This window comes from Oncorhynchus gorbuscha, unplaced genomic scaffold (genome assembly GCF_021184085.1).
Source record: "Oncorhynchus gorbuscha isolate QuinsamMale2020 ecotype Even-year unplaced genomic scaffold, OgorEven_v1.0 Un_scaffold_3329, whole genome shotgun sequence".
NCBI classification, from domain to species: domain Eukaryota; kingdom Metazoa; phylum Chordata; class Actinopteri; order Salmoniformes; family Salmonidae; genus Oncorhynchus; species Oncorhynchus gorbuscha.
The window spans coordinates 1-51,054 of NW_025747596.1; the positions used below are offsets into that span (position 1 = coordinate 1).

Below are 51,054 nucleotides of genomic sequence, written 5' to 3' on the forward strand. Positions count from 1 at the left end.
TCTCTAAGGCAGCACATTTCATTCCCCTCGCTAAACTTCCTTCCGCTAAGGAGACGGCACAAATCATTATCGAGAATGTATTCAGAATTCATGGCCTCCCGTTAGACGCCGTTTCAGACAGAGGCCCGCAATTCACGTCACAGTTTTGGAGGGAGTTCTGTCGTTTGATTGGTGCGTCCGTCAGTCTCTCTTCCGGGTTTCATCCCCAGTCTAACGGTCAAGCAGAGAGGGCCAATCAGACGATTGGTCGCATACTACGCAGCCTTTCTTTCAGAAACCCTGCGTCTTGGGCAGAACAGCTCCCCTGGGCAGAATACGCTCACAATTCGCTTCCTTCGTCTGCTACCGGGTTATCTCCGTTTCAGAGTAGTCTGGGTTACCAGCCTCCTCTGTTCTCATCCCAGCTTGCCGAGTCCAGCGTTCCCTCCGCTCAAGCGTTTGTCCAACGTTGTGAGCGCACCTGGAGGAGGGTGAGGTCTGCACTTTGCCGTTACAGGGCACAGACTGTGAGAGCCGCCAATAAACGCAGGATTAAGAGTCCAAGGTATTGTTGCGGCCAGAGAGTGTGGCTTTCCACTCGCAACCTTCCTCTTACGACAGCTTCTCGTAAGTTGACTCCGCGGTTCATTGGTCCGTTCCGTGTCTCCCAGGTCGTCAATCCTGTCGCTGTGCGACTGCTTCTTCCGCGACATCTTCGTCGCGTCCATCCTGTCTTCCATGTCTCCTGTGTCAAGCCCTTTCTTCGCACCCCCGTTCGTCTTCCCTCCCCCTCCCGTCCTTGTCGAGCGCACCTATTTACAAGGTACATAAGATCATGGACATGCGTTCTCGGGGACGGGGTCACCAATACTTAGTGGATTGGGAGGGTTACGGTCCTGAGGAGAGGAGTTGGGTTCCGTCTCGGGACGTGCTGGACCGTTCACTCATTGATGATTTCCTCCGTTGCCGCCAGGATTCCTCCTCGAGTGCGCCAGGAGGCGCTCGGTGAGTGGGGGTACTGTCATGTTTTGTCATTTATTATCTTGTCTTGTCCCTGTGCTTCCCATTCTATTCGTTTCCCTCTGCTGGTCTTATTAGGTTCTTTCCCTCTTTCTATCCCTCTCTCTCCCCTCCCTCTCTCACTCTCTCGCTCTCTCTTCTCTCTATCGTTCCGTTCCTGCTCCCAGCTGTTCCTATTCCCCTAATCAATCATTTAGTCTTCCCACACCTGTTCCCGATCCTTTCCCCTGATTAGAGTCCCTATTTCTTCCTTTGTGTTCCGTTCCTGTCCTGTCGGTTCCTTGTCTAGATTTCACCGTGCTGTGTTTGTGTATCGCCCTGTCGTGTCGTGTTTTCCTCAGATGCTGCGTGGTGAGCAGGTGTCTGAGTCTGTCTGGTTCAAGTGCCTTCCCGAGGCAACCTGCTGTTCACCTGCTGTTCAAGATCGAGTCTCCAGTTTGTCCTCGTCATTTCGAGTGAAAGTTGTGTTTTTTTGTTTGTATTCACTTTACTGGATTAAAGACTCTGTTTTCGCCAAGTCGCTTTTGGGTCCTCTTTCACCTGCATGACACCTAAGGTGAAGCTGCCTGAGCCTGTAGTTGTTATAATGCTACTCTTCTTCTTCAGCACTTTATTCAACAAATCATTTAACTAGTTAATGAAACCCAGTAACACTTCTCTTTTAGTTCCACAGTTTCACAACTGCTGGAATTTATATATATATTTTAATTTTTTATATTGCAATTACAATTCAGTAGCTTCTAACAATAGTAATTAAGTTCTGTTCTCACCTCAAGAGACTTCTAACAATAGTAATTGAGTTCTGTTCTCACCTCAAGAGACTTCTAACAATAGTAATTGAGTTCTGTTCTCACCTCAAGAGACTTCTAACAATAGTAATTAAGTTCTGTTCTTACCTCAAGAGACTTCTAACAATAGTAATTAAGTTCTGTTCTCACCTCAAGAGACTTCTAACAATAGTAATTGAGTTCTGTTCTTACCTCAAGAGTCTTCTAACTTTTAACAATAGTAATTAAGTTCTGTTCTCACCTCAAGAGACTTCTAACAATAGTAATTGAGTTCTGTTCTTACCTCAAGAGTCTTCTAACTTTTAACAATAGTAATTGAGTTCTGTTCTTACCTCAATAGATTTCTAACATCTAATACATCAGTCAGCTCCTGATCTGTGTTCCCCAGAATCTCCGCTCCTCTCCCCATCTTTTACATTGGTTTTTATACTCCTGAATTCCCCAAAGCCCATATGCCTCTTTTGACTACAGCCACACAAGACATCCTCAACCTGACACGTGACATTTAAAGCAACGTTCCGTAACACATAGTTTCCTTTACACGTGACATCGACACAGAGTCAGATAAACACAGTGGTTCCTTTACACGTCTAACGTCTACACAGAGTCAGATAAACACAGTGGTTCCTTTACACGTCTAATGTCTACACAGAGTCAGATAAACACAGTGGTTCCTTTACACGTGACGTCTACACAGAGTAGGATAAACACAGTGGTTCCTTTACACGTCTAACGTCTACACAGAGTCAGATAAACACAGTGGTTCCTTTACAGGTGACGTCTACACAGAGTCAGATAAACACAGTGGTTCCTTTACACGTCTAACGTCTACACAGAGTCAGATAAACACAGTGGTTCCTTTACACGTCTAACGTCTACACAGAGTCAGATAAACACAGTGGTTCCTTCGCAGGTGATGACAATCCGTGATGTCATCTGCTTCGTGTCTCACGTGCCATCAGGCAACTCTACCAACTCCATCCCAGCGTTGAGATCTTACAGGGTGTGGCCATAAATAAACCTCCGCCCTCTAGCAGTGGATCATCTGCATAGTCTACCTGCACCAATCAGGTGGAGGGAGGAGTCACCAGGTCCTCTTCTTTGTCTCAGTGTTACCATGACACTGACTGGAGGGAGGAGTCACCAGGTCCTCTTCCCTGTCTCAGTGTTACCATGACTCTGTCTGGAGACTGGAGGGAGGGAGGAGTCACCAGGTCCTCTTCTTTGTCTCAGTGTTACCATGACTCTGTCTGGAGACTGGAGGGAGGAGTCACCAGGTCCTCTTCCTTGTCTCAGTGTTACCATGACTCTGTCTGGAGACTGGAGGATGAAGTCACCAGGTCCTCTTCCTTGTCTCAGTGTTACCATGACACTGTCTGGAGACTGGAGGGAGGAGTCACCAGGTTCTCTTCTTTGTCTCAGTGTTACCATGACACTGACTGGAGGGAGGAGTCACCAGGTCATACTAACTAGGCTCATTCATGACACACCTCACAGTTCAGCTGTCAGATATTTCAGCACTAAATGTATCAGGGCATTGCATGCATAGACTTATAGCCTTAGGTGTCCACTGTATGATCTTAATATTTTACGTTCTATTTATTTATATATATATATATATATATATATATATGTTGCCTACAGCGCATTCAGAAACTATTCAGACCCCTTGATTTTTTCCCCCACATTTTGTTACATTACAGCCTTATTATAAAATTGATTTTTTTTCCCTCTCATCAATCTACACACACTAATTACATCACAATACTCCATAATGACATCACAATACTCCATAATGACTTCACAATACTCCATAATGACAAAGCAATACTCCATAATGACAAAGCAATACTCCATAATGACATCACAATACTCCATAATGACATCACAATACTCCATAATGACATCACAATACTCCATAATGACATCACAATACTCCATAATGACATCACAATACTCCATAATGATATCACAATACTCCATAATGATATCACAATACTCCATAATGACATCACAATACTCTATAATGAAATCACAATACTCCATAATGACATCACAATACTTCATAATGAAATCACAATACTCCATAATGACATCACAATACTCCATAATGATATCACAATACTCCATAATGACATCACAATACTCTATAATGAAATCACAATACTCCATAATGAAATCACAATACTCCATAATGACATCACAATACTCCATAATGAAATCACAATACTCCATAATGACATCACAATACTCCATAATGACATCACAATACTCCATAATGACATCACAATACTCCATAATGACAAAGCAAAAAACTTTTTTTTTTTGTGCCATTTTTGCTGATTTATTCAAAACAAAAACAGACATATCACATATACATAAGTATTCAGACCCTTTACTCAGTACTTTGAAGCCTTTTTTGGCAGAGATTACAGCCTCGAGTCTTCTTGGGTATGAGGCTTGACACACCTGTATTTGGGGAGTTTCTCCCCTTCTTCTCTGCAGATCCTCTCAAGCTCTGTCAGGTTGGATGGGGAGCGTCGCTGCACAGCTATTCTCAGGTCTTTCCAGAAATGTTCGATCGGGTTCATGGTGAGCGTCTTATATGGTGAGCTACTGAGTGGCTAAGACAGACAAGCACCATACTATTGTGGAGGACTTAATTCTTCCTGCTGCCACGCGGATATGTCTGGGACAATTCTGGGGGGGAAAGGCCCCAAAAAACTATACAGACAATGCCTCCATCAAACAACACTGTTTCACGATGCATCAGTGACATGGCAGGAGATGTTTTGAAACAATTACTGCTTCGCATATAAGCCAGTGAATTCTGTGCGTTACAGCTGGATGAGTCAACAGACGTAGCGGGCCTGGCACAGCTCCTGGTATATGTTCGTTACGTTTATGGGGGTCAATTAAGGAAGACATCCTCTTCTGCAAACCACTGGAAACCAGGACAACAAGACAGGATATTTTTAAAGTACTGGACATCAAATGGACTTCGGTGGTCAATATGTTTGTATCTGTACTGATGGAGAAAAAGCCATGACGGGGAGACATAATGGAGTGGTAACTCGCGTGCAAGCAGTTTCTCCCGACGCCACTTGAGTCCACTGCAGCATCCACCGAAAGGCTCTTGCTGCCAAGGGGATGCCTGACCGCTTGAAATACGTTTTGGACAATACAGTGAAAATGGTTAACAGAGGCCCCTGAACTCTCGTGTATTTTCTGCATTGTGCAATGATATGGGCAGTGACCATGTAACGCTTTTACAACATACAGAAGTGTGCTGGTTATCAAGGGGCAAAGTACTGACGCGTTTTTAAAAAATTGAGAGATGAGCTTGAAGTTTTATTTACTGACCATCATTTTCACTTCTCTGACCGCTTGTTTGATGAGGAGTTTCTCACTCCACTGGCCTTTCTGGGTGATATTTTTTCTCGCCTGAATGATCTGAATCTAGGATTACAGGGACTCTCCGCAACTATATTCAATGTGCAGGACAAAATTGAGGCTATGATTAAGAAGTTGGAGCTCTTCTCTGTCTGCATTAACAAGGACAACACACAGGTCTTTCCATCATTGTATGATTTTATGTGTGCAACTGACCTCAAGCTTACGGACAATGTCAAATTGAGTGAGCTGGGTGCGCAATTACGCAGGTACTTTCCCAAAATGGACGACACAAATAATTGGATTCGTTATCCCTTTGGTCCCCTCCAGTCCACTGATTGATGTCTGAACGAAGGAGCCTCGTCGAAATTACAACAAGCGGTTCTGTGAAAATGTAATTGAATCAGAAGCCCTGCCAGATTTCTGGATTGGGCTGCGCTCCGAGTATCCTGCCTTGGAAAATCACGCTGTCAAGACACTGATGCCCTTTGCAACCACGTACCTATGTGAGAGTGGATTCACGGCCCTCACTAGCATGAAAAACGAAATACAGGCACAGTCTGTGTGTGGAAAATGACTTAAGACTGAGACTCTCTCCAACACAACACAACATTGCAGAGTTATGTGCATCCTTTGAAGCCCCACCCCCTTCTCATTAACCTGTGGTGAGTTATTCACCATTTTTGATTAACAAATAAGATTGATTATTATTATGTTATTATTTGTACCCTGGTCCTATAAGAGCTCTTTGTCACTTCCCACGAGCCGGGTTGTGACGACAACTCACACTCATTCTTATGTTTAATAAATGTATCGTATAGTGTGTTTGGCAGGCTCCAACTGACTCCCACAGTTGAACTTGAGGTTGGGAAGACTGTTTCAGACCAACCAGAGTTACTCCTATAATCTAACAATATATGATGCTTATCTTTATACAAATGAGCAAATGACCCTCCTCATGTACATCGGAATCTGTATAGAATACAGCAGTACTTCCCTTGTTTTCTGTGATTTTACGTTCCATTTCTGTGATACGGTTGATATAACGAGCTTCAATAAATTTGGCTTCTTAGTGTTCACAACTAAGAAGCCAAACTTATTGAAGCTCGTTATATCACTCGTTGGCCTTTCCCTCTGTGCTGGCACAGATCTACTCCCCACTGGGATCCTCTCAGGATCCCTTGACCCAATTTATATATATATATATATATATATACGTTTGTTTTAACCTTTATTTAACTCGGCCAGTCAGTTAAGAACAAATTCTTATTTACAATGACAGCCTCCCCATCTTCCTTTCTTCACTGCCTCAGCATACGACAGCTTCTGCACTACTCTGACTCTATCCACCTCAAACATCCTGTCTCACACCAGACACTTCCGTTCAACACCATAGTGCCCACGAAGCTCATCACTAAGCTAAGGACTCTGGGACTAAACACCTCCCTCTGCAACTGGATCCTGGACTAAAAAGCAACATGGACACCCCTTACAGTTGACATATCCACCAAAACAACACAATCCTCTGTCCAATGCATGTTATTTTTAACCTTTAGTTAATTAGGCAAGTCAGTTTTAAGAACAAATTCTTATTTACAATGACGGCCTACCCCGGCCAAACCCAGACGACTCTGGGCTAATTGGGCTCCAGAGTGGCGCAGTAGTCTAAGACGCTGCATCTCAGTGCAAGAGGCGTCACTACAGTCCCTGGTTCAAATCCATCATTGTAAATAGCAATGTGTTCTTATTAACTGACTTGCCTAGTTAATTAAAGGTTACATTTAAAAAATATTGTTTAAGTCATTTGCGCACCGCGCTATGGGACTCCCAATAATGGCTGGGTGTGTTACAGCCTGGAATCGAACCAGGGACTGTAGTGACTCCTCTTGCACTGAGATGCAGTGCCTTAGACCGCTGCACCACTCAGGAGCCCAAACACAAGCCTCACTCCTGCTCCGACTCTATTTGAAGGACCTGATCAAAGCCATTGATTAGGAAATAATTAGGTTCATGATATCATTAGTTATTGTATCCTATTACAGATATGTATGTTTAATTAATTGACACAACACAGCACATTATCTTCACTTTATTGAAGCTCCCTGAGGTTGCTAAGAAACCTGATGACTGGCAGCAGAAACATACCGACATCACGTGAAGACAGTCAGTGTGGCAATTCTGCATAAGGTATTTGATTGAATAAATCATCACTGCCACAACTTTCATCTCTCAATTCAACAAACCGTTCAGTACCTATTTGGAAATTCTCTAGTTTTACATCGTGTTTTGTCTTTACAACTCCAGTGTGGCATTACCGCCACGACAGTAGGTGGCGGTAATGCGCATTTTCAGTTGGTTTGCAAACATTACAACAACAACAAAAAACAACACCAACACTACAGCAGAATCAAAAAGGGCGAAGAAGAAACTAGGAAGTAGTCGACGAGAAGCTAGCTAGCTAGCATGTTTAATATTTAGCTTCAGAATACAGTACTAACTCATAAACAATCTCTTGAACGGATTGTAGCTGTCTTGTCATTGACTACGTGTTGTTGTTGTTGTTGTCGGTACGTGGGTAGGACAATATGAGCGGAGAGAGAGAAACGTTGTTGGATGGAATCGAACAGAGTTTGTGGAATTTAACCGAGAACCATTTACGTTACCTGTGTGAACGTTGTGGAATAGCTGGTCGAGATGGCCTCGACGTCAAAGGGAAGAATTATCGCTCGTTGCGTCGTAAAATAGAAGAATATTGTGAAAGTGATGATTTAATGAAATTAGAGGACCGGGGAATGTCTTGGTTACTCCAATTGCAAAACGACATCAAAACGATACAACGAGATGCTAGCCTCGGGCAGTCAGCGCATGTGGACACACTGGACGACACCGAGCCAAGCAGAACCGAGAACGAGGAGGGCGCTGAGAGCTCGACAGACCCGGATCCAGAGAGACACATACCACCAGAACGGAGGGAGAAAGTGAGTGACGGGAGTAGTAAAAATCCCAGTCACGGACACCTTGCAGTTACTGGCCAGATAATTATTAAAGTAGATCAGAAAACAGATACAGATTAGCTCAGCTTCAGTAGCCTAGAATCGCAGGCTATTTGGCCCGATCTAGGATCAGTTTAGCCTTTTGGATCATACCGAATGAATTATGTACATAAGGGGGGTGGGACCTGATCGTAGATCAGCACCCCATACTCTGAGACATTTTATTAATATATAGGCCCAGATCCTTATTACTTTAAGACTACACTGACACACTCTCTATTTTGTACTGTAGGACTCAGAAGACTCATCCTCCAGACAGTCCCCACCCAGTTCTTCAGAACCCCAACTCTCGACGTCATCACCGGGTCCCGACAGCAACCATGGCGACCAGAGGTCAAAACTGGGTAGTCTGCGGATAGTTCTACAAAAAGTTGTCGTCGTCAAGGAGGAGGAAGACGACTGGGATTGTTGTGTTACAGGTAAGTGATTAGATGTGTTAAGATGAGATGTACTTTAATGTCCATTAACTTAGAACACTTTTGTGTTACAGGTAAGTGATTAGATGTGTTAAGATGAGATGTACTTTAATGTCCATTAACTTAGAACACTTTGTGTTAGTGCTGGATGGAACGAAAGACTGCACAGTCTGTAGATAATTAAGCCTTGGGACAGGATGTACAAGTACACCCACTGGACAGGACATTATTCCCCAGGACCAAATGAAGAATAACAACATGAGCTGGACTCACTTGCCTCTGTTCCTTATTCTCTCCCATCTCTGTCCCACAGGTGAGAGTCCCAACCAACCATCTGCCAGTGAATATAGTCCCTCTACATCGGAAGAACCAGAACATTCCGAATCCGAAGATCCAGAACATTCCGAATCCGAAGATCCTGAACATTCCGAATCGGAAGAACCTGTACAACGACGAGCGAAACGCAAAACTCAGACTCACAGCTGCCTAGCGTGTGGGAGGAAGTTTGTCTCCTTGTACACACTAAGGAGACACCAGAACAGAACACACACAGGAGAGGAGACGGAGAAGATAAAAAGACAGAGTCCTGCTTCAGGAGAACCTGAACAACAGAAGAGGAAACGGGGAGTCAGGAAGACCCACTCCTGCCCCGAGTGTGGGAGACACTGCCCATCGTTATCAGCACTGAAGGTCCACCAGAGAATCCACACCGGAGAGAAGCCTTACCTCTGCTCTGAGTGTGGGAAGGGCTTCACTTATCAAAGTAGCTTGAGATTACACCAGAAGAAAGACTCCGCCGACAAGGTGACCTGCTGCTGTGGACAAGAGTTCTCCTCAAAGTGCGTTCTGGAGGTTCACTTGAAGACGGACACGGGAGCCAAGCCTTACACCTGCTGTGTGTGTGGCAAAGGGTTCGGTAAAAAAGAACGGCTAAAAGAACACCAGCGATCCCACACAGGAGAGATGCCTTACTCTTGCTCGTTCTGTGGCAAGGGTTACTACCAAAAACCAGCTTGGAAAGCCCACGAGCGAACGCACACAGAGGAGAAGCCCCTGTGCTCCGTGTGCGGACGGACCTTCTCTAATAAGACTACGTTAAAAGTCCACCAACGAACACACACGGGAGAGAAGCCTTTCCTCTGCTCTGAGTGTGGCAAGGGCTTCCTCAGTAAAGCATACCTGACGACCCACCAGCGATTCAACTGTTCCGGGGGAGAAGAACGACGGCGAGCGAAGAGGTTTCACAAGTGTCCGGACTGTGGGAAGGAGTTCACACAAGCAAACAAACTGGAGAGACACATGAGAACACACACAGGAGAGAGGCCTTACCAGTGCTCTGTGTGTGGGATGAGGTTCAACCAGAAAGGGAATCTGAAAACACATTTTAAAGTGCACACAGGTGAGTGTTCTCCTTTACCGTTTATACATCCTGATGGACTACTAGCTACTACTAACTGTCAGTGATCCAAACCATGTTGTTTTTAAAACAATAATATCATTCACACCTTAACAATAACATTGTTGCATGTTGCATTGGTCGAGTTCCAAACGACACCCTATTCATCTATAGTGCACTACTTTTGACCAGGGCCCATATGGGCCCACTGAGTTTCCCTGTGTCTGTCTATACAGGAGTGGATCCCAGTTTAGTGGCTGACATGGAGACTCCCTCTGAACAACCTCGGGACAACAGACGTAAAGCTGGGAGGCCACAACGCTGCCTCCATCAGCATGACGAGGAGGGAACCCAAAACCTACCGGCACCACAAACCCACCACCTCCCGGCACCACAGAGAGAGGGAACCCAAAACCTACCGGCACCACAAACCCACCACCTCCCGGCACCACAGAGAGAGGGAACCCAAAACCTACTGGCACCACAAACCCACCACCTCCCGGCACCACAGAGGGAGGGAACCCAAAACCTACCGGCACCACAAACCCACCACCTCCCGGCACCACAGAGAGAGGGAACATCCCACCACATCTCGGCACCACAGAAACCCACCGTGTCCCTCAGGGGAGAAAAACACTATCTCTGCCCTGAATGTGGCAAGACTTACACCCGGGAATACGACCTCCGAGTCCACCTCAGAACGCACACGGGAGAGCGACCGTACCAGTGCGATGAATGCGGAAAGACCTTCGTTCGGAAACAAGGGCTCCGTCAACACCGGCGGTCACACGCTCCCAAGCCCATGGGACCGACCCGTCAGTTAGGCAGACCCGTCAGCATGGGTTCCAGTAGCAGGAGACCGAACCAATCATCACCCAGGATGGGGAGCTCCAAGCAGCAGTTGCCCAGGGTTGATAAAGCCACGCCTCCGTTCTCTAGTGGAGAGAGACCCATGCCCTTCCACACAGTGGAGAGACCCATGCCTTTACATCGGGTGGAGAGACCCATGCCGTTACCAGACATGGAGAGAGAACACTGGCAGTACTGGCATCTTTAAACTCCACGGCTATGGTCTGCATCCTATTCCCTATGTAGTGCACTGCTTCTGACCAGGGCTCAGTGCACTATAAATGGAATAGGGTGCCATTTTGGACATTGCATGTCTCTCATGACTACACAGAACTGTTATTTTTGCTTCCGTTTGTGTGTGTGTGTTGTTGCTTCCTCATTTATGGTCAGTATAATAATCGTTACCGCCGAGCGAGATAATCTTGCCAACTGTAGTTATAGTAACATACATATTTTTTAAATCAACAAAAAAATTAAGCGATTGCATTTTCGTCCATTCTAGTGTTTAAAAAAATATATATATATATAAATATGTTATTTGACTTATTGAAGCTGTAATGATGCAACAATAAGAATCCACAGAGACGTACGTGTCATAATGCCACAGTATCAAACGGTCGGCCCTTTTTCTATATGCCTTATAACATTACATTTTGATTTCATTGACAGTATAAGCAGAGATGGCATCTGTTGTCTTTACACTTCAACCCGGATGGTGTGTGTGTGTGTGTGTGTGTGTGTGTGTGTGTGTGTGTGTGTGTGTGTGTGTGTGTGTGTGTGTGTGTGTGTGTGTGTGTGTGTGTGTGTGTGTGTGTGTGTGTGTGTGTGTGTGTGTGTGTGTGTGTGTTGCTTCCTCATCTGTGATCAGTACAATAAAGTCTGCTGTATTGTGTAAGATAATCATTCCAACTGTAGTTGTCGTCCTGTGCATATTTTAAATCAACAAAAATGAAGTGTTTGCATTTTAGTCCTTGTGTTTTTTATATATATATATATATATATATATATATATATATATATATATATATATATATATATGTATGTATGTATGTATGTATATATGTTGCTGATCGAAGAGGTCATGAAACTAAGAAATCCACAGTGACTTGCATGTCATAATGACATGGACCAATACATTAACATTGGGAGGAGGAGGAGGGGAAACGTATTTCTCTCTTTATTACCCTTATCTATAAAAACATTTAACTTCAGAAACGGTCAGGCAGCTACGTTGAAAGAGACTTGTACTCTTAGTATTGTCTTTGTTCTCCCGACCGCATGGGGGCGCTACAGCACAAACACAAGACAACTTCATACCAGAAGTAGGAAGCCAAACTGAGTTCCGACAGTTTACCGAACTTCACTTATAGCATCTTATCGTTCACAAAAACACTTTTTGCAGAAAAAAAATATGTAATGGAAAAGGAAGACCGCAGCTTTTGGATTAAATAGCCTCAGGCGTTGGTATTACTCAGCCTCCATCCAACGAGACTGGAGGTTACGACCAACAACATTGCAAGTCATCATTATACATTTTAAACTCAACTAGTTTTCTAGTTATCTCAGGGATTAAATCCCTATGCTATGGACGAGGTGAGAATCTGAATGTGTGCTCGCCACATCTCTTTTCTGCAATCTGCTCCGCGGTTGCTATACCAAATGTTGTGGCTGGTTAGTAAATCAAGTTGCTGAGTATTTTATAGACTACAGTGAACGGAAGCAACATCAGTAACGTTACTAGATGACTACGTTGTAGCTCGCTGATATAATGTTTTCTAGTAAGGTAACGTAGCTAGTTAACTAACTAGCTAGATAAATGACGATACAATCAACAGTAGCTGGTGTATTTTGGTTTGCATTGATTGATATCAAATGTTATTGGTCACAAACACATAGCGGGGTGAACAGGTTGTGGCTCAGGTGGTTGATGTCCTCGGCCTTCCTGTGACATCGGGTGCTGTAGGTGTCCTGGAGGGCAGGCAGTGTGCCCCTGATGATGCGTTAGGTAGACCGCACCACCCTGTTGCGGGCGGTGCAGTTGCGGGCGGTGCAGTTGCCGTACCAGGTGGTGATACAGCCGCTCTCAATCGTGCATCTGTAAAAGTTTGTGAGGGTCTTCGGGACCAAGACAAATTTTTTCAGCCTCCTGAGGTTGAAGAGGCGCTGTTGTGCCTTCTTCACCACACTGTGTGTGTGGACCATTTCAGATGGTCAGGGATGTGTAGGCAGAGCGACTTGAAGCTTTCCACTGATAGTTCCTCAACCAGTTCTACTCAGCTGGAAAGGTTTATTTCAGAGAGAAGTTGTATTTTTTTTCCATAGCAAGCAAAAAAAATGCCTTGCTATTTAGGATGGTGTCATATTGCTAAATCTACATATTAATAATGTAACTAGTGTGCTGTGAAAACTGCGCTGTCACTCTTCATCATATAGGACGTTGAAGACCCGTCCAGCCCGTCTCCATCCTGCTCCACTGAACCCCAACCCACGGTGTCCCCGGGTCCTGACAGGAACCATGGTGACCAGGAGGACAGTAACCATGGTGATCAGAAAGACACACCGCAAGGTCAGGAGAGGTTTACTGTGAGTCTGGACATCAACAGTGAAACACCAACATTTAATATCGTAGTCAAAGAAGAAGACTGGGAACTAGATAATACAGGTGAGTAGCTGGAGCCATGCTGCTAACTTGGGATGAGTCCCAAAGGGAATACTAATCCCTATCTACTACACTACAGTTGACCAGGGCCCTATTCCCTATCTAGTACACTACAGTTGACCAGGGCCCTATTCCCTATCTAGTCCACTACTGTTGACCAGAATGGCACCCTATTCCCTATCTCGCCCACTACTGTTGACCAGAATGGCACCCTATTCCCTATCTAGTCCACTACAGTTGACCAGGGCCCTATTCCCTATCTAGTCCACTACTGTTGACCAGAATGGCACCCTATTCCCTATCTAGTCCACTACTGTTGACCAGAATGGCACCCTATTCCCTATCTAGTCCACTACTGTTGACCAGAATGGCACCCTAATCCCTATCTAGTACACTACAGTTGACCAGGGCCCTATTCCCTATCTAGTCCACGCTGTTTGACCAGAATGGCACCCTATTCCCTATCTCGTCCACTACTGTTGACCAGAATGGCACCCTATTCCCTATCTAGTCCACTACAGTTGACCAGGGCCCTATTCCCTATCTCGTCCACTACTCTTGACCAGAACCCTATGGCTATGGTCAAAGGAGTGCACTTTATAGGGTGCCATTTGGGGAGCTGTCTTGGATTGCTTTGCCATCGATCCTGCAACAGGAGAAGCACAGGAGACGTTGTAAAATAAGGGAGAAACCCGGTAGGTCTGCATATGCACACTGAGTCTGACAGTCTCACTAACTATATATGTCCTGTCTTCACTCTGCAGCCGGGGAGAGACCCTCTACATCAGGAGAACCTGAGCAACACCAGATGAAACGCAGAACGAGGCAGAAAAGACCCACCGATGCCCAGATTGTGGGAAACACTGCCAGACATTATCGGCGCTACAAATACACATGAGAACCCACACAGGAGAGAAGCCTTACGCTTGCTTTGTGTGTAAGAAAACGTTCATTATTAGACAAGCTTTGAAAACACACCAGCGAACACACACAGGAGAGAAGCCTTATACCTGCTCTGAGTGTGGCAAGGGCTTCGCTCATCAATGTAGTTTGAGATACCATCAAAAGAGGAATTCTGAACAGATTAAAACAGACCCGAATGAGAAGATGACCTGCTGCTGTGGACAAGAGTTCTCCTCAAAGTGTGTTCTGGAGGTTCACTTGAAGACGGACACGGGAGCCAAGCCTTACACCTGCTGTGTGTGTGGCAAGAGGTTCAATAAAGAATCATTAAAAGAACACCAGCGATCCCACACAGGAGAGATGCCTTACTCTTGCTCTTTCTGTGGCAAGGGTTACTATCACAAACCGGCTTGGAAAGCCCACGAGCGAACGCACACAGAGGAGAAGCCCCTGTGCTCCGTGTGCGGACGGACCTGCTCTAGTAAGTATACGTTAAAAGTCCACGAGCGAACACACACAGGAGAGATGCCTTTCCTCTGCTCGGAGTGTGGCAAGGGCTTCATCAGTAAAGGACTCCTGATGACCCACGAGCGATTCAACTGTTCTGGGGGAGAAGAACGACGGCGACCGAAGAGGTTTCACAAGTGTCCGGACTGTGGGAAGGAGTTCACACAAGCAAACAAACTGGAGAGACACATGAGAACACACACAGGAGAGAGGCCTTACCAGTGCTCTGTGTGTGGGATGAGGTTCAACCAGAAAGGGAATCTCAAAACGCATTTTAAAGTGCACACAGGTGAGTGTTCTCCTTTACCGTTAATACATCCTGATGGACTACTAGCTACTACTAACTGTCAGTGATCCAAACCATGTTTAAAACAACATGTAAACCATGACTTAGTATACTCATCCACACCTTAACAATAACATTGCTGCATTGTGTCTGTCTCTCCTTTCTCTCTGTCCGTTTTGTCTGTCATGCAGGCAGGGATCCCAGTTTGCTGCCTGACATGGACATGAGGATGACTTCTTCAGAAGCAGCGAAACAGCCTCTGGACAACAGACATAATGTTGGGAAACCACAACAATTCCAGAATCAGATTGGCGAGGAGGGAACCCACAACTTTCCTGCACCACAAACCCACAACCTACCGACACCACAAACCCACAACCTACCGGCACCACAAACTCACAACCATCCGGCACCACAAACCCACAACCATCCGGCACCACAAACCCACAACCTACCGGCACCACAAACCCACAACCTACCGGCACCACAAACCCACAACCTACCGGCACCACAAACCCACAACCATCCAACACCACAAACCCACAACCATCCGGCACCACAAACCCACAACCATCCGGCACCACAAACCCACAACCATCCGGCAGCGCAGAGGGAGGGAAGCCACCACCACCTCCCAGCAGCACAGAGGGAGGGAAGCCACCACCTCCCGGCACCACAGAGAGGGAACATCCCACCACATCTCGGCACCACAGAAACCCACCATGTCCCACAGGGGAGAAAAACACTATCTCTGCCCTGAGTGTGGCAAGACTTACACCCGGGAATACGACCTCCGAGTCCACCTCAGAACGCACACAGGAGAGCGACCGTACCAGTGTTATGACTGCGGGAAGGCCTACGTCCGGAAAAACAATCTCCAACAACACCGGCGGTCACATGCTCCCAAGCCCATGGGACCGACCCGCCATTTAGGCAGACCACCCAGGGTGGGCTCTAGTAGTGGAAGGTCCAACCAACCACCCAGGGTGGGATCTAGTAGTGGAAGGTCCAACCAATCACCCAGGGTGGGATCTAGTAGTGGAAGGTCCAACCAATCACCCAGGGTGGGATCTAGTAGTGGAAGGTCCAACCAATCACCCAGAGTAGGAAGAGCTAAGCAAAACATGCCTACATCAATGTAAATATGAGAGACTCGTGCCCTTACCGCAGATGGAGAGAGGACACTGGCAGTTCTGGCACCTTTAAACACGGGGCTGGGTCCATATCATCATCCCAAATAGCACCCTATTTCCTATATAGTGCACTACTTTTGACCAAGGCCCATATGGGAACCTTTAAGGGCTCTGCTGAAATGCAGTGCACTATATAGGGAATAGGGTGCTATTTTGGACACTCACACTGCATCTTATGACTACAGAATCGTTATTCTTTCTGGTGTGTGTGCGCGCGTCTGTATGCACGCATGTATTTATGTTGTGTTGTTGTGATCAGTACAATACAGTCCACTGTGTTGTGTAAGATAATCAATCATACTATGTAATCCTGTGCATTTTATTTCTTGTTTATTTTATATATCTTATTTTACTTATTGAAGCTATCATGATACTAAGAAATGACTTGCATTTCATATAACGCCATGGTCCAATAAATGAACATTGGGGGAAAAACGTCTCTCCTTTATTACCCCTTATCCAGGGCACGATACACCGACGTCACAGATGCGCGATTCTTTAGGGTGGCAGTAAGGAAGCCATTGCGATCTGCCCTCAGCCTAGATTTATGTATTTATTACTTCTAAACAAAATAAACTTTTTGGTGTTCTGATAGGCTTACAATGATGTTTTGATTATTTATTTTACAGTCGCTAAGATTATATTTGGTTGTGATCTTAGAAAAATAACTATTTTTGGATGTAGCAGTTGTTAGCTAGAATGCTAACGCTCATTGATTATAACCTGTCGCAAAAGCTAGCCAAAAGAGACATTTTACTGGTTTAAGTTGAAGTGTTTCTAAGTATAATGCAGTTGATTTGTGATGATGACACAAACACTAAATTAAAATCCAAGTATAATACAAAAGTAGTGTGAAATGCAGTCATAAGCAACATGTAAATAGATCTTCTTTTTTTTTGCTGGCGTTCTATAAGAACTCCCTCTTGTTCTATAAGAACTCACTCTTGTTCTATAAGAACTCCCTCTCGTTCTATAAGAACTCACTCTCGTTCTATAAGAACTCCTCTCGTTCTATAAGAACTCCTCTCGTTCTATAAGAACTCCCTCTTGTTCTATAAGAACTCCCTCTTGTTCTATAAGAACTCCCTCTTGTTCTATAAGAACTCCCTCTTGTTCTATAAGAACTCCCTCTTGTTCTTCCACCAACTTGCGCACGTCGCCCTCTGCTGCAATGTTTTCAAACAGAAAGGGGTCTGTCTATAAAACGTTTAAATTCAGAAGCGGTCAGATAGCTACAGGTAACTACCAGAATAAAGGAAACACCAATATAAGGCGTCTTCTTTATAGGACGCTGGGTCACCACGAGCAGTTAGAACCTCTTCAATGCACACTGGCATAAATTCTACACGTGTCTGGAACTCTATTGGAGGGATGTGACACCATTCTTCCACGAGAAATGACATCACATTTTGTTTTGTTGATGGTGGTGGTGGTGGTGGAAAACACTGGCTCTGGCCTTGCTGCAGAATCTCCCATAGTTCAACTGAGTTGAGATCTGGTGACTGAGACGGTCCTGGCATATGGTTTACATGGTTTTCATGCTCATCAAACCCTTCAGTGACCCACTCCTGCTCTGTGGATGAGCTCATTGTAATTCTCGAAGAAGTCACTGCCATCAGCATTTAAATGATTCACCATAGGTTTCAGCCAGGGCTCTCCAACCCTGTTCCTGGAGAGCAACCCTCCTATAGGTTTCAGCCAGGGCTCTCCAACCCTGTTCCTGGAGAGCAACCCTCCTATAGGTTTCAGCCAGGGCTCTCCAACCCTGTTCCTGGAGAGCAACCCTCCTATAGGTTTCAGCCAGGGCTCTCCAACCCTGTTCCTGGAGAGCAACCCTCCTATAGGTTTCAGCCAGGGCTCTCCAACCCTGTTCCTGGAGAGCAACCCTCCTATAGGTTTCAGCCAGGGCTCTCCAACCCTGTTCCTGGAGAGCAACCCTCCTATAGGTTTCAGCCAGGGCTCTCAACCCTGTTCCTGGAGAGCAACCCTCCTATAGGTTTCAGCCAGGGCTCTCCAACCCTGTTCCTGGAGAGCAACCCTCCTATAGGTTTCAGCCAGGGCTCTCCAACCCTGTTCCTGGAGAGCAACCCTCCTATAGGTTTCAGCCAGGGCTCTCCAACCTTGTTCCTGGAGAGCAACCCTCCTATAGGTTTCAGCCAGGGCTCTCCAACCCTGTTCCTGGAGAGCAACCCTCCTATAGGTTTCAGCCAGGGCTCTCCAACCCTGTTCCTGGAGAGCAACCCTCCTATAGGTTTCAGCCAGGGCTCTCCAACCCTGTTCCTGGAGAGCAACCCTCCTATAGGTTTCAGCCAGGGCTCTCCAACCCTGTTCCTGGAGAGCAACCCTCCCAGCTAGGTTTCAGCCAGGGCTCTCCAACCCTGTTCCTGGAGAGCAACCCTCCTATAGGTTTCAGCCAGGGCTCTCCAACCCTGTTCCTGGAGAGCAACCCTCCTATAGGTTTCAGCCAGGGCTCTCCAACCCTGTTCCTGGAGAGCAACCCTCCTAGGTTTCAGCCAGGGCTCTCAACCCTGTTCCTGGAGAGCAACCCTCCTATAGGTTTCAGCCAGGGCTCTCCAACCCTGTTCCTGGAGAGCAACCCTCCTATAGGTTTCAGCCAGGGCTCTCCAACCTTGTTCCTGGAGAGCAACCCTCCTATAGGTTTCAGCCAGGGCTCTCCAACCCTGTTCCTGGAGAGCAACCCTCCTATAGGTTTCAGCCAGGGCTAAACCTCCAACCCAGTTCCTGGAGAGGCCAACCCTCCTATAGGTTTCAGCCAGGGCTCTCCAACCTTGTTCCTGGAGAGCAACCCTTATAGGTTTCAGGCCTGGCTCTAAACCTTGTTCCTGGAGAGCAACCCTCCTAGGAACAGTTTGCTCCAACCTGGTTTAACTAACCAGATTCAGCTCATCAACCAGCTAATTATTAGAATCAGCTCATCAACCAGCTAATTATTAGAATCAGCTCATCAACCAGCTAATTATTAGAATCAGGTGCGCTACCTGAAGGTTGTAGCAAAAACCTACAGGACGGAACAGTGTTGGAGAGGCCTGGTTTAAACCTACAGGACAGAACAGTGTTGGAGAGGCCTGGTTTAAACCTACAGGACGGAACAGTGTTGGAGAGGCCTGGTTTAAACCTACAGGACAGAACAGTGTTGGAGAGGCCTGGTTTAAACCTACAGGACAGAACAGTGTTGGAGAGGCCTGGTTTAAACCTACAGGATGGTAGCTCCCCAGGATCAGTGTTGGAGAGGCCTGGTTTAAACCTACAGGATGGTAGCTCCCCAGGAACAGTGTTGGAGAGGCCTGGTTTAAACCTACAGGACGGTAGCTCCCCAGCAACAGGGTTAGAGAGCCCTGGTTTAAACCTACAGGACAGGACGGAACAGTGTTGGAGAGGTCTGGTTTAAACCTACAGGATGGTAGCTCCCCAGGAACAGGGTTAGAGAGCCCTGGTTTAAACCTACAGGACATAACAGTGTTGGAGAGGTCTGGTTTAAACCTACAGGACGGAACAGTGTTGGAGAGGTCTGGTTTAAACCTACAGGACAGGACGGAACAGTGTTGGAGAGGTCTGGTTTAAACCTACAGGATGATAGCTCCCCAGGAACAGGGTTAGAGACCCCTGGTTTAAACCTACAGGACGGAACAGTGTTGGAGAGGTCTGGTTTAAACCTACAGGATGGTAGCCTGGTTTAAACCCAGGAACAGGGTTAGAGACCCCTGGTTTAAACCTACAGGACGGAACAGTGTTGGAGAGGCCTGGTTTAAACCTACAGGACGGAACAGTGTTGGAGAGGCCTGGTTTAAACCTACAGGACAGAACAGTGTTGGAGAGGCCTGGTTTAAACCTACAGGACAGAACAGTGTTGGAGAGGCCTGGTTTAAACCTACAGGACTGTAGCTCCCCAGGAACAGGGTTGGAGAGGTCTGGTTTAAACCTACAGGACAGAACAGTGTTGGAGAGGCCTGGTTTAAACCTACAGGACAGAACAGTGTTGGAGAGGCCTGGTTTAAACCTACAGGATGGTAGCTCCCCAGGAACAGGGTTGGAGAGCCCTGGTTTCAACCTACAGGACGGTAGCTCCCCAGGAACAGGGTTGGAGAGCCCTGATTTAAGATGATCACTCAAAATGGCTGTAAGGAGGGACAAGTGTTTGCAGGTATTTATTTTTTCCCTTTCAATTAAGACAGAGATCCTTACTAATGAGGGACCTTTATTCATCAATCAAGTACAAGGGTGGAGCGAAAACCTGCAGACACTCAGCTCTCCGCGGAATGAGTTTGACAGGTGCTCTAAGGCAGCGGTTCCCAAAACCATGCCAGGAACAAGCATCCTACATCATAACATCATTTGTATCCCTCATTTCCTCAAGAGTTTCACTCCCAACACTCAGACATATTTTACAACATATTTGTGTTTAGTGAGTCTGCCAGACCAGAGGCAGGAATGACCAGGGATGTTATCTTGATACATGCGTGTCTCAAACCATTTTCCTGTCCTGCTAAGCATTCAAAATGTAATGAGTACTTTTGGGTGTTAGGGAAATGTATGGAGTAAAAAGTCCATGATTTGGAGTAAAATGTGGTAAAATATGTAAAGTACAGATACCCCCCAAAAACTACTTATGTAATACTTCAAAGTATTTACACTTAATTAAGTACGTTGCACCGCTGCAAGAAATCTTAAATCTATTGCCTTTAACTTCCAGACCGCATGTCGGCGCTAAACCGGAAGTAGGAAGCCAACGAGAGTTTGACAGTTTATTTACCCGTTTATTTAAATGTACAACATTGTAACGTTAGCATAGCCATTTGAAAAAAAATAATACAGTAACTTTAGATTAAATATTCTCAGGTGTTGGTATTTCCCAGCCTACATCCAACGAGACGCGAGGTTACGACCAACAGCAGTGGCAGCCATCATAAGTTAAAACTAAACCAGATTTATATCTCAATTTATCAGTTAGCTAGCGAGCTCAGGGATTGATTTACAATGGAAGAGGTACTAATCTGAACATGTGCTAGCCACTTTTCTGCTCTGCAAACTGCTGGTTTGTTGCTATACCAAATGGTGCGGCTTGCTTGCAAGTCAAGTTGCTCAACGCATGCTGGTAACAGCAGTACTAGCTAGCTACGAATCTGTTGCTTGATAATGCTACTTTGTTTTCTAGTAGGTATCTATCGTCAGCTAACTGGCCAGCGCTAGCTAGCTAGGTGAATGAAAATTACAATAAATTAGCTGCTGTAATTTGGTTTGCATTGATTGATCGTTTTTAAAACAAGTACATTTAGTTTGAACGGTTTCTTTACTGAGAAATGGTCATTGCTATAATAAGCAGAGACATTGCCTTGCTGTTAAGGATGGCGTCATATTTGCTGAGTCCATCTTTCATAATGTAGCTTGTTGTGAAAACTGCGCTGTCACTCTTCATCATGTAGGACTCTGAAGACCCGTCCAGCCCGTCTCCATCCTGCTCCACTGAACCCCAACCCACGGTGTCCCCGGGTCCTGACAGGAACCATGGCGACCAGGAGGACAGTAACCACGGTGACCAGGAGGACAGTAACCACGGTGACCAGGAGGACAGTAACCACGGTGACCAGGAGGACAGTAACCATGGTGATCAGAAAGACAAACCGCAGGGTCGGGAGAGGGTTACTGTGAGTCTGGACATCAACAGTGAAACACCAACATTTAATATCGTAGTCAAAGAAGAAGGAGAAGACTGGGAACTAGATAATACAGGTGAGTAGATGGAGCCATGCTGCTAACTTGGGATGGGTCCCAAAGGGAATACTAATCCCTATCTACTACACTGCTCTCTATGGTCCATCGGGCTCTAATCAAAAGTGGTGCACTATATAGGGAATAGGGTGGCATGATTTGGGACTCAGTCTTGTGTGTTGCCATAAATATGAGAATGGGAGTAGCACGGGAGGTGTAAAACAATGGAGAAACACAGTAGGTATGTACAATAAACTTAGACTCAGTCCCAGCCATCACTCTGCAGGCGAGGAGATGCCCTCAACATCAGGAGAACCTGAGTCTGACTCATTTTCACTGACTATATCTGTCCTGTCTCATCCCCACAGGACAGAGTCCCAGCCATCACTCTTGAAGCTGGGGAGAGACCCTCTACATCAGGAGAACCTGAGTCTGACTCAGTCTCACTGACTATATATGTCCTGTCTTCACTCTGCAGCCGGGGAGAGACCCTCTACATCAGGGAGAGAGTCTCCTCTATGTCCTGTCTTCATCAGGAGAACCTCAGGAGAGTCTGACTCAGTCTCACTAACTATATATGTCCTGTCTTCACTCTGCAGCCGGGGAGAGACCCTCTACATCAGGAGAACCTGAGTCTGACTCAGTCTCACTGACTATATATGTCCTGTCTTCACTCTGCAGCCGGGGAGAGACCCTCTACATCAGGAGAACCTGAGTCTGACTCAGTCTCACTAACTATATATGTCCTGTCTTCACTCTGCAGCCGGGGAGAGACCCTCTACATCAGGAGAACCTGAGTCTGACTCAGTCTCACTGACTATATATGTCCTGTCTTCACTCTGCAGCCGGGGAGAGACCCTCTACATCAGGAGAACCTGAGTCTGACTCAGTCTCACTAACTATATATGTCCTGTCTTCACTCTGCAGCCGGGGAGAGACCCTCTACATCAGGAGAACCTGAGCAACACCAGATGAAACGCAGAACGAGACAGAAAAAGACCCACCGATGCCCAGATTGTGGGAAACACTGCCAGACATTATCGGCGCTACAAATACACATGAGAACCCACACAGGAGAGAAGCCTTATACCTGCTCTGAGTGTGGGAAGGGCTTCACTCATCAATGTAGTTTGAGATGCCACCACCAGAAGAAACATTCTGAACAGATTAAAACTGACCCGGATGACAAGATTGGCTGCTGTTGTGGACAAGAGTTCTCTTCCAAGAATGATATGGAGGTTCACTTGAAGACAAACACTGGAGACAAGCCTTACACCTGCTGTGTGTGTAAAAAGACCTTTACTCATAAAGCATTACTGAAAGTACACCAGCGATCCCACACAGGAGAGAAGCCTTTCTCTTGCTCTCTGTGTGAGAAGAGTTTTACTCAAAAAGGAAATTTGACAACACACGAGAAGTCGCACGCCGGAGAGAAACATCCTTGCTCAGTCTGTGGAAAGAGTTTCACTCAGAAAGGCTATCTGAAGATTCATCAGCGGCTTCACTGTTCCGAAGGGGAGTTGAGTTCCTCTGTATCAAGAGCACTTGAACACCGACAGACGAGAGCTAAGGCGACTCACAGATGCCCAGACTGTGGGAAGGAGTTCCCTCAAACATATTACCTGGACAGACACATGAGAACACACACAGGAGAGAGGCCTTACCAGTGCTCTGTGTGTGGGATGAGTTTCACGCAGAAAGGAAATTTAAAAACGCATCAGAAAGTGCACACTGGTGAGAAAACGTTATGCTGTCATTGATTTATTATTATTATTATTATTGATTAATCATGATTGATGACGACGGCCTACACTCCTAACAGCTTCACATTTAGCACGTTGCATGTAAACTTTAATGGAGGTGGTAGGACCCTGGTTTGCAAGCTACAAATAGTGTGTGGGCTACAGAGTGAACAGAATATGAAATGGCATTAAATGACATTAAAACAACTAGGAAAAGGGGTATCTGAAACACACTGTTTCTTTCCCACAGGAGATTATCCCTCCAGCTCCTGGTCCACTGGTGAGGGGAGTCCCTGTACATCGGGAGAAGCTGAACAACACCAGGAGAACCACGCGGACGTCACATCTCACGGCTGCCTCGTGTGCGGCGAGGAACACTCTAACCTCCCGGAACTACACAAACACATGAGATCTCACTCGGGAGAAAAGCGCCTCGTCTGCCCTGTGTGTGGCAAGACTTACCCCAGAGAATTTGACCTCAAAATCCACCTCAGAACACACACAGGAGAGAAACCCCACGAGTGCATCGAATGCGGCAAGAGTTTTGTTCGTAAACAAGGGCTCCGGCAGCACCAGCGGACACATGACGCCAAGCCCATCGGACCGACCCGCCAGCTAGGCAGGCCAAAGCACTTAACCAGGGCTCAAATGTCCAAGAAAGTGCCTAAGATGGAGAGTGATACAGAGATGCAGGACTGCCAAGTACTATGACAATTAACCGCGACTTTGTCTCTTTAGTAGGTAGGAGTTCTTCTTCTCGCCGAAGCTGTGTCTGTGTTGTCGCCATCTCTGATCAGTTAGATAATCATGCTAACTCTCACTCATCTCATCAATCAACATATTATGATCAACACAAATGTGGTGGAAAAGTGTCCCTTTTTTGGGGAGGTCAATTTTTCATCAATGCTGTGATGGTGCTAAGAAATCAACCGTGACTTGTGAAACGTTCCTCACTGAGAATAACCATGTCATGATTAATAAAGTAGCATTCTGGTTATGATTCCTGTTGTCTTTCAGATGGTGGTTAGTAAATGTCCAGGCAGGAGAGGACCTGAAGGACACAAGGAAGTAGTCATGTAGCTAGCTAAGCTAACGTTGGATAAGCGGTTGTTTACGTTCTCACTTCACTGACTAACGTTAGCTTGCAACTAGCTAGCGTAGCCTTTCTTTGAGCTGAACGCAACAAGGAAAGAACAACATTTTTGTTCTTCGTAGCAAAGCCAGCAACGGTGGATTAACGCTGGCACAGCGTCCTTCTCGAGATACTTTCGTGTTCATTCACAATGCATGAGGTTAGCTAACGTCAGCTAGGTAGCTAACTAGTTGGAGCCATAGATATCCTATTCAATTACAAGAGGGGCTACGCCATAAACCCTCAAAAGTTCCATAGTGGAGCCAAAATGGCAGCCATCTTGGTCAGGGAGAAATACAAAACCAGTCTAATTGGTGTGAACGGCAGTAGGCGATGCATTTCCTGCTTTTACTGATGCAGGAAAATAAAAGGCATGTGATGTATCATAAATTACATTCAACCTAAAAATATTGGTTATATAATTGTAAATACCTGTTATACAGGTTTTATACAAATGTTCTGTATAAATTGTCTCTAAAATATATGCAAACGGACCATAAATGTCTCCATTTTTTTTATTGGAAAGCTGTGACTGCAATTATATCATACAATATTAGTACTTGTTGCATTTACAAGTTATCTAGTTAATTTAAACAATTGATGTAATCATTCCTGTAAAACTGCCTGGCTAGCGAGCTAACACACATACAATGCAGATAAGTTCTTAACATTAGGTGAAATTCTGCATGTTATTCTGGGTGTAACTCACAGAGATCCTATTCAATTAGTTTAGGTGAGATTCTGCATGTTATTCTGGGTGTAACTCACAGAGATCCTATTCAATTAGTTTAGGTGAGATTCTGCATGTTATTCTGGGTGTAACTCACAGAGATCCTATTCAATTAGTTTAGGTGAGATTCTGCATGTTATTCTGGGTGTAACTCACAGAGATCCTATTCAATTAGTTTAGGTGAGATTCTGCATGTTATTCTGGGTGTAACTCACAGAGATCCTATTCAATTAGTTTAGGTGAGATTCTGCATGTTATTCTGGGTGTAACTCACAGAGATCCTATTCAATTAGTTTAGGTGAGATTCTGCATGTTATTCTGGGTGTAACTCACAGAGATCCTATTCAATTAGTTTAGGTGAGATTCTGCATGTTATTCTGGGTGTAACTCACAGAGATCCTATTCAATTAGTTTAGGTGAGATTCTGCATGTTATTCTGGGTGTAACTCACAGAGATCCTATTCAATTAGTTTAGGTGAGATTCTGCATGTTATTCTGGGTGTAACTCACAGAGATCCTATTCAATTAGTTTAGGTGAGATTCTGCATGTTATTCTGGGTGTAACTCACAGAGATCCTATTCAATTAGTTTAGGTGAGATTCTGCATGTTATTCTGGGTGTAACTCACAGAGATCCTATTCAATTAGTTTAGGTGAGATTCTGCATGTTATTCTGGGTGTAACTCACAGAGATCCTATTCAATTAGTTTAGGTGAGATTCTGCATGTTATTCTGGGTATAACTCACAGAGATCCTATTCAATTAGTTTAGGTGAGATTCTGCATGTTATTCTGGGTGTAACTCACAGAGATCCTATTCAATTATATTAGGTGAGATTCTACATGTTATTCTGGGTGTAACTCACAGAGATCCTATTCAATTAGTTTAGGTGAGATTCTGCATGTTATTCTGGGTGTAACTCACAGAGATCCTATTCAATTAGTTTAGGTGAGATTCTGCATGTTATTCTGGGTGTAACTCACAGAGATCTGCTATTCAATTAGTTTAGGTGAGATTCTGCATGTTATTCTGGGTGTAACTCACAGAGATCCTATTCAATTAGTTTAGGTGAGATTCTGCATGTTATTCTGGGTGTAACTCACAGAGATCCTATTCAATTAGTTTAGGTGAGATTCTGCATGTTATTCTGGGTGTAACTCACAGAGATCCTATTCAATTAGTTTAGGTGAGATTCTGCATGTTATTCTGGGTATAACTCACAGAGATCCTATTCAATTAGTTTAGGTGAGATTCTGCATGTTATTCTGGGTGTAACTCACAGAGATCCTATTCAATTAGATTAGGTGAGATTCTACATGTTATTCTGGGTGTAAGAACCTGTGAGGGAAACCATGACCGCTAGACTGTAAGTCAGGTTTAGGGTCAATTTGAATTGAAGGCAGTCAATTCAGGATGCGATTTGAATGGATAATGGATAAAAGGAAAAAATATATATATCTTTTATTTTTCAATTTATTGAGAAGACATTGAAAATAATGCTTTTTCTTTCAATTATTGAATTAGATTGTCAGTTTACATCCTGAAAGGATTGACTTAAACTCAAATTGACACCAACCCAGGTGTAAGTGGTTATGAGTGACTGAAAGCCTGGTTTATCACACTTAGTTTAGCACAGCTCAACATTAGTAACGTTACATCATGGAACACTTCGCATCAAAGAAATAATTGTAGCGGTAACCCCATGTATATAGTCTCCACATTGACTCTGTACTGGTAGCCCCTGTATATAGCCTCCACATTGACTCTGTACCGGTACCCCCTGTATATAGCCTCCACATTGACTCTGTACCGGTACCCCCTGTATATAGTCTCCACATTGTTATTTTACTGCTGCTCTTTCATTATTTGTTAAATTTTTTGTGTGTGCGTATTTTTTCTTAAAACTGCATTGTTGGTTAATTAATGGCTTGTAAAATACGCGTTTCACTGTAAGGTCTGTTGTATTCGGCGCATGTGACAAATAATTGATTTGATTTGACAATGGCAGCACTACTATCTCTGCCCTCTTTCAGAAGTGTGCACGTGGTCACGACCCCTCATGCATTTAAAGCCATTGGATTGGTGCAAGCATGGCTCGAGGGAGTTTCCACCATATTCCCTTTACACCAATCCATTCCTTTAAATACACGAGCGGGAGTGCGCGAGTGCACAAGGATAGAGAATCCGAACTTCTTCCGACATGTTATATTTCCCACCACCTGTTCGTCTGTTACGTGTTTCGTTCCTGATATATTTTATAAGATCAAAACTAACTCTGCACAAAGCTTCTGTTTGTCGTAAAGACTTACGTCAAACAACCCATTGTTTTCTTGTCATCCATTTGCATCGTCTGTATTATTATTATTTCACCTCATTGATGTTACTTATTGTGCCAATAAATCCCCAGTGACTTACATGTTACTCACTGATCATATGTCCTGATGCAATACAAAAGCATTGTGGGGATAAACATCTTATGTGTTTATTATCTATAAAACCACTAGTGACATGTTACTCACTGATCATATGTCCTGATGCAATACAAGAGCATTGTGGGGACAAACATCTTATGTGTTTATTATCTATAAAACCACTAGTGACATGTTACTCACTGATCATATGTCCTGATGCAATACAAGAGCATTGTGGGGACAAACATCTTATGTGTTTATTATCTATAAAACCACTAGTGACATGTTACTCACTGATCATATGTCCTGATGCAATACAAGAGCATTGTGGGGACAAACATCTTATGTGTTTATTATCTATAAAACCACTAGTGACATGTTACTCACTGATCATATGTCCTGATGCAATACAAAAGCATTGTGGGGATAAACATCTTATGTGTTTATTATCTATAAAACCACTAGTGACATGTTACTCACTGATCATATGTCCTGATGCAATACAAGAGCATTGTGGGGATCTTACGTGTTTATTGTCTATAAAACATGTGATTTAAGAAACAGTGTCAGTAGGCTACTTAGTATACTGATATATTGTAACAGGCTTTGGACATTGTCTTTCCCATCCAGCCCAGATGATGACAGTACAGGTGCATCCAAGAGGCGGAAAAATAAACAGCTTCTATTTCCAGGCCATCAGATTGTTAATTAGTGACCATTAGCCGGCCTCTGCCCAGTACCCTGCCTGGTACTCTACACTGCACCTTACAGACAGACTGCTTCCTAACACTGGTCACTTTAATCATATTTACATACTGTTTTAATTAGTGACCATTAGCCGGCCTCTGCCCAGTACCCTGCCTGGTACTCTACACTGCACCTTACAGACAGACTGCTTCCTAACACTGGTCACTTTAATCATATTTACATACTGTTTTAATTAGTGACCATTAGCCGGCCTCTGCCCAGTACCCTGCCTGGTACTCTACACTGCACCTTACAGACAGACTGCTTCCTAACACTGGTCACTTTAATCATATTTACATACTGTTTTAATTAGTGACCATTAGCCGGCCTCTGCCCAGTACCCTGCCTGGTACTCTACACTGCACCTTACAGACAGACTGCTTCCTAACACTGGTCACTTTAATCATATTTACATACTGTTTTAATTAGTCACCATTAGCCGGCCTCTGCCCAGTACCCTGCCTGGTACTCTACACTGCACCTTACAGACAGACTGCTTCCTAACACTGGTCACTTTAATCATATTTACATACTGTTTTAATTAGTGACCATTAGCCGGCCTCTGCCCAGTACCCTGCCTGGTACTCTACACTGCACCTTACAGACAGACTGCTTCCTAACACTGGTCACTTTAATCATATTTACATACTGTTTTAATTAGTGACCATTAGCCGGCCTCTGCCCAGTACCCTGCCTGGTACTCTACACTGCACCTTACAGACAGACTGCTTCCTAACACTGGTCACTTTAATCATATTTACATACTGTTTTAATTAGTGACCATTAGCCGACCTCTGCCCAGTACCCTGCCTGGTACTCTACACTGCACCTTACAGACAGACTGCTTCCTAACACTGGTCACTTTAATCATATTTACATACTGTTTTAATTAGTGACCATTAGCCGGCCTCTGCCCAGTACCCTGCCTGGTACTCTACACTGCACCTTACAGACAGACTGCTTCCTAACACTGGTCACTTTAATCATATTTACATACTGTTTTAATTAGTGACCATTAGCCGGCCTCTGCCCAGTACCCTGCCTGGTACTCTACACTGCACCTTACAGACAGACTGCTTCCTAACACTGGTCACTTTAATCATATTTACATACTGTTTTAATTAGTGACCATTAGCCGACCTCTGCCCAGTACCCTGCCTGGTACTCTACACTGCACCTTACAGACAGACTGCTTCCTAACACTGGTCACTTTAATCATATTTACATACTGTTTTAATTAGTGACCATTAGTGGCCTCTGCCCAGTACCCTGCCTGGTACTCTACACTGCACCTTACAGACAGACTGCTTCCTAACACTGGTCACTTTAATCATATTTACATACTGTTTTAATTAGTGACCATTAAAACCTCTGCCCAGTACCCTGCCTGGTACTCTACACTGCACCTTACAGACAGACTGCTTCCTAACACTGGTCACTTTAATCATATTTACATACTGTTTTAATTAGTGACCATTAGTGCCTCTGCCCAGTACCCTGCCTGGTACTCTACACTGCACCTTACAGACAGACTGCTTCCTAACACTGGTCACTTTAATCATATTTACATACTGTTTTAATTAGTGACCATTAGCCGGCCTCTGCCCAGTACCCTGCCTGGTACTCTACACTGCACCTTACAGACAGACTGCTTCCTAACACTGGTCACTTTAATCATATTTACATACTGTTTTAATTAGTGACCATTAGCCGGCCTCTGCCCAGTACCCTGCCTGGTACTCTACACTGCACCTTACAGACAGACTGCTTCCTAACACTGGTCACTTTAATCATATTTACATACTGTTTTAATTAGTGACCATTAGCCGGCCTCTGCCCAGTACCCTGCCTGGTACTCTACACTGCACCTTACAGACAGACTGCTTCCTAACACTGGTCACTTTAATCATATTTACATACTGTTTTAATTAGTGACCATTAGCCGGCCTCTGCCCAGTACCCTGCCTGGTACTCTACACTGCACCTTACAGACAGACTGCTTCCTAACACTGGTCACTTTAATCATATTTACATACTGTTTTAATTAGTGACCATTAGCCGGCCTCTGCCCAGTACCCTGCCTGGTACTCTACACTGCACCTTACAGACAGACTGCTTCCTAACACTGGTCACTTTAATCATATTTACATACTGTTTTAATTAGTGACCATTAGCCGACCTCTGCCCAGTACCCTGCCTGGTACTCTACACTGCACCTTACAGACAGACTGCTTCCTAACACTGGTCACTTTAATCATATTTACATACTGTTTTAATTAGTGACCATTAGCCGACCTCTGCCCAGTACCCTGCCTGGTACTCTACACTGCACCTTACAGACAGACTGCTTCCTAACACTGGTCACTTTAATCATATTTACATACTGTTTTAATTAGTGACCATTAGCCGGCCTCTGCCCAGTACCCTGCCTGGTACTCTACACTGCACCTTACAGACAGACTGCTTCCTAACACTGGTCACTTTAATCATATTTACATACTGTTTTAATTAGTGACCATTAGCCGGCCTCTGCCCAGTACCCTGCCTGGTACTCTACACTGCACCTTACAGACAGACTGCTTCCTAACACTGGTCACTTTAATCATATTTACATACTGTTTTAATTAGTGACCATTAGCCGGCCTCTGCCCAGTACCCTGCCTGGTACTCTACACTGCACCTTACAGACAGACTGCTTCCTAACACTGGTCACTTTAATCATATTTACATACTGTTTTAATTAGTGACCATTAGCCGGCCTCTGCCCAGTACCCTGCCTGGTACTCTACACTGCACCTTACAGACAGACTGCTTCCTAACACTGGTCACTTTAATCATATTTACATACTGTTTTAATTAGTGACCATTAGCCGGCCTCTGCCCAGTACCCTGCCTGGTACTCTACACTGCACCTTACAGACAGACTGCTTCCTAACACTGGTCACTTTAATCATATTTACATACTGTTTTAATTAGTGACCATTAGCCGGCCTCTGCCCAGTACCCTGCCTGGTACTCTACACTGCACCTTACAGACAGACTGCTTCCTAACACTGGTCACTTTAATCATATTTACATACTGTTTTAATTAGTGACCATTAGCCGGCCTCTGCCCAGTACCCTGCCTGGTACTCTACACTGCACCTTACAGACAGACTGCTTCCTAACACTGGTCACTTTAATCATATTTACATACTGTTTTAATTAGTGACCATTAGCCGGCCTCTGCCCAGTACCCTGCCTGGTACTCTACACTGCACCTTACAGACAGACTGCTTCCTAACACTGGTCACTTTAATCATATTTACATACTGTTTTAATTAGTGACCATTAGCCGGCCTCTGCCCAGTACCCTGCCTGGTACTCTACACTGCACCTTACAGACAGACTGCTTCCTAACACTGGTCACTTTAATCATATTTACATACTGTTTTAATTAGTGACCATTAGCCGGCCTCTGCCCAGTACCCTGCCTGGTACTCTACACTGCACCTTACAGACAGACTGCTTCCTAACACTGGTCACTTTAATCATATTTACATACTGTTTTAATTAGTGACCATTAGCCGGCCTCTGCCCAGTACCCTGCCTGGTACTCTACACTGCACCTTACAGACAGACTGCTTCCTAACACTGGTCACTTTAATCATATTTACATACTGTTTTAATTAGTGACCATTAGCCGGCCTCTGCCCAGTACCCTGCCTGGTACTCTACACTGCACCTTACAGACAGACTGCTTCCTAACACTGGTCACTTTAATCATATTTACATACTGTTTTAATTAGTGACCATTAGCCGGCCTCTGCCCAGTACCCTGCCTGGTACTCTACACTGCACCTTACAGACAGACTGCTTCCTAACACTGGTCACTTTAATCATATTTACATACTGTTTTAATTAGTGACCATTAGCCGGCCTCTGCCCAGTACCCTGCCTGGTACTCTACACTGCACCTTACAGACAGACTGCTTCCTAACACTGGTCACTTTAATCATATTTACATACTGTTTTAATTAGTGACCATTAGCCGGCCTCTGCCCAGTACCCTGCCTGGTACTCTACACTGCACCTTACAGACAGACTGCTTCCTAACACTGGTCACTTTAATCATATTTACATACTGTTTTAATTAGTGACCATTAGCCGGCCTCTGCCCAGTACCCTGCCTGGTACTCTACACTGCACCTTACAGACAGACTGCTTCCTAACACTGGTCACTTTAATCATATTTACATACTGTTTTAATTAGTGACCATTAGCCGGCCTCTGCCCAGTACCCTGCCTGGTACTCTACACTGCACCTTACAGACAGACTGCTTCCTAACACTGGTCACTTTAATCATATTTACATACTGTTTTAATTAGTGACCATTAGCCGGCCTCTGCCCAGTACCCTGCCTGGTACTCTACACTGCACCTTACAGACAGACTGCTTCCTAACACTGGTCACTTTAATCATATTTACATACTGTTTTAATTAGTGACCATTAGCCGCCTCTGCCCAGTACCCTGCCTGGTACTCTACACTGCACCTTACAGACAGACTGCTTCCTAACACTGGTCACTTTAATCATATTTACATACTGTTTTAATTAGTGACCATTAGCCGGCCTCTGCCCAGTACCCTGCCTGGTACTCTACACTGCACCTTACAGACAGACTGCTTCCTAACACTGGTCACTTTAATCATATTTACATACTGTTTTAATTAGTGACCATTAGCCGGCCTCTGCCCAGTACCCTGCCTGGTACTCTACACTGCACCTTACAGACAGACTGCTTCCTAACACTGGTCACTTTAATCATATTTACATACTGTTTTAATTAGTGACCATTAGCCGGCCTCTGCCCAGTACCCTGCCTGGTACTCTACACTGCACCTTACAGACAGACTGCTTCCTAACACTGGTCACTTTAATCATATTTACATACTGTTTTAATTAGTGACCATTAGCCGGCCTCTGCCCAGTACCCTGCCTGGTACTCTACACTGCACCTTACAGACAGACTGCTTCCTAACACTGGTCACTTTAATCATATTTACATACTGTTTTAATTAGTGACCATTAGCCGGCCTCTGCCCAGTACCCTGCCTGGTACTCTACACTGCACCTTACAGACAGACTGCTTCCTAACACTGGTCACTTTAATCATATTTACATACTGTTTTAATTAGTCACCATTAGCCGGCCTCTGCCCAGTACCCTGCCTGGTACTCTACACTGCACCTTACAGACAGACTGCTTCCTAACACTGGTCACTTTAATCATATTTACATACTGTTTTAATTAGTGACCACCTCTGCCCAGTACCCTGCCTGGTACTCTACACTGCACCTTACAGACAGACTGCTTCCTAACACTGGTCACTTTAATCATATTTACATACTGTTTTAATTAGTGACCATTAGCCGGCCTCTGCCCAGTACCCTGCCTGGTACTCTACACTGCACCTTACAGACAGACTGCTTCCTAACACTGGTCACTTTAATCATATTTACATACTGTTTTAATTAGTGACCATTAGCCGGCCTCTGCCCAGTACCCTGCCTGGTACTCTACACTGCACCTTACAGACAGACTGCTTCCTAACACTGGTCACTTTAATCATATTTACATACTGTTTTAATTAGTGACCATTAGCCGCCTCTGCCCAGTACCCTGCCTGGTACTCTACACTGCACCTTACAGACAGACTGCTTCCTAACACTGGTCACTTTAATCATATTTACATACTGTTTTAATTAGTGACCATTAGCCGGCCTCTGCCCAGTACCCTGCCTGGTACTCTACACTGCACCTTACAGACAGACTGCTTCCTAACACTGGTCACTTTAATCATATTTACATACTGTTTTAATTAGTGACCATTAGCCGGCCTCTGCCCAGTACCCTGCCTGGTACTCTACACTGCACCTTACAGACAGACTGCTTCCTAACACTGGTCACTTTAATCATATTTACATACTGTTTTAATTAGTGACCTGCCTCTGCCCAGTACCCTGCCTGGTACTCTACACTGCACCTTACAGACAGACTGCTTCCTAACACTGGTCACTTTAATCATATTTACATACTGTTTTAATTAGTCACCATTAGCCGGCCTCTGCCCAGTACCCTGCCTGGTACTCTACACTGCACCTTACAGACAGACTGCTTCCTAACACTGGTCACTTTAATCATATTTACATACTGTTTTAATTAGTGACCATTAGCCGGCCTCTGCCCAGTACCCTGCCTGGTACTCTACACTGCACCTTACAGACAGACTGCTTCCTAACACTGGTCACTTTAATCATATTTACATACTGTTTTAATTAGTGACCATTAGCCGGCCTCTGCCCAGTACCCTGCCTGGTACTCTACACTGCACCTTACAGACAGACTGCTTCCTAACACTGGTCACTTTAATCATATTTACATACTGTTTTAATTAGTGACCATTAGCCGGCCTCTGCCCAGTACCCTGCCTGGTACTCTACACTGCACCTTACAGACAGACTGCTTCCTAACACTGGTCACTTTAATCATATTTACATACTGTTTTAATTAGTGACCATTAGCCGGCCTCTGCCCAGTACCCTGCCTGGTACTCTACACTGCACCTTACAGACAGACTGCTTCCTAACACTGGTCACTTTAATCATATTTACATACTGTTTTAATTAGTGACCATTAGCCGGCCTCTGCCCAGTACCCTGCCTGGTACTCTACACTGCACCTTACAGACAGACTGCTTCCTAACACTGGTCACTTTAATCATATTTACATACTGTTTTAATTAGTGACCATTAGCCGGCCTCTGCCCAGTACCCTGCCTGGTACTCTACACTGCACCTTACAGACAGACTGCTTCCTAACACTGGTCACTTTAATCATATTTACATACTGTTTTAATTAGTGACCATTAGCCGGCCTCTGCCCAGTACCCTGCCTGGTACTCTACACTGCACCTTACAGACAGACTGCTTCCTAACACTGGTCACTTTAATCATATTTACATACTGTTTTAATTAGTGACCATTAGCCGGCCTCTGCCCAGTACCCTGCCTGGTACTCTACACTGCACCTTACAGACAGACTGCTTCCTAACACTGGTCACTTTAATCATATTTACATACTGTTTTAATTAGTGACCATTATTAATATACCTCTGCCCAGTACCCTGCCTGGTACTCTACACTGCACCTTACAGACAGACTGCTTCCTAACACTGGTCACTTTAATCATATTTACATACTGTTTTAATTAGTGACCATTAGCCGGCCTCTGCCCAGTACCCTGCCTGGTACTCTACACTGCACCTTACAGACAGACTGCTTCCTAACACTGGTCACTTTAATCATATTTACATACTGTTTTAATTAGTGACCATTAGCCGGCCTCTGCCCAGTACCCTGCCTGGTACTCTACACTGCACCTTACAGACAGACTGCTTCCTAACACTGGTCACTTTAATCATATTTACATACTGTTTTAATTAGTCACCATTAGCCGGCCTCTGCCCAGTACCCTGCCTGGTACTCTACACTGCACCTTACAGACAGACTGCTTCCTAACACTGGTCACTTTAATCATATTTACATACTGTTTTAATTAGTGACCATTAGCCGGCTCTGCCCAGTACCCTGCCTGGTACTCTACACTGCACCTTACAGACAGACTGCTTCCTAACACTGGTCACTTTAATCATATTTACATACTGTTTTAATTAGTACCACGGCCTCTGCCCAGTACCCTGCCTGGTACTTACACTGCACCTTACAGACAGACTGCTTCCTAACACTGGTCACTTTAATCATATTTACATACTGTTTTAATTAGTCACCATTAGCCGGTCTGCCCAGTACCCTGCCTGGTACTCTAATATACAGACAGACTGCTTCCTAACACTGGTCACTTTAATCATATTTACATACTGTTTTAATTAGTGACCATTATCTATTCCCTGCCTGGTACTCTACACTGCACCTTACAGACAGACTGCTTCCTAACACTGGTCACTTTAATCATATTTACATACTGTTTTAATTAGTCACCATTAGCCGGCCTCTGCCCAGTACCCTGCCTGGTACTCTACACTGCACCTTACAGACAGACTGCTTCCTAACACTGGTCACTTTAATCATATTTACATACTGTTTTAATTAGTGACCATTAGCCGGCCTCTGCCCAGTACCCTGCCTGGTACTCTACACTGCACCTTACAGACAGACTGCTTCCTAACACTGGTCACTTTAATCATATTTACATACTGTTTTAATTAGTGACCATTAGCCTTAACTCTGCCCAGTACCCTGCCTGGTACTTACACTGCACCTTACAGACAGACTGCTTCCTAACACTGGTCACTTTAATCATATTTACATACTGTTTTAATTAGTGACCATTAGCGGCCTCTGCCCAGTACCCTGCCTGGTACTCTACACTGCACCTTACAGACAGACTGCTTCCTAACACTGGTCACTTTAATCATATTTACATACTGTTTTAATTAGTGACCATTAGCCTCTGCCCAGTAAGTTGCCTGGTACTCTACACTGCACCTTACAGACAGACTGCTTCCTAACACTGGTCACTTTAATCATATTTACATACTGTTTTAATTAGTCACCATTAGCCGGCCTCTGCCCAGTTGCCTGGTACTCTACACTGCACCTTACAGACAGACTGCTGTCCTAACACTGGTCACTTTTCATATTTACATACTGTTTTAATTAGTGACCATTTTGTGTTCTGCCCAGTACCCTGCCTGGTACTCTACACTGCACCTTACAGACAGACTGCTTCCTAACACTGGTCACTTTAATCATATTTACATACTGTTTTAATTAGTGACCATTAGCCGGCCTCTGCCCAGTACCCTGCCTGGTACTCTACACTGCACCTTACAGACAGACTGCTTCCTAACACTGGTCACTTTAATCATATTTACATACTGTTTTAATTAGTGACCATTAGCCAAAGGCCTCTGCCCAGTACCCTGCCTGGTACTCTACACTGCACCTTACAGACAGACTGCTTCCTAACACTGGTCACTTTAATCATATTTACATACTGTTTTAATTAGTCACCATTAGCCGGCCTCTGCCCAGTACCCTGCCTGGTACTCTACACTGCACCTTACAGACAGACTGCTTCCTAACACTGGTCACTTTAATCATATTTACATACTGTTTTAATTAGTCACCATTAGCCGCCTCTGCCCAGTACCCTGCCTGGTACTCTACACTGCACCTTACAGACAGACTGCTTCCGTGGTCACTTTAATCATATTTACATACTGTTTTAATTAGTGACCATTAGCAAGAGCCTCTGCCCAGTACCCTGCCTGGTACTCTACACTGCACCTTACAGACAGACTGCTTCCTAACACTGGTCACTTTAATCATATTTACATACTGTTTTAATTAGTGTGAGAAGACACCTCTGCCCAGTACCCTGCCTGGTACTACACTGCACCTTACAGACAGACTGCTTCCTAACACTGGTCACTTTAATCATATTTACATACTGTTTTAATTAGTGACCATTAGCCGGCCTCTGCCCAGTACCCTGCCTGGTACTCTACACTGCACCTTACAGACAGACTGCTTCCTAACACTGGTCACTTTAATCATATTTACATACTGTTTTAATTAGTGACCATTAGATTGGCTTTGCCCAGTACCCTGCCTGGTACTTTCTACACTGCAGTTTACAGACAGACTGCTTCCTAACACTGGTCACTTTAATCATATTTACATACTGTTTTAATTAGTGACCATGGTCCTCTGCCCAGTACCCTGCCTGGTACTCTACACTGCACCTTACAGAGAGACTCTTCCTAACACTGGTCACTTTAATCATTTTACATACTGTTTTAATTAGTGACCATTAAAGGATGATCTCTGCCCAGTACCCTGCCTGGTACTCTACACTGCACCTTACAGACAGACTGCTTCCTAACACTGGTCACTTTAATCATATTTACATACTGTTTTAATTAGTGACCAATAAGCCCAGTACCCTGCCTGGTACTCTACACTGCACCTTACAGACAGACTGCTTCCTAACACTGGTCACTTTAATCATATTTACATACTGTTTTAATTAGTGACCATTCCTCTGCCCAGTACCCTGCCTGGTACTCTACACTGCACCACAGACAGACTGCTTCCTAACACTGGTCACTTTAATCATATTTACATACTGTTTTAATTAGTGACCATTAGCCGGCCTCTGCCCAGTACCCTGCCTGGTACTCTACACTGCACCTTACAGACAGACTGCTTCCTAACACTGGTCACTTTAATCATATTTACATACTGTTCTACACACTTCATATGTATATACTGTATTTTAGACAATGCTAATGCTATATTACTACTGCTATACACACCTTATATATTAATATACTGTCTATACACACCTTATATATTAATATACTGTCTATACACACCTTATATATTAATATACTGTCTATACACACCTTATATATTAATATACTGTCTATACACACCTTATATATTAATATACTGTCTATACACACTGTATATATTAATATACTGTCTATACACACCTTATATATTAATATACTGTCTATACACACCTTATATATTAATATACTGTCTATACACACCTTATATATTAATATACTGTCTATACACACCTTATATATTAATATACTGTCTATACACAGTATATTTTAATATACTGTCTATACACACCTTATATATTAATAACTGTCTATACACACCTTATATATTAATATACTGTCACACCTTATATATTAATATACTGTCTATACACACCTTATATATTAATATACTGTCTATACACACCTTATATATTAATATACTGTCTATACACACCTTATATATTAATATACTGTCTATACACACCTGTATATATTTACTGTCTATATATTAATATACTGTCTATACACACTTATATATTAATATACTGTCTATACACACCTTATATATTAATATACTGTCTATACACACCTTATATATTAATATACTGTCTATACACACCTTATATATTAATATACTGTCTATACACACCTTATATATTAATATACTGTCTATACACACTTATATATTAATATACTGTACACTATACTGTCACACCTTATATATTAATATAGTCTATACACACCTTATATATTAATATACTGTCTATACACACCTTATATATTAATATACTGGTAAACACCTTATATATTAATTCTCTATCACACCTTATATATTAATATACTGGTATATATTAATATACTGTCTATACACTGCTTATATATTAATATACTGTCTTATATATTAATATACTGTCTATACACCCTTATATATTAATATACTGTCTATACACACTGTATATATTAATATTCTGTCTATACACACCTTATATATTAATATACTGTCTATACACACCTTATATATTAATATACTGTCTATACACACCTTATATATTAATATACTGTCTATACACACCGTATATATTAATATACTGTCTATACACACCTTATATATTAATATACTGTCTATACACACCTCAGCATATAGATATTGCCATTCCTGACTTGGACCATGGCTCGTTCTCATATTTCTTCATTTTTATTTTGGGGGGGATTTTGTGTTTTGTATTGTTTGGTATTACTGCACGAACTAGAAACATAAGCATGTCACTGCATCTGCGATAATAGCTGCAAAGGATGTGCACGCCACCAATACAATTGGATTTGGTTTACTAAGGCGCACCAAGAAGACGACGAAAAACCAAACACGGAAGTAGTAATGCAGCTAGCTGATGTTAACTAACCAGTTTATTTATCGCACTTCAAAGCATTGTAGCTAGTTTCATACAGCTTTATCACCAGATATAACTTATGATGGGTTATGGTAACGTGAATTATTATTCACTGGCTGGACTAGTTAAAGTATGGAACTGTGAAACCAGGATTTCCGCCTCTGCCAGTTTAGGAGCTACAATACTAGCCAGTTGTAGCAGCGCGTTATCGTTAGATAACATTTCTCCCTCACAGCACAGCAAGAGACTGGAATAACTCTGGCACAACAACATATTCTTTTGAGATATTTGAAGCCCATTCACAATGCATGAGGTGAGAAGACAACCTCTTAACTTATTAGTTTGCTAATGTTAACTGGCTAGCTATATTAGCTAACTAACGCGTTTAGCTATGCAACTGCACTTGTCAGAGTTGAATAAGTCGATAAGTTGTCAGGACGGTCAGCTAGCTAGTTATCTAAAAAAAACACACAAAAAAAACGTTATCAACCCTAACTAAGCTAGTTGTTAGGACTGTAAAACAAAGCTTAATTTACATTATGGATACATTTTGTGATGTGCTCTCTCACCTTTCTAATAGTTTGATGAACGCCAACAGTCAAAATGGCGGAGTCCTGGCTGTAACCATGGTGACCAGAGCAGCAGCCTCCAGGGTCTCGAGATGGTCCATAGATTTGACATTGTATTCAAAGAGGAGCCGGAAGGTGATGATCATGCACCTTGTGGTCAGAGTAATACTGGTGAGCGTGCAATGCCTTTCAATAGTTGTCCCATGTAGCTGGACACAAGAGAGAATAACCTGACAAAGACCCAAGGTTTTACGTCCCAAATGACAACCCTTTAGTGCAATACGGTGATGCTGTATATAGGGAACAGAGTGCCATTTGGAACACATACTGCTTTTGTATCGTCAAGGGCATTAAAGGGTCAGCTGTAGCAGCAACCAGTGAGCAGACAGAGATTGGCTTTATTAGTTCATGCTGATAGTTCAATAAGATCCCACTTGAGAAAAAGCTCCACCTTGTCCTCTGAGAGGTCAGGTGGAATCATCCCCATACTGCTTTTGTATCGTCAAGGGCATTAAAGGGTCAGCTGTAGCAGCAACCAGTGAGCAGACAAGATTGCTTTATTAGTTCATGCTGATAGTTCAATAAGATCCCACTTGAGAAAAAGCTCCACCTTGTCCTCTGAGAGGTCAGGTGGAATCATCCCCATACTGCTTAGACCAATCAGATCTCAACAAGTGTGTAGGGTCTCGGCCTCTAATGTGGTTCCCACTGGAGCTAGACGGACCGGACTCTTCCTATTTCGCCACAGGAGAGAGTTAGCCGTCACTCTGACCGAGGAGGTTCTACCTCAGGAGAACCTAAACAATAGGACCAGTCCAAACACAAATCCAAGAAGAGACACACGGCTGCAGAGAGTGTGGAAAGGAGTTCCCTACCTCGTATAAACTACGCAGACACCAACAGATCCACCAAGGGGTGAAACCTTACCGATGTTCTGTATCCAGGAAGAACTTGAAGCTACACCAGGTAGTGCACACAGGAGAGAAACCTTACTCCTGCCTGTCTGTGGCATGGGCTTGACTCCGCAGGAAGATGTGACTGCCCACACTGTCAGAGAGAGAGTAATGACACTGAGGAGGAAGAGAAGGAAGAAGAGGAAGTAGGTGGATTGATACATTCTGAAGGAGAATTAGGTCATTTGGATTCTCTTCAGCTTGGTCTCAGTGGGAAAGGATGCTTTTAAACATAAAGATAGGACCCAAAGGGCACCCTATTCCGCCGTCTCTTTACCCTGTGATACATCACAATGGACATTCCCTACGTAGCCTTTACCCTGGAGACTCATCAGACAGTGCACTACTTTTGACTAGGGCCCATAGGGTTCTGGTCAAAAGTAGTGCACTCTAAAGGGAATAGGGAGTCATTTGGGATCGACTCAACCAATACTACCATAGTTATTGACCTATTTGCTCTATTAGTAAATCCATATTATTTTCCCCCACAGGAGAGTCCTCCTCAGACAGAAAACCTCTCATCAGGAGAACCTGAGCAACACCAGGAGAACCACGACACACGTCTCACCAGGAGAATCACGAGACAGCCACGCCGTCTCACCAGGAGACTCATCAGACAGAAAAACCGTCTCACCGGGAGACTCATCAGACAGAAAAATTGTCTCACCAGGAGACTCTTCAGACAGAAAAATCGTCTCACCGGGAGACTCATCAGACAGAAAAATTGTCTCACCAGGAGACTCTTCAGACAGAAAAATTGTCTCACCAGGAGACTCTTCAGACAGAAAAATCGTCTCACCAGGAGACTCATCAGACAGCCAAGTCGTCTCACCACTGCTGCTGTGCCTGTGGACAGGAGTTCCCTGGTGCCTATGATCTCATGCTACACCAGAGGACTCACTATATAAGGAGCAGGGTACCATGTGGGACACATACCATGACTGCACACCTGCAAACATCCGCTGTAAAGAGAGAGCGTGGTCACACTGAGGAGGAGGAGGAAGGAGAGGAAGTTGGTGGATTTATTAAACGTGAAGAAGCAGCTTCTTGGGATCCTCCTCAACTCGGTAAGGGGCTGGGATATGATGCTATTAAAGAACACAAAGGTTAGTCCTAAATGGCACCCTATCCCCTACATAGTGCACTACTTTTGACCAGAGCCCCCATAGGGAAAAGGGTGCCATTTGGGACACTATACTATACCAACATAGGGGTTGGGTTAAATGCGGAAGAGCCATTTCAGTTGAAGGCATTCAGTTGTACAACTGACTAGGTATCCCCTTTCCCTTCCCTTTCCGTTTCCATAGTAATGGACCTACAAGGTAACTGAAATGATTTGCCAAAGGTTGACGGTGATCAGTCAGAATGGTGGTGTATTTATTGGTATCTTGTCCTCTACGGGGTGGATTGGACCTAACCCATGCCAGGAAAATGCTCCCCACGACATAACGGAGTAGCCACAATAATAATTTACTCAAGTGTTTCCTTTATTTTGGTAGTTACCTATAGGTCTAACAGAGCAGCCAGAATACTAATTTACTCAATGTTTCCTTTATTTTGGCAGTTACCTGTATATGCTCTATTAGTAAATCCATATTATTTTCCCCCACAGGAATGAGTCCTGCCTCCAGCCACGGCAGTGAGGAGACCACCTCTACATCAGGAGAACCTGAGCAACACCAGGAGAACCACGACACAGCCACGACGTCTCACCGCTGCTTTGGCTGTGGACAGGAGTTCCCTGCTGCCTACGACCTCGTGTTACACCAGAGGACACACATAGAGAGAGGCTTCTACAAGTCTGTCTGTGGAGAGCTGTTCTACCAGAAGGAGTTACTCAAAACACACCATCAGAAAGTTGACACAGGTGAAAAGCCACAGAGATCCTTTTAAAATAATGAGATTCTTGTGTGTGAGCAGCCAGGTAGGAAACCATGACAGCTAGAGTGTAGCCTAAGTGATCTGAGTGACTGAAAATATGGTTTATCACACTAAGTTTACCACAGCTCAACTTTAGTAATGTTGCATGTAAAACTCAACTACAGTACCAGTCAAAAGTTTGGACATACCTACTCATTCAAGGGTTTTTCTTTATTTTTACTATTTTCTACATTGTAGAATAATAGTAAAGACATCAAAACTATGAAGTAACACATATGGGATCATGTAGTAACCACAAAGTGTTAAAGAAATCAAAATATGTTTTATATTTGAGATTCTTCAAAGTAGCCAGCCACCCTTTGATTTGATGACAGTTTCTCTCAACCAGCTTCACCTGGAATGCTTATCCCGACAGTCTTGAAGGAGTTCCCACATATGCTGAATACTTGTTGGCTGCTTTTCCTTCACTCTGCGGTCCAACTCCTCCCAAACCATCTCAATTGGGTTGAGATCATCCAAGCAAGTCTCTTCTTATTGGTCCTTTAGTAGTGGTTTCTTTGCAGCAATTGGACCATGAAGGCCGGATTCACACAGTCTCCTCTGAACAGTTGATGTTGAGATGCATCTGTAACTTGAACTCTGTGAAGCATTTATTTGGGCTGCAATCTGAGGTTGTTAACTCTAATGAACTTATCCTCTGCAGCAGAGGTAACTCTGGGTCTTCCTTTCCCGTGGCGGTCCTCATGAGAGCCAGTTCACTTGAGAGCCAGTGCACTTGTAGAAACAGTCAAGGCAAAGTGTGGCTACTTTGAAGAATCTCAAATATAAAATATATTACGATTTTTTTGTATTTTTTTTTTTTTTTACACTTTTTTGGTTACTACATGATTCCATATGTGTTATTTCATAGTTTTGATGTCTTTACTATTATTCTACAATGTAGACAATAGTAACAAATAAAGAAAAACCCTTGAACGAGTACATGTGTCCAAAATTTTGACTGGTACTGTACATTTTGACTGGTACTGTACATTGCAGACTGGTACTGTACATTTTGACTGGTACTGTACATTTTGACTGGTACTGTACATTTTGACTGGTACTGTACATTGCATCAGCCAATGGTTGCGTGCCATGTCATCGACTGCACAGTCGGGCATCAGATTGCCGTATCATATGACGTGGTTTGATGATAATATTTATGTTCAACACCTATCCATGCGTCGTGAGGTCTGGCATGCGTCTGCAATGCAGTCAGCCTGGAATGTGACCAGTGATAACTCACATTTAAACATTTAAAAAAACACCTTGGCCTTTTACAAGTAAACCCACCCAGGCTGGCGTACTAAATAGTATGCGGAAATATATATATATTTTTAAAGTGTTATAGTATGTCTTCACTATTGATTATCAGCTGTGGTCAGACACGTGAGTTTGGAAAACACGCGTGAAATCTACTAGAACAAACGTGGAAATGAGTGTGCCGTTTTAAGTAGGTAGTAGACTAGTACGGCTATTCGGACATGGCCACTGTCTGTCTTTCTTTCCTGCATCAGGAATACCTGGACAACACCGGACGAATCCCAAAGCTAAGAAGTCTCACGACTGTGTAGTGTGTGGAAAACAACTATGGGAAGCAATGAAGCTGAAGAGGCACATGAGGACACACACAGGAGAGAAACCTCACGGCTGCTCTGTGTGCGGCAGAGGATTCACTCAGAAAGGAAATCTGAAAACACACATGAAAACACACAGAGGTGAGGATAAACCTTAAATGACTGTCCCTGTAATAACTATGCATAGCAGTAACTATGGAAACGTTTGTCATCTGTCCCTGTAATAACTATGCATAGCAGTAACTATGGAAACCTTTGTCATCTGTCCCAGTAATAATAACTATGCATAGCAGTAACTATGGAAACGTTTGTCATCTGTCCCAGTAATAATAACTATGCATAGCAGTAACTATGGAAACCTTTGTCATCTGTCCCAGTAATAATAACTATGCATAGCAGTAACTATGGAAACGTTTGTCATCTGTCCCTGTAATAACTATGCATAGCAGTAACTATGAAAACGTTTGTCAGCTTGAGTTAATTATGCAAAAAAATATACTTCAGACATTACACTTGAAATTTACACTTTAAAACAGTTTTATCCGATTAAAAAAAAATAATGTTGAGTAGTTCTGAAAAGATAAACATTTATGTCCTAGTAAGTGTTTGACCGCATTTCCATTGGACTTTCTTACTTCTTCACGAAGTACATGCTGATTTGACCGACTTCACACCATGTCTTCCACGCAGGGCTGAACCCCAAATTGTGGTCCGCTGGAGAGGCCAGTCCCTCGACATCAGGAGAACCTAAACAACACCAGAAGAACCACACAGCTAAGACATTTCAGAATTGCATAGAATGTGGGGAGATGTGCCGAACTCTACCAGCACTAAAAAGACACATGAAAACTCACACCAGTAAGAAGCCGTCTTACCAATGTTCCCTTTGCGGGGCGGGATTCACTGAGAAAGGGCAAATCCAAGAGCACCAGTTACAGCATGCTGGAGAGAAGCCGTACTCCTGCCCTGACTGTGGGAAATGTTTCGTCAATGAAAGCTACATTAAAATTCACCAGCGAACCCACACTGGAGAGAGACCCTACAGCTGCCTTGTGTGTGGAAATAGTTTCGTGAAAAAGCATACTTAAAAAGTCATGTACTGACACACACTGGAGAGAAACCGTACCTTTGCTCCATCTGTGGGAAGGCATACAGTCGAGAAGGAACTTTCAAAATCCACCAGAGAGTTCACACGGGAGAGAAACCGTACCTGTGCACTGAATGTGGGAAGCGTTTCAGCTGTAGAGCGAACCTTTATTCGCACAACAAGAGACACGCTGGCAAACCCATAGGACCTAAACGTCAGTTAGGCAGACCGAAGCAACTGCCAAACTGACAACGGGACAAATTAACTTGTGTCGCGTCTCTCCTGATCACCAACAAAATAGTTATGTTCCATCTTGATTATGCATTTCTCATAAACGGACATAAAACAATACAATATTAAGCATCTGTGGACGTCTGAAAGACTGAAGATTTGTCAGCACCTGGACCTAAACGGCAGTTAGACAGACCCAAGCAGCTGCCAAACTGACAATGGGACAGGACAAATGAAGATATCTCAGCACCTGGACCTAAACAGCAGTTAGACAGACCCAAGCAGCTGCCAAACTGACAATGGGACAGGACAAATGAAGATATCTCAGCACCTGGACCTAAACGGCAGTTAGACAGACCCAAGCAGCTGCCAAACTGACAATGGGACAGGACAAATGAAGATATCTCAGCACCTGGACCTAAACAGCAGTTAGACAGACCCAATCAGCTGCCAAACTGACAATGGGACAGGACAAATGAAGATATCTCAGCACCTGGACCTAAACAGCAGTTAGACAGACCCAAGCAGCTGCCAAACTGACAATGGGACAGGACAAATGAAGATATCTCAGCACCTGGACCTAAACAGCAGTTAGACAGACCCAAGAAACTGCCATGGGGGAAACAGTGCTGGTTAAATTAACTTACGCAGTGACTTCATTTTGTCTAAGACATCACAGCAGAGTTGAAAAATATATGGCCCGTGGAAATCAAGAGAGTGGTGGTCTATAGAGAGAGGTGGTCTATAGAGAGAGGTGGTCCACAGAGAGAGGTGGTCTATAGAGAGAGGTGGTCTATAGAGAGAGGTGGTCCACAGAGAGAGATGGTCCACAGAGAGAGGTGGTCTACAGAGAGAGGTGGTCCACAGAGAGAGGTGGTCTACAGAGAGAGGTGGTCTATAGAGAGAGGTAGTCTATAGAGAGAGGTGGTCTATAGAGAGAGGTGGTCCACAGAGAGGTGGTCTACAGAGAGAGGTGGTCTACAGAGAGAGGTGGTCCACAGAGAGAGGTGGTCTACAGAGAGAGGTGGTCCACAGAGAGAGGTGGTCCACAGAGAGAGGTGGTCCATAGAGAGAGGTGGTCCACAGAGAGAGGTGGTCTACAGAGAGGGGTGGTCCACAGAGAGAGGTGGTCTATAGAGAGAGGTGGTCTATAGAGAGAGGTGGTCTATAGAGAGAGGTGGTCTACAGAGGGAGGTGGTCCACAGAGAGAGGTGGTCTATAGAGAGAGGTGGTCCACAGAGAGAGGTGGTCCACAGAGAGAGGTGGTCTATAGAGAGAGGTGGTCCACAGAGAGAGGTGGTCCACAGAGAGAGGTGGTCCACAGAGAGAGATGGTCCACAGAGAGAGGTGGTCTACAGAGAGAGGTGGTCTACAGAGAGAGGTGGTCTACAGAGAGAGGTGGTCTACAGAGAGAGAGGTGGTCCACAGAGAAAGGTGGTCCACAGAGAGAGGTGGTCTATAGAGAGAGGTGGTCTATAGAGAGAGGTGGTCCACAGAGAGAGGTGGTCCACAGAGAGAGATGGTCTATAGAGAGAGGTGGTCCACAGAGAGAGGTGGTCCACAGAGGAGATGGTCCACAGAGAGATGGTCCACAGAGAGGTGGTCCATAGAGAGAGGTGGTCTATAGAGAGAGGTGGTCTACAGAGAGAGATGGTCCACAGAGAGAGGTGGTCTATAGAGAGAGGTGGTCTACAGAGAGAGGTGGTCCACAGAGAGAGGTGGTCTATAGAGAGAGGTGGTCTACAGAGAGAGGTGGTCCACAGAGAGAGATGGTCTATAGAGAGAGGTGGGATTTAAAGAAAAGATCTGTAATCGTTAGGAAACACCACATATATCAATGTTACAGGAGGGGGCTTAGAGTGGTGTTGTGGAGAGGAGTGGCTAACCAGCGTCAACAAAACCCGGAGCAAACTCGACGCCAGGGGACACAGTGAGGTGCGTTGCTGAGGCTGCGGATCTGACTGGCTCCCTCCAAGACCACGAATGCTTCCTCGGCTCTCAATACCATCTGTTCTGCCTCAACTCTCAGACCACCTTCATCCATCAGCCTCCATCCGTCAGCCTCCATCAGTCAGCTCCCATCCGTCAGCCTCCATCCGTCAGCTCCCATCCATCAGCTCCCATCCATCAGCCTCCATCCATCAGCTCCCATCCGTCAGCCTCCATCCGTCAGCTCCCATCCGTCAGCCTCCATCCGTCAGCCTCCATCCATCAGCTCCCATCCATCAGCTCCCATCCGTCAGCCTCCATCCGTCAGCCTCCATCCGTCAGCTCCCATCCATCAGCCTCCATCCGTCAGTCTCCATCCATCAGCTCCCATCCATCAGCCTCCATCCGTCAGCTCCCATCCGTCAGCCCCCATCCGTCAGTCTCCATCCATCAGCTCCCATCCATCAGCCTCCATCCGTCAGCTCCCATCCGTCAGCTCCCATCCGTCAGCTCCCATCCTTCAGCCTCCATCCGTCAGCTCCCATCCGTCAGCCTCCATCCATCAGCTCCCATCCATCAGCCTCCATCCGTAAGCTCCCATCCATCAGCCTCCATCCGTCAGCCTCCATCCATCAGCTCCCATCCGTCAGCTCCCATCCGTCAGCCTCCATCCGTCAGCCTCCATCCGTCAGCCCCCATCCGTCAGCCTCCATCCATCATCCTCCATCCGTCAGCTCCCATCCGTCAGCTCCCATCCGTCAGCCCCCATCCGTCAGCCTCCATCCATCATCCTCCATCCATCAGCTCCCATCCGTCAGCTCCCATCCGTCAGCCTCCATCCATCAGCCTCCATCCGTCAGCCTCCATCCATCATCCTCCATCCGTCAGCTCCCATCCGTCATCCTCCATCCGTCAGCCTCCATCCATCATCCTCCATCCATCAGCCTCCATCCATCAGCCTCCATCCATAATCCTCCATCCGTCAGCTCCCATCCGTCATCCTCCATCCATCAGCTCCCATCCGTCAGCTCCCATCCGTCAGCTCCCATCCGTCAGCCTCCATCCGTCAGCCTCCATCCGTCAGCTCCCATCCATCAGCCTCCATCCATCAGCCTCCATCCATCAGCCTCCATCCGTCAGCCTCCATCCGTCAGCCTCCATCCATCAGCCTCCATCCATCAGCCTCCATCCATCAGCCTCCATCCATCAGCCTCCATCCGTCAGCCTCCATCCGTCAGCTCCATCCATCAGCCTCCATCCATCAGCCTCCATCCATCAGCTCCCATCCGTCAGCCTCCATCCATCAGCCTCCATCCATCAGCTCCCATCCGTCAGCCTCCATCCATCAGCCTCCATCCATCAGCCTCCATCCGTCAGCCTCCATCCATCAGCCTCCATCCGTCAGCCTCCATCCGTCAGCCCCCAAGTCAGCCTCCATCCGTCAGCCTCCATCCGTGCAGATTTGTATGTTTTTGGGGGTTCAAACTTGTATGTGCTGATATTGAGTTTTTAGCTGCCAAGTTTTATTGGTATGTAACTGTTATGAAAGTTGTCAATTTGTTTTAACAGAGTATTTAAACACCACTTTAAACGTGTACATGATGCTGCAGCTCCAACATTTCCCCATGGGGACAATAAAGAGTAATGTAAAGTAGGTCTACATGTTATAATAACAGAGTGGTGAGGAGGAGCTCCACCTACATGTTATAATAACAGAGTGATGAGGAGGAGCTCCACCTACATGTTATAATAACAGAGTGATGAGGAGGAGCTCCACCTACATGTTATAATAACAGAGTGATGAGGAGGAGCTCCACCTACATGTTATAATAACAGAGTGATGAGGAGGAGCTCCACCTACATGTTATAATAACAGAGTGGTGAGGAGGAGCTCCACCTACATGTTATAATAACAGAGTGATGAGGAGGAGCTCCACCTACATGTTATAATAACAGAGTGATGAGGAGGAGCTCCACCTACATGTTATAATAACAGAGTGATGAGGAGGAGCTCCACCTACATGTTATAATAACAGAGTGATGAGGAGGAGCTCCACCTACATGTTATA

General features: G+C 44.6%; 5 protein-coding genes and 1 long non-coding RNA gene across 11 annotated transcripts; all 6 read left to right on the forward strand.

The window, feature by feature from the left end:
• Nucleotides 1-7,577: 7,577 nt before the first annotated feature.
• LOC124027522 (oocyte zinc finger protein XlCOF6-like) lies at nucleotides 7,578-11,808 on the forward strand. 2 transcript variants are annotated; one of them, XM_046339934.1, is made up of 5 exons: nucleotides 7,578-8,158; nucleotides 8,466-8,652; nucleotides 8,963-10,048; nucleotides 10,282-10,391; nucleotides 10,449-11,808. In XM_046339934.1, the coding sequence occupies exons 1-5, from the start codon at nucleotides 7,766-7,768 to the stop codon at nucleotides 11,100-11,102; spliced, it is 2,430 nt and encodes an 809-aa protein (XP_046195890.1). In that variant the 5' UTR covers nucleotides 7,578-7,765; the 3' UTR covers nucleotides 11,103-11,808. The 2 variants fall into 2 exon arrangements, with proteins under 2 accessions (XP_046195890.1, XP_046195889.1); XM_046339933.1 differs by having other exon boundaries at nucleotides 10,282-11,808.
• A 387-nt stretch (nucleotides 11,809-12,195) lies between these two features.
• On the forward strand, nucleotides 12,196-15,928 carry LOC124027524 (zinc finger protein 432-like; the record flags this gene model as incomplete). The annotated part of the gene is made up of 3 exons (XM_046339935.1): nucleotides 12,196-13,556; nucleotides 14,318-15,252; nucleotides 15,441-15,928. Coding segments are annotated over exons 2-3 (1,293 nt in total), but the record flags the coding sequence as incomplete, so codon positions are not given.
• LOC124027526 lies at nucleotides 15,929-17,034 on the forward strand. Its single transcript, XR_006837421.1, has 2 exons — nucleotides 15,929-16,216; nucleotides 16,295-17,034. It is a non-coding gene; the product is annotated as an uncharacterized LOC124027526 (long non-coding RNA).
• A 4,123-nt stretch (nucleotides 17,035-21,157) lies between these two features.
• LOC124027520 (zinc finger protein 567-like) lies at nucleotides 21,158-24,781 on the forward strand. 4 transcript variants are annotated; one of them, XM_046339929.1, is made up of 4 exons: nucleotides 21,158-21,555; nucleotides 21,884-22,190; nucleotides 23,097-23,903; nucleotides 24,162-24,781. In XM_046339929.1, exons 1-4 carry the CDS (start codon nucleotides 21,550-21,552, stop codon nucleotides 24,620-24,622), a joined length of 1,581 nt encoding a protein of 526 aa, XP_046195885.1. In that variant the 5' UTR covers nucleotides 21,158-21,549; the 3' UTR covers nucleotides 24,623-24,781. The 4 variants fall into 4 exon arrangements, with proteins under 4 accessions (XP_046195885.1, XP_046195886.1, XP_046195884.1 ...); XM_046339930.1 differs by having other exon boundaries at nucleotides 21,158-21,515; XM_046339928.1 differs by having other exon boundaries at nucleotides 21,158-21,446.
• Nucleotides 24,782-40,877: 16,096 nt separating this feature from the next.
• Nucleotides 40,878-47,862, forward strand: LOC124027525 (oocyte zinc finger protein XlCOF6-like). Of its 2 annotated transcripts, XM_046339936.1 has the most exons (5): nucleotides 40,878-41,032; nucleotides 41,300-41,459; nucleotides 43,854-44,108; nucleotides 45,679-45,879; nucleotides 46,429-47,862. In XM_046339936.1, exons 1-5 carry the CDS (start codon nucleotides 41,024-41,026, stop codon nucleotides 46,824-46,826), a joined length of 1,023 nt encoding a protein of 340 aa, XP_046195892.1. In that variant the 5' UTR covers nucleotides 40,878-41,023; the 3' UTR covers nucleotides 46,827-47,862. The 2 variants fall into 2 exon arrangements, with proteins under 2 accessions (XP_046195892.1, XP_046195893.1); XM_046339937.1 differs by lacking the exons at nucleotides 40,878-41,032; nucleotides 41,300-41,459 and adding an exon at nucleotides 42,374-42,445.
• Nucleotides 47,863-49,039: 1,177 nt separating this feature from the next.
• LOC124027521 (extensin-like) lies at nucleotides 49,040-50,411 on the forward strand (the record flags this gene model as incomplete). Its single annotated transcript, XM_046339932.1, has 1 exon — nucleotides 49,040-50,411. A coding segment is annotated over exon 1 (1,372 nt), but the record flags the coding sequence as incomplete, so codon positions are not given.
• Nucleotides 50,412-51,054: the final 643 nt, after the last annotated feature.

What these genes read in the sequence shown, in the direction of transcription:
- LOC124027525 (XM_046339936.1), top strand. An exon ending in CCATCAGAAAGTTGACACAG is followed by an intron (nt 44,109 to 45,678) that starts GTGAAAAGCCAC and finishes TTCCTGCATCAG; the next exon opens with GAATACCTGGACAACACCGG. An exon ending in ACACATGAAAACACACAGAG is followed by an intron (nt 45,880 to 46,428) that starts GTGAGGATAAAC and finishes TCTTCCACGCAG; the next exon opens with GGCTGAACCCCAAATTGTGG.
- LOC124027522 (XM_046339933.1), top strand. Translation starts at nt 7,766, where the DNA reads ATGAGCGGAGAGAGAGAAACGTTGTTGGATGGAATCGAACAGAGTTTG. An exon ending in CACCAGAACGGAGGGAGAAA is followed by an intron (nt 8,159 to 8,465) that starts GTGAGTGACGGG and finishes TTTGTACTGTAG; the next exon opens with GACTCAGAAGACTCATCCTC. An exon ending in ACATTTTAAAGTGCACACAG is followed by an intron (nt 10,049 to 10,281) that starts GTGAGTGTTCTC and finishes CTGTCTATACAG; the next exon opens with GAGTGGATCCCAGTTTAGTG.
- LOC124027520 (XM_046339928.1), top strand. An exon ending in CTGGGAACTAGATAATACAG is followed by an intron (nt 22,191 to 23,096) that starts GTGAGTAGATGG and finishes TTCACTCTGCAG; the next exon opens with CCGGGGAGAGACCCTCTACA. An exon ending in GCATCAGAAAGTGCACACTG is followed by an intron (nt 23,904 to 24,161) that starts GTGAGAAAACGT and finishes TCTTTCCCACAG; the next exon opens with GAGATTATCCCTCCAGCTCC.